This window comes from Rhinolophus sinicus, chromosome X (genome assembly GCF_036562045.2).
Source record: "Rhinolophus sinicus isolate RSC01 chromosome X, ASM3656204v1, whole genome shotgun sequence".
In the NCBI taxonomy this organism is placed as follows: Eukaryota; Metazoa; Chordata; class Mammalia; order Chiroptera; family Rhinolophidae; genus Rhinolophus; species Rhinolophus sinicus.
The window spans coordinates 46,415,226-46,487,314 of record NC_133768.1 but is presented as its reverse complement, the minus strand read 5'-3'; the positions used below and the strand labels follow the sequence as shown (position 1 = coordinate 46,487,314).

The following is a 72,089-nucleotide window of genomic DNA, read 5'->3' as shown; positions in this document are numbered from 1 at the left end:
AATAAATAAGCAAAACAGTAGCCAACTCATAGATAAAAAGAACAAACTGATGGTTACTAGATAGAAGGGATTTGGTGGGCTGGGTGAGGAAGGTCAAAGGATTAAGAAGTACAAATTTGTAGTTACAAAATACTAACAGAGATGTAAATTACAGTATAGGGAATATAGTCAATAATATTATAAAAACTATGTACAATGTCAGATGGGTACTGGACTTATCAGGAGGATCACTTCATAAATTACATAAATGTCTAGCCATTGCACTGTACACCTGAAACTAATATAAAATAATATCAAATGCCAACTAAAATTTAATAAAAATAGTCACAGGAATATATACTACAGCATAGGTAATATACTCAATAATATTGTAATAACTATGTACAGTGTCAGATGGCTAATAGACTTATTGTGGTTACTACATTGTGAGGTATATAAATGTCTAATCACTAGGCTGTTTTGTACACTTGAAACTAATAGAAAATAAATAAAATGTAATGAAAGAGAGACTACAGAGGTGTTAAAAGTAAATATGTGTAAAAATATTTATAAGTATTGTCTGGAGAAAGATTTTTCTCGAAATATGACTTAAAAGCTACAAACTATAATGGAAAAAAATTGACAGGTTTAACTGTATAAATATTATAAAACTTTTAAATATTAAATAGTAATGATAATAAAACAGAATAAATAAGGTTAAAATAAAAATACATGTAGAACACTGGGAATAATTTTAATGTACATGACAAAATGAATATATTTAGTATCAAAATTGCTTTTGTCCATAAATGAAAAAATTGATGAATACCTCTGTATCACTTAGCATACACTAATTTTTTTTCTTTTTTCTTTTTAAATTTTATTTTATTAAATTTATTGGGGTGACGCGAAATAAGTCAGACAAAAAAAGCAGAGAACCATGTGATTTCACTGATATGTGGTATATAAACCAAAAACACTAAATTATGCTAGGATAAACGTAACCTCAAGGGGGCCGGCCCAGTGGCTCAGGTGGTTAGAGCTCCGTGCTCCTAACGCTGAAGGCGTCCAGTTCAATTCCCACATGGGCCAGAAGGCTCTCAACCACAAGGTTGCAGGTTCGATTCCTCAAGTCCCACGAGGGATGGTGGGCTGCAACCGCTGCAACTAAGATTGAACACGGCACCTTGAACTGAGCTGCCACTGAGCTCCCAGATGGCTCAGTCAGATGGAGCACGTCCTCTCAACCACAAGGTTGCCAGTTCAACTCCTGCAAGGGATGGTGGGCTGTGCCCCCTGCAACTAACACCGGCAACTGGACCTGGAGCTGAGCTGCGCCTTCCACAACTAATCTTGAAAGGAAAACAACTTGACTTGGAAAAAGTCCTGGAAATACACACTGTTCCCCAATAAAATCTTTATAAAAAATGATTTAAAAAAGTAACCTCAAAATGTCAGTACTTTACAAAAAAATTTTTTTTGCTCAGGCTATATGTCCCAATCAGGTCAGCATTGTCTCTTCTCTCCTCATCTTTTTTCCCAAATCCAGGCTGAAAGATCCTGTCTAAGACGCTGCTGATCTTGTAGCAGAGGGAAGTTGGTAGACTGTACAAGTCTCTTAAACCTTTCTGCCAAGTAGCATATGTCATTTCTACTTGTATTCTATTGTCCAAGGCTAATGCTGAAGCCAAGCTCAATATCTGAGAGACAAAAGTATAAGCCTATTTTGTGGAGGGGCCCCATAGATTAAAACAACAAGTATTTTGATCAATAATATATTCAAACTGTATAGAAAATAGACAAAAAACAGCACTGAAATATTTTTTATATGTCTATTTGCCATTTGTATGTCCTCTTTGGAGAAATGTCTCTTCAAGTCCTCTGCCCATTTTCAATTGGGTTGTTTGTTTTTCTGTTGTTGAGTTGCATGAGTTCCTTGTATATTCTGGATACTAGCCCCTTATCGGAGGGATTGTTTGCAAAAATCTTCTCCCATTCAGTTGGTGGCCTCTTTATTTTGTCAATGGTTTCTTTTGCTGTGCAGAAGCTTTTAAGTTTCATATAGTCCCATTTGTTTATTTTAGCTTTTACTTCCATTGCCTTTGGAGTCAAATTCATAAAATGCTCTTTGAACCCAAGGTCCATAAGTTTAGTACCTATGTTTTCTTCTATGCAGTTGATTGTGTCAGGTCTTATGCTTAAGTCTTTGATCCATTTTGAATTAACTTTGGTACATGGTGACAAATAGCAGTCCAGTTTCATTCTTTTGCTCGTGGCTATCCAATTCTCCCAGCACCATAAGAAAAGATAATATAGGAACATTTGTGACAACATGGATGGATCTTGAGAGTGTAATGCTGAGCAAAATAAGTCAGACAGAAAAAGCAGAGAACCATGTGATTTCACTGATATGTGGTATATAAACCAAAAGCAACAAAAGAACAAGACAAACAAATGAGAAACAGAAACTCATAGACACAGACAATGGTTTGGGGGTTGCCAGGGGGTATGGGGGGGGGGGGGGGGAGGGAGATGAGGGTAAGGGGGATCGAATATATGGTGATGGAAGGAGAACTGACTCTAGGTGATGAACACACAATGGCATTTATAGATGATGTAATACAGACTTGTACACCTGGAATCTATGTAATTTTACTAACAATTGTCACCCCAATAAATTTAATAAAATAAAATTAAAATATATATATATATATATATATATATATATATATATATATATATATATATATTTAAATGCTCAATCTCACTTGTAGTCAGTCAAATGCAAATTAAAACAATCATTATCGGTCAGATTGAAGTTATTTTTTTTTAAATGCTCAATCTCACTTGTAGTCAGTCAAATGCAAATTAAAACAATCATTATTATTGGTCCAGATTGAAGTCACAGGAAAAATTTTTAAAAGACAATTATTGATTTTCTGGCAAATATGGCAAAGTAGGTAACCTCTATGTTTGCATCCTCTCAGGACCACATCAAAATTGTAACAGAACAACCATCATTGAGAATCACCTGAAGTGTAGCTGAACAGAAGTGAGACAACTAAGGACATACAAAAGAAGCCACATTGAGACTAGTAGGAGAGGCAGAGATGCGGAATGGACTGGTTCCACACCTACGTGTGGCAGTTAAAAATAGGGAGGGATATCTTGGCTATGGAGGTGCTCTATGAGGAGTGAGGGATCCCAGCCCCACACCAGACTCCTCAGTGCAGGGTTCAAGTGCCGGAAAGAGAATTCTCCACAACTTCTGGTAGTGAAATCCAGAGGAAATTGTGGCTAAGTGAGATGGAAGGCTGCTGGAGTCCCAGGTGTTCCTCTTAAAGTGCATGTAGATGGACTTACTTGCTGACAGACTCACTCACTATGAGCTCCAGTGTTGGGGCAACGGCTTTAAAGGTGCCTGGAACATTTGAGTAGGAATTGAATTCTCTGTCTTCAGTTCAAGGGATGGAGGGGCTGTCCTCCCCCAACAACAGCATGCAGACACAGGAAGCCAGCATATCTGAGCACCCATCAACCTGGCGAACACCATGCACCCTGCCTTGGTGATTCCCTGAGACCCTGACCCACCCAACTTGCTGACCCACCCAAGTCACTTCCAGGGGCTTTTCCATACAAATGATCTGTCCTGGCTCATGCTGCACAATTTCTTAAAATGTCTCAAAGTTTCATAAAACCCAAACAAGGAATATCTGGCCTTGGAGTACCCCATAGCACTTGTGAGTAGCCCCAAACACAGAATTGGCAGGAGCTGTCCTTGGTTTGAGGCTTGGTCTCTCCCAGGCACCTCCAAGCCCAGCATGGGTAGTAGCCATCTGGAGATTGCTTTGTGGCTCAAGTCAGGTGGCTCCAGGCAGGGCACAAGCAGCAACTGAACATTGCCTGTGGTGGGTCCCGCCTAAGAGGTCCTGGGGCCAGCACACCTGGTGGCCAGATTTCTACTGAGGCAAAGCTCCACTCAGATACTCAGAAGATGACACACCCAAAGGGAAGACTCAGCAGGCACCCGCACCCTGCTAAAATGAATCCTGTTTCATAGGGTCAGCACCAGCAAAATAGCTCCTCCACTGTAGTCATGGTCAGTCCTCAAAATCAATGAACCTGAATATCAATACCTCCTATTGATGTGCAGAAAGCAACCAAGGCTTAACTACAACAGGAAGGCACACACAACCCACACAAGGGATATAACTGGAGCACCTGGCTCAGGTGACCAGAGAGACTGCACTACTGGACGCCACAGGACACGTACTACATAAGGCCATTCTAATAAGACTGGGAAACATAGCAGCTCTAACTAAAATATAGAAAAAAGGACAGGGAGACAGCCAAAATTGGGAGGTAAAGAAACATCCCTAATAAAAGAACAGAACAAAACACCAGTAAAAGAACTAAAGAAAATGGAGACAAACAAACTGCCAGACACAGTGTTCCAAACACTATTTATAAGGATGTTCAATGATCTCAGGGAAAACTTCAACATAATCATGGAGATAGAAAACATAAAAAGAACCAATCAGAAATAAAGAATATAATAACTGAAGTGAAGAATACATTAGAGGGAATCAACAGTAGATTTGATGTAACAGATAAAGACGGCTAAATAAGTGATTTAGAAGATATGGTATCAGAAAACACCTAATCAGAACAGCACAAAGAAAAAAATAATCCAAAAAATGAGGACAGTTTAAAGGGTTTCTGGGACACTGTAAAGTGTACTAACATTCACATCATAGGGTTACCAGAAGGAGAAGAGAGAGAGCAAGGAATTGAAAACGTATGTGAAGAAATAATGACAGAAAAATTCCCTAACGAAGCAAAGGAAGTAGATATACAAGCCCAGTAGTCACAGAGAGTACAACACAAGATGAACCCAAGGAGGCACAGAATAAGACACACCATATTAAAATGCCAAAAGTTAAAAACAAAGAGAACTTTAAAAGAAACAAGAGAAAATCTGTTAGTTCCCTACAAGGGAGCTCCCATAAGACTTTCAGCTGATTTTTCAGCAGGAACTTTGCAGGACAGAAGGGACTGGCACGAAATATTCAAAAGTGATGAAAAGGAAGGAACTACAACCAAGATTACTCTACCCAGCAAAGCTATCATTTAAAATTGAAGGCCAGATGAAGAATTTCCCAGACAAGAAAAAGCTAAAGGAGACGTCATCAAAATGGCATCATGAGGTGAGCCTCTGTAATTGCCCCTGGAATTTACAACTAATTGAACAGCTATAAATCCACAAAGGACTCCCTGCACAGCAGACAGGCAAGATGAAGAGGCCCACTACTGAATTCACCTAAAGATGGGCGAATCACGTGAGCGGGGAAGAAGGAAGGGAGAAGTGTGGAGATGGAGACTCACTGGCAAAGGACACAGACCTAAATCAGTGCTCCAAGCTCGCTGCATTCTGGAGCTACTGAGCTGTGGAAGAGGGAAGAACTCGGACTGCTAGGGCTCTGTTTATGGCCCACAGGACTGAAGGGACACCATATATAATATGGTTGAACTCAACGCTCACGGCAGAGACCTTGGAGAAAAGACTGAGGGAAAAGAGGTGAAAACAGTGATTTCAGCCCTCACTACGTCAGAGAATGGAGCCATAGGCACTGAAACTAGCCAATCCCTCCTTACCCTCCCAAACCTCGCCCCACCCCCACCTGCCTGGTGCTAGAAGACGAACAGTAGCAGTGTCAGATCAAAACAACAGAACGTTTGTTGTTCTGAGAACTGTGGACGGCAGACAGATTTGCAGCCCAACTAGTTCCGGCAAAAGGGAGGGATCTGTGGAAGCAGGACCAGTTGTGCTGGTGGTTGCCAGCATTGCTCTGGGCCATCTCTCACAACTCACCACAACCCTGGCCCCACCTATCTGGGCGGATCCCTGCAGGAGTAAACTGAACTGCTGAAACATACGGGCTCTGAATATGGTGCAAGAAGAGCTTTGGAACTTTAAAAGCTCTCCGTATACTCAGACGGACACTGCACCCTGTAACCCAGGTGAACTATTAACACAGGAGAAGCCCGTCTTCCAGGGAATCCCCCCATTGTGTGAGAAGCTGGAATAGTGAAGAGAAAACATAGCACTACTGTGTGAGAAATAAAAAAAGGCTGCAGTCCAGCAAAAGAAACCATCGACAAAATAAAGAGGCCACCAACTGAATGGGAGAAGATTTTTGCAAATAGTGCCTCCAATAAGGGGCTAATATCCAGAATATACAAGGAACACATGCAACTCAACAACAAAAAAACAAACAACCCAATTGAAAAATAGGCAGAGGACTTGAAGAGACATTTCTCCAAAGAGGACATACAAACTGCAAATAGATATATGAAAAAATGCTCCACATCACTAATCATCAGAGAAATGCAAATCAAAACCACAATGAGATATCACCTCACTCCAGTCAGAATGGCTATCATCAATAAGACAAATAGTAACAAGTGTTGGAGAGGCTGTGGAGAAAAAGGAACCCTCATACACTGTTGGTGAGAATGCAGACTGGTGCAGCCATTATGGAAGGCAGTGTGGAGGTTCCTCAAAAAATTACGAATAGAATTGCCATATGACCCAGCAATCCCTCTCCTGGGTATCCACCCAAAAAATCTGAAAACATTTATACATAAAGACACATGTGCTCCAATGTTCATTGCAGCTTTGTTTACGGTGGCCAAGACATGGAAACAACCAAAATGTCCTTCGATGGATGAATGGATAAAGAAGTTGTGGTATATATACACAATGGAATACTATTCGGCGGTAAGAAAAGATGATATAGGAACATTTGTGACAACATGGATGGATCTTAAGAGAGTAATGCTGAGCGAAACAAGTCAGACAGAAAAAGCAGAGAACCATGTGATTTCACTGATATGTGGTATATAAACCAAAAACAACAAAAGAACAAGACAAACAAATGAGAAACAGAAACTCATAGACACAGATAATAGTTTAGTGGTTGCCAGAGGGTAAGGGGGGTTGGGGGTAGGGGGTTGGGGGTGGGAGATGAGGGTAAGGGAGATCGAATATATGGTGATGGAAGGAGAACTGACTCTGGGTGATGAACACACAATGGGATTTATAGATGATGTAATACAGAATTGTACACCTGAAATCTATGTAATTTTACTAACAATTGTCACCCCAATAAATTTAATAAAATAAAATTTAAAAAAATTTTTAAAAAAAAAGAAAAGAAAAGATGATATAGGAACATTTGTGACAACATGGATGGATCTTAATAATATAATGCTAAGCGAAATAATTGTGACAGAAAAAGCAGAGAACCATATGATTTCACTTATATGTTGTATATAAACCAAAAACAACAAAAGAACAAGACAAACAAATAAGAAGCAAAAACTCATAGACACAGACAATAGTTTAGTGGTTACCAGAGGGTAAGGGGGGTGGGGGTGGGAGATGAGTATAAAGGGGAACAAATATATGGTGATGGAAGGAGTACTTAATCTGGGTGGTGAACACACAATGGGAGTTATAGATGATGCAATACAGAATTGTACACCTGAAATCTATGTAATTTTACTAACAATTGTCACCCCAATAAATTAAAAAAAAAAAGACGTAGAGTGTCTGAATGAATAAGAAAATAAGACCCTTACATATGCATATGCTGCCTACAAGAGACTCACTTCAGATCAAATGATATAAACAGACTGAAAGTAAAGTGATGTAAGAAGATATTTCTTGAAAAGGAAAACAAACAAAAAAGGCTGTGGTAACAATACTTATAGCAGACACAACAGACTTTAAAATAGAGGCTACAACAAGAGACAAAGAAGGACTCCATAAACTCACTTCTGGGTATTTATCCAAAGAAACCCAAAACACTACTTTAAGTGGACATGTGCATCCATATATTCATTGCAGTATTATTCACAATATCCAAGATATGGAAGCAACCTGGATGTCTATCGATGGATAAATGGATTAAGAAGAGGTGTTACATGTATATGATGGAATGTTGCTCAGCCATAGTAAAAGAAACCTTTCCATCTGCAACAACATGGATGAACCTAGATGGTATTGTGTTGAGTGGAGTAAGTCAGACAGAGAAAGACAAATACAATTTGATATCATTTATATGTGGAACCTAAGAACCAAATAAATGAACAAACAGAAAAGAAACAAACTCAGATACATAAAACATTGTGTTGGTTGCCAGATGGGAAGGGGGTTGGGAGACTAAGTTAAAAGGGGGAAGGGATTAAGAAGTACAAATTATTATTTACAAAATAGTCATGGGGATGTAAAATATAGCATAATGGATATAGTCAAGAATATTGTAATAACTACATATTGTGTCAGATGGGTATTAGATATATCTTGGTGACCACTTCGTGAGTTATATAAATGTCCAATCAGTATGTTGTACAAGTGAGACTAATAATACAATATTGTATGTCAACTGTAACTGAAAATTAAAAAAATATTTAAAAAGATAATTATCTATTATGGGGGAAAATGGAAGGACATGAGTATTTTTATACACTGATTTTAATAATGTAAATTAGTTAAGCATCTGGGGGAATTATTTCGTAGTATCAGTCAAAATTTGGATGGTTGCCAGATGAGAGGGAGGTGGGAGGATTGGTGAAAAAGAGGAAGGGATTAAGAGTTACAAATTGGAGCTTTTGGAGACTCCTACATGTGATTTAGAGACTCAGGGTTTGGGGGGAAAATCATGACATCTGTGGAGAATTACCCTCCTTTTGATCAACAAATTTTGGGTTGCTACTGGTCCTTAGTAGAGACTGAACACTCAACCATGAGCCAAAAATTTGCCACATGACATAAGCTGCCTATCATGAACTGGGTATTGTGTGACTCAAGCCATCAAGACATAAAGTTGTCTGTGTACAACAATACTCCATTATTAAGTGGAAATGGTATATATCAGATGAAGCGTAAGCAGGTTTTTAAGGAACAAGTAAATTGCATGAAGAAGTGGACCAAATTCCCATAACTCCTATTTCTGCTACTTTACCTTCACTCTCAATCTGCACTCGTTATCTCATGGAGACTTCCCTATCACTAGTTGACCGAAGAAGCAAAAATTCTGCCCTACTTTACATATTATGCATTCATGTAACAAAAGTGGACAGCTTGTAGCACTGTTTGCCTATTTTGGGACAGCCCTAAAGGACAGCAATGAAAGGAAATCATTTTAATGCACAGAACTTTGAGCAGTGCTCCTGTTTCTTCACTTTACCTAGAAGGAGGGATAGCCAGAGGTCAAAGTCTATAGCAATTTGTTAGCTGTGATGACTGGTGTGACTGAATAATCCAGAACTTGGAAAGGACACAATTGGAAAATCAGAGATGAGGAGGTCTGGGAAAGAGATATGTGGACAGAAAACTCCAAGTCAGCACATAATGTGAAGATATTAGTGTACTATGTGAATGCTCACCAAAGGGTGTGTTTAGCAGAGGAGGATTTCACTACTCAGGTGGATACGATTACTTATCTTATGTTTCTCAATGGACTCATGAACAAAGTGACCATGATATCTGGTATGGAGGTTATCGATGGATTTTACAATGTATCAACATTGTTAGGCTGAACTGTATTTCCCAGAATTCCATGTGTTATATGTTTACAGTAAGGGTGGGCCACAAGGAGATTCTCCCAATATTTTGGAAGGTGGAAGAGAGGGAGAAATCACGTTGTCACATAAACACATTATTACTTATCTGCTGACTCAACTCATGATGAAGCAACAGTGGAGCCAACTATGTATGTATAGCTCCAGGACAAAGGGCCCTGGCTTTGGCAGGATACTACCACCACCAAATTCAGAGGCACTGAGAATGAACATGGGCTTCAGTGCATCCTGTTGGCATCCAGCCTGTGCTCATGGAATTCCAGCTTTCTCATTATCTTTCCTTCCTGCCTGTTCTGTGAGCTTCAATCACTCGCATCATGTGCAGAGAGAGCATTACAGGGACTGTTAGCCCCCATAATTGTGTAAGCCAAATCCCTATAATAAAATCTATCCATCTATCTATATTTTAATATATCTATTGGTCATCTATATTTTCTACTAGCTCTATTTATGACATTGAACCCAGACTGACATAGCAGCTGTTTGGAGGCCAGATCCTTTCCTCTGTGCAGCATCCTTCTTGATTTGTTCTGGGCCTGCCTGTACCTCTTATCCCCAGTGACCTCATCCAGTGGGTGTATTTTTTATAATCTTTTAATTGTCTGTGTTTTATGATGTTTTGGCATATTGGGGTCTTGCTGGCCAGGGGGAGACAGCCTTGCACAGGGCAAGCTAATTCCTCTAGATAGCATAGGACTCCCTTGTGAGAATGCCATTCATATGCACACCAACCGGTCCAGAGCCCATACCAGTCAACTACTTCCTTTATGGAGCTCTCACAGGTTGAGCTACTGTCTCTCTGCCATAATATGACCTCAAGAACAGATATCAAGCAACTAGGGGAAAACCCTACAAACAGGAGCATGCTGACGTTATTTAAACTAGACAATCCTAATCTGTTTAGCCTGTTCTGCTTTGCCTTTCCTACAGAAATATCAATAAAGACTTGCACCCATGTATTCCCCTCACACTTTCTACCTTCTGACCAACCCTGGTGCATCCCCATGTGGCCCTGTGTGACATGACATGCCCCCTCCTTTTGGAAACTATAAGTAATAAACTCTTCTATTAAAAGCAGGTGTCTCCATGTCTGTCAACTTACCATACCTGAGTAAAACAAAGCCTGGATGCTTTTTAAAACAGTAGAACAAAATTATGGACAAAATTGAAGGTAATCCACCCAGACAAGAGATCTTTCTGACACTCAAAGTGATGCTGTCTACTAAGCATACATTATTCACCAACTTTCCAGTCACATGTGAAGATAGTGGTATACTTGGTAATTTCTCTAACCAACTCATGACAGGTGACCCTCCACCAGAAATGTCAATGTTTGGGGGAAAGTTTGACTTTATCATAAATTATTAGAACTACATTTTTGACACCAAACTTTCATTTGTATGAAAATTCTCAATGACTGCAATTAAGTTGTAAAAACCATATGGAAAACATTGCCTTCAGACAAGTACAGCCTTTACATATTGCAGTCTCCATGGTGACTGTGGCAGAACTTTCATCCAATTGTGGTGTTGATGATGTCATACATGATAAAATAATGAATACTTGGAAGAGCTGTTCCTGTGCATTCAGTATCTATTCAACAGTGTGTAGGAAAGATGTTTTTTAAGAAACTATGCTTATTTCCTTTCCTCCCACCATTGGAAGTTAAAACCAAATTTTATAATTCAGAGATGAATGACTTATTTCTTGAAGTCCAGATTGAGAATATTTCATCTTCAATTGTTTTTATACAAAAGGTGTCCTTAGAGCTATCTGAAATGTACACTGGGGAAGAATTAAGTACTGTCAATCAGGCTGGAGAAGATGAGTGTACCTTTGGAACAAGAACATTTTTGCAGTCAATGGAAGGACGCCAATATTTATACCACTTTCAGATCAAGCAGGAATTTTCAGAAAAATATGGTGTCATTAGGGGACTAACAAAAATGGGAAAATTGGGTATAATGTGGAAAAGAAATCTAGGTGAAATGGCGATGCTCCAGACAATCCAACTTGAAAGAGAAGCTCCAGGTTTTGGCAACATGAGGCTGTCCTTGGAGACAATCCCAGATACTGTAATTCTAGAAGAGCCTTTTATTATTACCTGTAAGATAACAAACTACAGTGACAGAAAAATGAAATTGGTTCTGAAGATGTATGATACAGATTCTATTCATTGGTGTGGAAATTCAGGAAGGTATCTTGGTAAGTTGGCTTCAACTTCATCACTCTGCATTACCATGACACTACTGTCCTTAAAAATGGGCCTTCAAAGTGTCTCTGGCATACGGATAATGGACCAATTATTAAAGAAAACCTATGTCTGTGATGATGTTGCAAAAGTCTATGTAATATGTTCCACTGTTAAAATGAAAAGCTGAAGAAAACGTCCAGTGTTGTGCTTTTCAGGGAGCTTCACAGAAAAGCTTTGCATAATTTTGTTAGCAAAAAAATGATCAACCATTAGCAAATATGGAGGCAGATTATTTTCATTTACTTCCTTTGAGACTGAATGCCTTTGAGAATTAAACACCTGTTGATTTCAAACACAACAATCTGTTGATTTTCATCTTATATGAAGTACTTTCTAATTCTATTTTCTACGATTCGATTTGTGATTTCATTAAGGTTATTAAGGTGGCCATTGGACGTTTTTTTTTATTAGAATGAGGTCACCATTTAAAAACTATTTATACCTGCTTTCCAAAGATCCTTAATAGCATTTGGCACTTCCTGTTTCAGTAACGCTGGTCCTGAGAGAACATAAAATCTTAGAGGAATGTTGATAATTTAATTAAATTAATTATTATTGTTTATATAGTAAGATTTCAACTTACCCAGTTTTACTTTTTTCCTGTCTCCTTTTCAGTCAGTGCAAAACTATCAATGACAGTGCTTAATATAATTCAGTATGGTTCTCATTATTTAAACTTCTTGACATTTGCTATCTGGAAAAGTTAATTTTTTTTCTAATAGTATTCCAAATTATTGGGTTTGTAGCCTTGCATTTATACAACACACTAAACTGGCTCTTTTTCATTTATCTTGTTAGTTCTATGAACTGTAGAGTTGGTTTATTTTCATCAGTTGTTATTCCTGCAGGGACCCTGCGAATAGAACTTGGATTACTCAGGTGGTTCTTAACAATTTGCATAGTACCTTACTTCCCTTTTATTCCAAGCCATGAATCATCCTTCTTTTTATATAGGAGATATGGCAATTAAGTTCGAGAACTTGCCACCGTGCACTTACATTGGCAGCACTATGCAAACAGCTTTGTATGGTTTCATAATCTTGGTATATCAGTGTCTCACAGCTGTGTTCATGTCCATGTGTGGCAGTGTCTTGCTGAATGTCCTTCATTATTATTGTTGTGTGTTTTTGTGTGCCATCGAAAGAATGTCTGAACTTGAATGAGAGCAATGAAGAAACATTAAATTTCTTGTTAAATTTGGCAAGAGTGAAAGTGAAATCAGGGCCATGTTAGTCCAAGTTTATGGGGATAATGCCAGGAAGAAAACAGCAGTGTACAAATGGGTTAAACTTTTTTCTGATAGGAGAGAATGTGTCACTGATGAAGAGAGGGCAGGGCAGCCAGTAACAAGCAGAACTGATGAAAACATTGCAAAAATTCATTGAATTGTGCATCAAAATAATTGGCTGACTGTAAGAAACATAGACGACCAAGTAAACATCAATGGAGAAAGAGGAAAATCTTAACTGAAAATCTTGGCATGAGAAAGGTGTGTGCAGAAATGGTCTCAAAGGAGCTCACTGATGAACAAAAGCAAAGGAGACTCTAAGTATGCCAAGACCTTTTGGGGAGGTAAGACGATGTTTTGGGCCATGTTATCACTGGTGATGAAACATGGGTGCACCAATACAACCTTGAAATTAAGTGTCAAAGTGCAGAATGAAAGCCAACCAATTCTCCACTACCAAAAATATTCTGTCAATCCAAATCAAGAGTCAAAACGATTTTACTAAACTTTTTGATATCAAAGGGATTATTCAATATGAATTTGTACCAACTGGACAAACAATTAACCAAGTTTACTATTTGGAAGTGCTGAAAAGGCTGCATGAAAAAGATAGAAAACTTGAATTTTTCACCAACAATTCATGGCTCTTGCATCATGACAATGTACCAGCTCACACGGTATTGTCTGTGAGGGAGTTTTTAGCCAGTAAATAAATAACCATTGGAACACCCTCCCTACTCACCTAATCTGGCCCCCAATGACTTCTTTCTTTACCCAAAGATAAAGGAAATACTGAAAGGAATATATGTTGATTACATTAAGGACATTAAAGGTAATACAACGACAGCTCTGATGGCCATTACAAAAAAAGAGTTCCAAAATTGCTTTGACAGGTTGACTAGGTGCTGGCATCGGTGCATAGCTTCCCAAGGGGAGTACTTTGAAGATGACCATAGTGATATGCAGGAATGAGGTATGTAACACATTTTCTAGGATGGATTTGTGAACTTAATTGCCCGACCTTGTATAAAGATACTTCTCTCTTACAATAAGAAAAGTATCACCCCAATAAATTTAATAAAAAAAAGAAAAGAAAAAAAAAAGGAAAGAAAAGTATCTATTTGAACAGCATTTTGTTCTTTAGTTGAAGTAACTTCTTTTTTGACATTAATCTGTAATGGCTTACAGTTGTCAATGACATTATGGCATGTTGGGCATCTTTTCTTTCATACAACAATCTACACAGTTTTATATAAAGGTCTGTTTTTATCTGAAGTTTGGCAGCTCCTTTTTGATAAGACCACATATAATTTTTTCGCCTCTTGTAGGGTTCTTATTTTTCTAGATATTTGCAGTTTTCTTTTTTTTATTAAATTTATTGGGGTGACAAATGTTAGTAAAATTACATAGATTTCAGGTGTACAATTTTGTATTACATCATCTATAAACCCCATTGTGTGTTCACCACCCAGAGTCAGTACTCCTTCCATCACCATATATTTGATCCCTCTTACCCGCATCTCCCAACCCCCACCCCACTTACCTTCTGGTAACCACTAAGCTATTGTCTGTGTCTCTGAGCTTTTGTTTCTCATTTGTTTGTCTTGTTCTTCTGTTGATTTTGGTTTACATACCACATATCAGTGAAATCATATGGCTCTCTGCTTTTTCTGTCTGACTAATATCGCTTAGAATTATACTCTCAAGATCCATCCATGTTGTCACAAATGTTCGTACATCATCTTTTCTTTTTTTTTTTATTATTTTATTAAATTTATTGGGGTGACAATTGTTAGTAAAATTACATAGATTTCAGGTGTACAATTCTGTATTACATCATCTATATATCCCATTGTGTGTTCATCACCCAGAGTCAGTTCTCCTTCCATCACCATATATTCGATCCCCCTTACCCTCATCTCCCACCCCCCCACCCCCCGCCCCCGTTACCCTCTGGCAATCATCTTTTCTTACAGCCGAATAGTATTCCATTGTGTATATATACCACAAATTATTTATCCATTCATCGATCAAAGGATATTTTGGTTGTTTCCATGCCTTGGCCACCGTAAATAAAGCTGCAATGAACATTGGAGCACACGTGTCTTTATCTATAAATGTTTTCAGATTTTTTGGGTAGACACCCAGGACAGGGATTGCTGGGTCATATGGTAATTCTGTTTATAATTTTTTGAGGAACCTCCACTCTGCCTTCCATAATGGCTGGACCAGTCTGCATTCCCACCAACAGTGTATGAGGGTTCCTTTTTCTCCACAGTCTCTCCAACACTTGTTACTATTTGTCTTGTTGATGATAGCCATTCTGACTGGGGTGAGGTGATATCTCATTATGGTTTTTATTTGCATTTCTCTGATGATTAGTGATGACAAGCATTTTTTCATATGACTATTTGCCATTTATATGTCCTCTTTGGAGAAATGTGTCTCCAGGTCCTTTACCCATTTTTCAACTGGGTTGTTTGTTTTTTTGTTGTGAGTTGCATAAGTTCCTTGTATATTTAGGATATTAGCCCCTTATCGGAGGCATGTGTTGCAAAAAATTCTTCATTCAGTTGGTTTTTTCTTTTTTTTTTTGATGGTTTTTTTTTTTGTGCCAAAGCTTTTAAGTTTCATATAGTCCCATTCATTTATTTTAGCTTTTACTTCCATTACCTTTGGAGGTAAACTCATAAAATGCTCTTTGAACCCAGAGTCCATAAGTATAGTACCTATGTTTTCTTCTTTGCCATTTATTGTGTCAGGTCTTATGCTTAAGTCTTTGATCAATTTTGAATTACCTTTGGTACGTGGTCACAGATAGCAGTCCAGTTCCATTGTTTTGCTGCTTGCTATCCAATTCTCCCAGCATTTTTTTGAAGAGAGGCTCTTTTTTCTCCATTGTTTTTTTTTTTTTTTTTAAAAAAAATTATCATATTTATGTGGTTTTATTTCTGGGTTCTCAATTCTATTCCATTGGTCTATGTGTCTGTTTTTCTGCCAATACCATGCTGTTTTGATTATTGTAGCCCTGTAGTACAAGCTACAGTCAGGGAGTGTGATACCTCCATTATTGTTCTTTTTTCTTAAGATTGCTTTGGTGATTCGGGGTCTTTTGTGGTTCCAAACAAATCTGATGATTTTTTCTTCTATTTCTCTAAGAAATGTCATTGAGATTTTGATGGAGATTGCATTAAATCTGTATATTGCTTTGGGTAATATGGCCATTTTAACTATGTTCATTCTTCCAATCCATAAGCACGGAATGTCTTTTCATTGCTTTGTGTCTTCTTCAATTTCTTTTAAAAATGTCATAGTTTTCAGCACATTGGTTTTTCACATCCTTGGTTAAGTTTATTCCTAGGTATTTTATTCCTTTTGCTGCAATTGCAAAAGGAATAGTTTTTTGTATTTCTATTGTTGAGGTTTCATTGTTAGTATATAGGAATGCAATGGACTTTTGTATGTTGATTTTGTAGCCAGCAACTTTACTGTATTTGTTGATTGTTTCTAATAGCTTTTTGGTGGAGTCTTTAGGATTTTCTATACATAGCGTCATGTCATCTGCAAAGAGTGACAATTTAACTTCTTCATTCCCAATTTCAATGCTTTTTTTGCTTTCTCTTGCCTAATTGCTCTGGCAAGGACATCCAACACTATGTTGAAAAGCAGAGGTGAGAGGAGAGAGCCCTGTCGTGTTCCTGAATGTAGAGCAAAGGGCTTCAGTTTTTCACCATTAATTAGGAGACGAGCTGAGGGTTTGTCATATATGTCCTTTATTATGTTAAGGTATTTTCCTTCTATACCTATTTTATTAAGTGTTTCAATGATAAATGGATGTTGTATCTTGTCAAATGCTTTTTCTGCATCAATGGATATAATCATATGACTTTTGTCCTTTATTTAGTTTATGTGATGTATCACATTGATGGATTTGCGTATGTTGAACCATCCTTGTACCCTGGGGATGAACCCCACTTGGTCGTGATGAATAATCCTTTTTTTTTTTTTTTTTTTTAAATTAAATTTATTGGGGTGACAATGTTTAGTCAAATTACATAGATTTCAGGTGTACAATTCTGTATTACATCATCTATAAATCCCATTGTATGTTCATCACCCAGAGTCAGTTCTTCCATCACCATATATTCGATCCCCCTTACCCTCACCTCCCCCCACCCCCTTACCCTCTGGCAACCACTAAACTATTGTCTGTGTCTATGAGTTTCTGTTTCTCATTTGTTTGTCTTGTTCTTTTGTTGTTTTTGGTTTATATACCACATATCAGTGAAATCACATGGTTCTCTGCTTTTCTGTCTGACTTGTTTCGCTCAGCATTACTCTCTCAAGATCCATCCATGTTGTCACAAATGTTCCTATATCATCTTTTCTCACTGCGAATAGTATTCCATTGTGTATATATACCACAACTTCTTTATCCATTCATCTATCGAAGGACATTTTGGTTGTTTCCATGTCTTGGCCACGTAAACAAAGCTGCAATGAACATTGGAGCACACGTGTCTTTATCTCTAAATGTTTTCAGATTTTTGGGTAGATACCCAGGAGAGGGATTGCTGGGTCATATGGCAATTCTATTCGTAATTCTTTGAGGAACCTCCACACTGCCTTCCATAACGGCTGCACCAGTCTGCATTCCCACCAACAGTGTATGAGGGTTCCTTTTCTCCAACCTCTCCAACATTTGTTACTATTTGTCTTGTTGATGATAGCCATTCTGACTGGGGTGAGGTGATATCTCATTGTGGTTTTGATTTGCATTTCTCTGATGATTAGTGATGTTGAGCATTTTTCATATGTCTATTTGCCATTTGTATGTCCTCTTTGGAGAAATGTCTCTTCAAGTCCTCTGCCCATTTTCAATTGGGTTGTTTGTTTTTTGTTGTTGAGTTGCATGAGTTCCTTGTATATTCTGGATACTAGCCCCTTATCGGAGGCACTGTTTGCAAAAATCTTCTCCCATTCAGTTGGTGGCCTCTTTATTTTGTCAATGGTTTCTTTTGCTGTGCAGAAGCTTTTAAGTTTCATATAGTCCCATTCGTTTATTTTAGCTTTTACTTCCATTGCCTTTGGAGTCAAGTTCATAAAATGCTCTTTGAACCCAAGGTCCATAAGTTTAGTACCTATGTTTTCTTCTATGCAGTTTATTGTGTCAGGTCTTATGCTTAAGTCTTTGATCCATTTTGAATTAACTTTGGTACATGGTGACAAATAGCAGTCCAGTTTCATTCTTTTGCACGTGGCTATCCAATTCTCCCAGCACCATTTATTGAAGAGGCTGTCTTTGCTCCATTGTATGTTTTAGCTTCTTTGTCAAAAATTATCTGTCCATATTTATGTGGTTTTATTTCTGGGTTCTCAATTCTATTCCATTGGTCTATGTGTCTGTTTTTCTGCCAATACCATGCTGTTTTGATTATAGTGGCCTTGTAGTACAAGCCAAAGTCATGAAGTGTGATACCTCCATTATAGTTCTTTTTTCTTAAATTGCTTTGGCTATTCGGGGTCTTTTGTGGTTCCAAACAAATCTGATGATTTTTGTTCTATTTCTTTAAAATATGCCATTGGGATTTTGATGGGGATTGCATTGAATCTGTATATTGCTTTGGGTAATATGGCCATTTTAACTATGTTGATTCTTCCAATCCATGAGCACGGAATGTCTTTCCATTTCTTTGTGTCTTCTTCAATTTCTTTCAAAAATGTCTTATAGTTTTCAGCATATAGGTCTTTCACATCCTTGGTTAAGTTTATTCCTAGGTATTTTATTCTTTTTGCTGCAATTGCAAAAGGAATTGTTTTTTATTTCTTTTCTGAGATTTCATTGTTAGTATATAGGAAGGCAATGGACTTTTGTGCGTTGATTTTGTAGCCGGCAACTTTACTGTATTAGTTGATTGTTTCTAATAGCTTTTTGGTGGAGTCTTTAGGGTTTTCTATATATAGCATCATGTCATCTGCAAAGAGTGATAATTTAACTTCTTCATTCAAATTTGGATGCCTTTTATTTCTTTCTCTTGCCTGATTGCTCTGGCAAGGACTTTAACACTATGTTGAAAAGCAGAGGTGATAGGGGACATCCCTGTCGTGTTCCTGAACGTAGAGCAAAGGGCTTCAGTTTTCTCCATTAATTATGAGATTAGCAGAGGGCTTGTCATATATGGCCTTTATTATGTTAAGGTATTTTCCTTCTATACCCATTTTATTAAGTGTTTTAATCATAAATGGATGTTGTATCTTGTCAAATGCTTTTCTGCATCAATTGATATAATCATATGATTTTTGTCCTTTATTTTGTTTATGTGATGTATCACATTGATGGATTTGGATGTTGAACCATCCTTGTGCCCGAGGATGAACCCCACTTGGTCGTGATGAATAATCTTTTTAATGCATTGTTGTATTCGATTTGCTAGAATTTTATTTAGGATTTTTGCATCGGTATTCATTAGAGATATTGGTCTGTAGTTTTCTTTTTTGTGCTGTCCTTACCAGGTTTTGGTATCAGGGTAATGTTGGCCTCATAAAATGAGTTAGGGAGTACTGTCTCTTCTTCAATTTTTGGAAGAGTTTGTGCAGAATTGGTATTAGATCCTCTTTGAAGGTTTGGTAGAATTCACTAGTGAAGCCATCTGGTCCCGGACTTTTGCTTTTGGGAAGGTTTTGGATGACTGATTCAATTTAGTTACTGGTGATCGGTCTGTTTAGATTTTCCAGTTCTTCATGGTTCAGCCTTGGAAGGCTATATGTTTCTAAGAACTTGTCCATTTCTTCTAGGTTGTTGAATTTGGTGGCATATAGTCCTTCATAGTATTCTTGGATGATCCTTTGTATTTCTGTGGTGTCCGTGATAACTTCCCTTTTTCGTTTCTGATTTTGTTAATCAGTGTCTTCTCTCTTTTATCTTAGTAAGTCTAGCCAAGGGTTTGTCAATTTTGTTAATCTTTTCAAAGAACCAGCTCTTTGTCACATTAATTTTTTTATTGTCTTTTTGTTCTCTATTTCATTTAGTTCTGCTCTAATTTTTATTATTTCCTTTCTTCTGCTGACCTTGGGTTTTACTTGTTCTTCTTTTTCTAGTTCTTTAAGGTGTAACATGAGGTTATTTATTTGGGAGTTTTCTTGTTTCTTGAGATAGGCCTGTAATGAGATAAATTTCCCTCTTAAAACTGCTTTCGCTGCATCCCAAAAATTTTGGTAGGATGTATTTTCATTGTCATTTGTTTCTATGTATCTTTTGATCTCTCCTCTAATTTCTTCTTTGACCCAGTCCTTCTTTAAAAGTATGTTATTTAATCTCCATGTATTTGTGGATTTTGCCGCTTTCTTTTTACAGTTGATATCCAATTTCAAAGCCTTGTGATCAGAGAATATGCATGGTATGATTTCAATCTTCTTAAATTTGTTGAGACTGATTTTATGTCCCAATATATGGTCTATCCTTGAGAATGTTCCATGTACACTAGAAAAGAATGTATAGTCTGATGTTTTAGGACGAAGTGCTCTATAAATGTCAATTATGTCCATTTCATCTAATGTGTCATTTAGGGCTACTATTTCGTTATTTATTTTCTGTTTGGATGATCTATCCATAGCTGTCAATGATGTATTTAAGTCCCCTAGTATAATTGTGTTTTGGTCAATTTCTCCCTTTAGTTCTGTTAGTAGTTGCTTGGTGTATTTCGGTGCTCCCTGATTGGGGGCATAAATATTGATGACTGTTATGTCTTCTTGTTGTACAGTCCCTTCACCATTATGAAATGTCCATCTTTGTCTCTTGTTATCTTTTTCACCTTGAAGTCTGTTTCATCTGATATCATTATGGCTACACCTGATTTTCTCTGGGTACCATTTGCTTGGAGTGTCAATTTCCACCCTTTCACTTTGAGTCTATGCTTGTCCTTGTAGCTGAGATGTGTCTCTTGGAGACAGCACATGGTTGGGTTTAGTTTTTTGATCCAATCTGCTACTCTGTGCCTTTTTATTGGTGAGTTCAGTCCATTTATATTTAGGGTGATTATTGATATGTGAGGATTTCCTGTCATTCTATCTTTAGTTTTCTGGTAAGGCTGTGACTCCATTTTTTTTTTCCCCTCTTTGTTGTTGTCTATTATTTTTGTGTGGTGGTATTCTATGATGTTTACCTCTGTTTCTTCTTTTATTTCAGTATATATTTCAATTCTGGATTTTTTTGAGTGGTTACCCTTAAGTTTATGTAAAAGAAAGTTTGATATTTAGAGTATTCCATTTTCTTCAGCACGCTTACTTTCTCCATTCCCATATTCCGGTTCAGGCCTTTACTCTCCCCCTTTTTGAGTTTTGGTTGCCACAAATTGTCCCTGTTGATGGTGGTCGAATAGCCTCCTTTAGTATTTCTTGTAGTGCAGGTCGTGTATTAGAAAATTCCCTCAGCTTCTGTATGTCTGGAAAGGTCTTTATTCCTCCTTCATATCTAAAGGATATCTTTGCTGGATATATTATTCTTGGCTCATGATTTCTCTCTTTCAATAGTTTGAATATTTGGTTCCACTACCTCCTGGCTTGTAGAGTTTCTGCTGAAAAATCTGATGATAATCTAAGGGGCTTTCCTTTGTAGGTTACCGTCTTCTTTTCCCTGGCTGCCTTGAGGATTCTTTCTTTGTCGTTGATTTTAGACAGCTTCAATACAATGTGCCTTGGAGAAGGCCTGTTGGGATTGAGGTAACTAGGTGTTCTATTTGCTTCTTGGATTCGAGGGTCCAGTTCTGTCCACAAATTTGGGAAGTTCTCATCGACAATTTGTTTGAATATATTCTCTGTTCCCTTCTCTCTTTCTTCTCCTTCTGGTATGCCCATTATTCTTATATTGCTCTTTCTGATGGAGTCAGAAAGTTCTTGTAGAGTTCTTTCATTTCTTTTAAGTCTCAAGTCTCTTTCTTCTTCTCTCTGTGTCATTTCCAGGTTTCTATCTTCGATGTCACTGATTCTTTCCTCCATCTGGTCAACTCTACTACCTAAGCTGGTTATTTCATTCTTAATTTCTTCTATTGAGTTCTTAATCTCCAGAAATTCTATTTGGTTCTTTTTTAAGATTTCAATCTCTTTTGTAAAATGCTCATGCTGTTCTTTGATTGAGTTTCTGAGTTCCTTTAACTGCCTATCTGTGTTTTGTTGTATCTCGTTGAGTTTTTTCAGAACTGCAATCTTGAATTCTCTGTCATTTAAGTCGCATGTTTCTGTATCTTTAAGTGCCTTCTCTGGAGATTTTTCACTTTCTTTCTGAGCTATCTTGTTGCCTTGGTTATTCATGGCGATTACTGGTTTACTATTTCTCTTCCTAGACATCTACAGGAGTGACTTCTGCAACAGGTTGATAGAAAGCGGTCTTTCTTTTGTTTGCCAGTACTTGTTGGTAGAATGTTTTATTATTTCTCCAACTGCAACTTATTTTCCTTCTCCCACACAGTAGTGCTATGTTTTCTCTGCACTATTCCAACTTCTCACACAATGGGGGGATTCCCTGGGAGACGGGCTTCTCCTCTGTTAATAGTTCGTCTAGGTCACAGGGCGCAGTGTCCCGGTGGGTATGCGGAGAGCTTTTGATGTTCCAAAGCTCTTCCAGCTGCTGATTCAGAGCCCGTATATTTCAGCAGTTCTGTTTACTCCTGCAGGGATCCGCCCAGATAGGTGGGGTCAGGGGCGGGGTGAGTTGTGAGAGGTGGCCCAGAGCAATGGCGGCGACCACCACCACAGCCGGTCCTGCTTCCACAGCTCTCTCCCCTTTGCTGGAACTAGTTGGGTTTTGAAATTGTGTTTGCAGTCCACAGTTCTCAAAACAGCAAATTTTCTGTTGTTTTGATCTGACACTGCTACTGTTTCGCTTTTAGCACCGGGCAGGTGGGGGCGGGGCGAGCTCTGGGAGGGGAGGGAGGGGGTGGCTAGTCTCAGTGCCTAAGGCTCCATTCTCTGCTCGGCAGTGCGGGCTTAAACCACCGTTTTCAGCCTTTTTCCCTCAGTTTTTTCTCCGAGGTCTCTGCCGTGAGCGTTGGGTTCAGCCGTGTTATATGCTGTCCCCTCAGCCCTGTGGAGCCCTGGCGGAGCCCTAGCAGTCCGATCTCCCGCAGCTGCGGTTGTTCTGGGAAGCAGCGAGCTCGCCGCACTGAGCTAGGTCTGCGTCCTCCGCCCGCGCGGTTCCGTCTCCGCGCGCTTCTCCCTTTCCTCCTCCCTCCACTCGCGCGCGGATCTCCCACCTGTAGGTGATTTCAGTCGGTAGTGGGCCTCTTCGTGTTGCCTGTGTGCTGTGCAGGGAGTCCTTTGTGGAGTTTTTGTTGTTCGATTCGTTGTAAATTCCAGGGGAGCTTTACAGAGGCTCACCTCACGCCGCCATTTTTCCAGAAGTGAATAATCTTTTTAATGCATTGTTGTATTCGATTTGCTAGAATTTTGCTTAGGATTTTTGCATCTGTATAGATCAGAGATAATGGTCTGTAGTTTTCTGTTTTTGTGGTGTCCTTACCAGGTTTTGGTATCAGGTAATGTTGGCCTCATAAAATGAGTTAGGGAGTACTGTCTCTTCTTCAATTTTTTGGAGGACTGGTATTAGATCTTCTTTGAATTTTTGGTAGAATTCACTAGTGAAGCCATCTGGTCCTGGACTTTTGCTTTTGGGAAGGCTTTGGATGACTGATTCAATTTTGTTACTGGTTATCGGTCTGTTTAGATTTTCCAGTTCTTCATGGTTCAGACTTGGAAGACTATATGTTTCTAAGAACTTGTCCATTTCTTCTAGGTTATTGAATTTGGTGACATATAGTCCTTCATAGTATTCTTGGATGATCCTTTGTATTTTTGTATTGTCAGTGATAACTTCCCCTTTTTCATTTCTGATTTTGTTAATTAGTGTCTTGTCTCTTTTTCTCTTAGAGAGTCTAGCCAAGCGTTTATCAATTTTGTTAATCTTTTCAAAGAACCAGCTCTTTGTCACATTAATTTTTTCTATTGTCATTTTGTTCTCTATTTCATTTAGTTCTGCTCTAATTGTCTTTTCTTCTGCTGACCTTGGGTTTCATTTGTTCTTCTTTTTCTTGTTCTTTAAGGTGTAACGTCAGGTTATTTATTTGGGATTTTGCTTTTTTTTTGAGGTAGGCCTGTAATGATATAAATATCCCGCTTAAAACTGCTTTCGCTGCATACCAAAAGTTTTGGTAGGACGTATTTTCATTGTCATTTGTTTCTATGTATCTTTTGATCTCTCTTCTAATTTCTTCTTTGACCCAGTAGTTCTTTAAAGTATGTTGTTTAATCTCCATGTGTTTGTGTTTTTTCCTGCTTTCTTTTTGCAGTTGACATCCAATTTTAAAGCCTTGTGATCAGAGAATATGCTTGCTTTGATTTCAGTCTTCTTAAATTTGCTGAGGCTTATTTTCTGTCCCAATATATGGTCTATCCTTGAGAATGTTCCATGTACACTAGAAAAGTATGTATATTCTGATGTTTTAGGATGAAGTGCTCTATGTATGTCAATTATGTCCATTTCTTCTAATGTGTCATTTAGGGCTGCTATTTCGTTATTTATTTTCTGTTTGGATGATCTATCCATAGCTGTCAATGACGTATTTAAGTCCCCTTGTATAATTGTGTTTTGGTCAATTTCTCCCTTTAGTTCTGTTAGTAGTTGCTTGGTATATTTCGGTGCTCCCTGATTGGGGGCATAAATATTGATGACTGCTATTTCTTCTCATTGTGTAGTCCCCTTTACCATTGTGAAATGTCCATCTTTGTCTCTTGTTGCCTTTTTCACCCTGAAGTCTGTTTCATCTGATATCAGTATGGATACACCTGATTTCTCAGGATACTATTTGCTTGGAGTGTCAATTTCCACCCTTTCACTTTGAGTCTATGCTTGTCCTTGTAACTGAGATGTGTCTCTTGGAGACAGCATATGGTTCATTTAGTTTTTTTGATCCAATCTGCTACTCTGTGCCTTTTTATTGGTGAGTTCAGTCCATTTACATTTAGGGTGATTATTGATATGTGAGGATTTCCTGTCATTCTATCTTTAGTTTTCTGGTAAGTCTGTGTCTCCATTGTTTCTTTGCCTTTTTGTTGTTGTCTATCATTTCTGTTTGGTGGTATTCTATGATGTTTCCCACGGTTTCTTCTTTTATTACAGTATATATTTCAGTTCTGGATTATTTTTTGAGTGGTTATCCTTAAGTTTTTGTAAAAGAAAGTTCGATATTTAGAGTATTCCATTTTCTTCAACACGCTTACTTTCTCCATTCCCGTATTCCGGTTCAGGCCTTTACTCTCCCCCTTTACATGTTTTGGTTGCCACAAGTTGCCCCTGTTGATGGTGGTCGAATAGCCTCCTTTAGTATTTCTTGTAGTGCAGATCGTGTATTGGAAATTTCCTTCAGCTTCTGTATGTCTGGAAAGGTCTTTATTCCTCCTTCATATATAAAGGTTATCTTTGCTGGATATATTATTCTTGGCTCATAATTTCTCTCTTTCAATAGTTTGAATATTTAGTTCCACTCCCTCCTGTTTTGTAGAGATTCTGCTGAAAAATCTGATGATAATCTAATGGGCTTTTCTTTGTAAGTTGCCGTCTTCTTTTCCCTGGCTGCCTTGAGGATTCTTTCTTTGTCGTTGATTTTCGACAGCTTTAATACAATGTGCCTTGGAGAAGGCCTGTTGGGATTGAGGTAATTAGGTGCTCTATTTGCTTCTTGGATTCGAGTATCCAGTCCTGTCCACAAGTTTGTGAAGTTCTCATCGACAATTTGTTTGAGTATATTCTCTGTTCCCTTCTCTCTTTCTTCTCCTTCTGGCATGCCAATTATTCTTATATTGCTCTTTCTGATGGAGTCAGAAAGTTCTTGTAGAGTTCTTTCATTTCTTTTAAGTTTCAAGTCTGTTTCTTCTTCCATCCGTGTCATTTCCAGGTTTCTATCTTCGAAGTCACTGATTCTTTCCTCTGTCTGGTCAACTCTACTACCTAAGCTCGCTGTTTCGTTCTTAATTTCTTCTATTGAATTCTTAATCTCCAGAAATTCTATTTCGTTCATTTTTTAAATTTCGGTCTGTTTCGTTAAATACTCATGTTGTTGTTCTTTGATTGTGTTTCTGAGTTCATTAAACTGTCTTTCTGTGTTTTCTTGCATCTCCTTGAGTTTTTTAAGAACCACAATCTTGAATTCTCTGTCGTTTGAGTCACAGATTTCCATATCTTTAAGTTCCTTTTCCTGAGACTTTTCACTTTCTTTCTGAGCTGTCTTGTTGTGCTGGTTATTCATGGCGATTACTGATTTATTATTTCTCTTCCTAGACATCTACAGGAGTGGCTTCTGCAACAGGTTGATAAGAAGAAGTCTTTCTTTTGTTTTCTAGTATTTGTGGGTAGAATGTTTTATTTGCTGTCCGACTGCAGCCTTTTTTTGTCTCTCACACGGTAGTGTTACGTTTTCTCCACACTATTCCAGCTTCTCACACAATGGGCAGATTCCCTGGGTGATGGGCTTCTCCTCTTTTAATCGTTTGCCTGGGTTACAGGGTGCAGTGTCCGTGTGGGTATGCGGAGAGATTTGAAGTTCCAAAGCTCTTCCTACACCAGATTCAGAGCCCGTATGTTTCAGCAGTTCTGTTTACTCCTGCAGGGATCCGCCCAGATAAGTGGGGCCTGGGGTGGGGTGAGTAGTGAGAGGTGGCCCAGAGCAATGACGGCGACCACCACCACAGCCTGTCCTGTTTCCACAGCTCCCTCCCCTTTGCCAGAACTAGTTGGGCTGCGAATCTTTTTCTGCGGTACACAGTTCTCAGAACAGCAAATAGTCTGTTATTTTGATCTGACACGGCTACTGTTCCACTTCTAGCACCGGGCACATGGTGGCTGTGCATGCTCTGGGAATGTAAGGAGGGGGCGGCTAGTCTCAGTGCCTAAGGCTTCCATTCTGTGCTCGGCAGTGAGGGCTTAAAACACCATTTTCAGCCTTCTTCCTCAGTCTTGTGTCCGAGGTCTCTGCCATGAGCGTTCAGTTTAGCCGTGTTATATGCTGTCCCCTCAGCCCTCTGGGTCATAAACTGAGCCCTAGCAGTCCGAGTTCTCCCCTCTCCCACAGGTGCGGTAGTTCCGGGATGCAGTTGACTCGAAGCACTGAGGTAGGTCTGCGTCCTGTGCCTGCGCGTCTCCATCTCCACACTTCTCCTTTCACTCCTCCCCCGCTTGCATGATTCGCCCACCTTTATGTGAATTCAGTAGTGGGCCTCTTCGTCTTGACTGTCTGATGTGCAGGGACTCCTTTGTGGAGTTATAGTTGTTTGATTGGTTGTAAATTCCAGGGGAGATTTACAGAGGCTCAACTCACGCAGTTATTTTGATGACATCCCCCATGAGTATTTTCTAACTACCAATTTGTACGTCTTAATCCCTTCACCTTTTTCACCCAGCCCACCAAAACCCCTCCCATTGGGCAACCATTAATTTGTTTTCTGTGTCTATGACTCTGTTTTGTCTATTTATTTTGCTCTTTAGATTCCACATATAAGTGACATCATATAATGTTTGTCTTTTTCTTTCTCACGTATTTCACTTAGCATAATTCTCTCTAGATCCACCCATGTTGTCACAAATGGTAAGATTTCATTATTTTATGACCAAGTAATATTCCATTTATATATGTACCAATTCTTATTTATCCAACCATTTATAAATGGACACTTAGTTTGCTTCCATATTTTGTCTATTGTATTGCTGCTATGAACATGAAGAAGTACATATCTTTTCAAATTAGTATTTTGTGTTTCTTCAGATAAATACCCAGAAGTGAAATTGCTGGGACATAAGGCAGTTCTATTTTTAATTTTTTGAGGAATATCTATAGTGTTTTCCATAATGGCTGTACCACTTTGCAATCCTACCAACAGTGCACAATGGTTTCCTTTTCTCTGCATCCTTGCCAACACTTGCTGTTGTTGATTTATTGATGAGAGCCATTCTGACAAAGGTAATGTGATATCTTATAGTAGTTTTAATTTGCATTTCTCTGATAATTTGTGATACTGAACATCTTTTCATAAGTCAATTGTCCATATGCATGTCCTCTTTGGAGAAATGCCCATTCAGGTCCTTTGCCCATTTTTTAATTGGCTTGTTTGTTTTTTTGGTGTTCAGTGGTATGTTGTTTTTTTTTAACAAATTTTGGATATTAACCCCTTATCAGATGTATAATTGGTGAATATTTTCTCCCATTCTGTAGGCTGTCTTTTTGTTTTCTTGATGGTTTCCATAGCTGTGTAAAAACATTTTAGTGTGATGTGCTCTCATTTGTTTATTTTTAAATTTATTTCCCATGCTCAAGGAGATATATCAGAGAAAATGTCACGAAGTACAATATCAGATAATTTACTGCCTATGTTTAACTCTAGAAATTTGATGGTTTCATGTTGTACATTTAAGTCTTTAATCCATTTAGAGTTTATTCTTCTATATGGTGCAAGAAGGTGGTTCAGGATCATTTTTTTCATGTTATCTGTCCAGTTTTCCCAACACCATTTCTTGAATAGGCTGTATTTACCCACTGTATGTTTTGCCTTATTTGTCATAGATTAAATGACCATATAGGCATGGATTTATTTCTGGGTTCTTTATTCTGTTCCATTGATCTATGTGGCTGTTTTAATGCCAGTACCATGCTGTTTTGGTTACATTAGCCTTGTGGTATAGTTTGATATCAGGCAGTGTGATACATCCAAGTTTGTTCGTCTTTCTCAACATTGCTGTGGCTACTTGGAGTCTTTTGTTGTTCCATATCAGTTTTAAAATTATTTGTTCTAGTTCTGTGAAAAATATGATTGGTATTTCTTAAAGAATTTTATTAATATGTAGCTAACATACAATATTATATTAGTTTTGGGTGCACACCATAATTATTCAACATTTATATACCTAAAGAAATGGTCACCATTATAAGTCCAGCAACCATCTGATATCTTACCATGCTCTCACAATTTTATTGACTATATTATTCATAGTGTACATTAAATCCCGATGGCATATATGTTTTAACATATCATTTTTAATTTAAAAAATCTTTGAGATAATATTTAGAAATGAGGTATTTAAGATTTAAAAAAAAACAAAAAACCCACACTGGATGAAGTCATAGAAATGGCAGTGTGAGGTGAGCCTCTTGAAATCTCCCCTGTAATTTACAACTAATGAACAGCTATAATTCCACAAAGGATTCCCTGAGCAGCAGACAGGCAAAACTAAGAGATGTGCAACCAATGTCATCTAAAGTTGTGCAAATTGGGAAAGTGGGGGAGGAGGGAAAGGGGTAGTGTGGAGATCTGGGCTGCGCCAGCTGCAGGATGCAGACCAAAGCTCTGAGCTCCCTGCATGCCGGAGCTACAGCAGTTGCGGGAAAGGGAAGAATTAGAACTGCTAGCACTCTCCGTAAGACCCACAGTCCTGCCTGATGGATCAGCATATAACACGGCTGAACCCAAAGCTCACAGCAGAGACCTCAGAGCAAAGACTGAGGGAAGAAGGGTGAAAACGGTGGTTTAAGCCCTCACTGCCAAGCCGAGGATGGAAGACATAGGCATGGAGCCTAGTTGACCCCTTCCTTCGCTCCCAGAGCTCACCCCATCCCACCAGGACAGTGCTAGAAGTAGCAGGTTCAGATTAAAAGAATAGAGTATTTGCAGTTCTGGGATAAGTGGCCCACAGTCATGGAATCGCGATCCAAGTAGTTGCAGTGAAGGGAAAGGAGCTTTGTGTTGAGGATTGGCTGTGCTGGTGGACACAGTCATTGCTCAGAGCTACCTAACACAATGCACCCTGCCTCTGTTGCCACATATCTGGGCGGATCCTTGTAGGGGTAAACAGAGACGCTAAAACACACAGGCCCTGAAACTGGTGCAGGAAGAGCTTTGGAATTTCAGAAACTCTCCAATTCCCCACATGGAGGTAGTGCCCTGAGACCCAGGCAACCTGCTCACAAAGGAGAAACCCACCTTTTTTGGCTTTGTGCTTTCCCTTTTCTGTGATTTGTGTTTCATTTGTTCTTTTTCTCTAGTTGTTTAAGATGTAATGTTACATTTTGTACTTGGGATTTTTTTTGTTGTTGTTTCTTGAGATAGACCTGTAATAATAGGAATTTCCCTCTTATTACTGCTTTCACTGCATCTCAATAATTTTTTAATTAAAGTTTATTGGAGTGACAATTGTTAGCATCTCAATCATCTGAGTATGAGGTATTTTCATTCTCATTTGTTTCTATGTATCTTTTTTTTTAATTTTATTAAATTTATTGGGGTGACAATTGTTAGTAAAATTACATAGATTTCAGGTGTACAATTCTGTATTACATCATCTATAAATCCCATTGTGTGTTCATCACCCAGAGTCAGTTCTTCCATCACCATATATTCGATCCCCCTTACCCTCATCTCCCACCCCCCACCCTCCACCCCCCTTACCCTCTGGCAACCACTAAACTATTGTCTGTGTCTATGAGTTTCTGTTTCTCATTTGTTTGTCTTGTTCTTTTGTTGTTTTTGGTTTATATACCACATATCAGTGAAATCACATGGTTCTCTGCTTTTTCTGTCTGACTTGTTTCGCTCAGCATTACTCTCTCAAGATCCATCCATGTTGTCACAAATGTTCCTATATCATCTTTTCTTACTGCCGAATAGTATTCCATTGTGTATATATACCACAACTTCTTTATCCATTCATCTATCGAAGGACATTTTGGTTGTTTCCATGTCTTGGCCACCGTAAACAAAGCTGCAATGAACATTGGAGCACACATGTCTTTATCTCTAAATGTTTTCAGATTTTTTGGGTAGATACCCAGGAGAGGGATTGCTGGGTCATATGTATCTTTTGAGCTCTCCTTTTATTCCTTCTGTGACCCTGTCATTTTTTAATATCATGTTGTTTAATTTCCACATATTTGTGTTTTTCCTGCTTTCTTTTCACCGTTGATATCCAATTTCAAAGCCTTGTTATCAGAGAGTATACTTGGTATGGTTTCAATCTTCTTAAATTTGCTGAGGCTAGTTTTATGTCCCAACATATGGTCTATCCTAGAGAACATTCCATGTACACTAGAAAAGAATGTATACTCTGATGTTCTAGGATGCGGTGCTCTACAAATATCAATTATGTTAATTTCTGTTTATTGTTATTTGTTCTGTTTATTATGTTAAATTATGTTACTGCTTTCCCTCCCACTCTCCGGCTGCCTTGAGAAATCTTTGGCATTAATTTTTGACAGCTTTAGTAAAATGTAATCAGAGAAGGCTTGTTGTGATTGAGGTAATTAGTTGTTTTATTTGCTTCTTGGATTCAAGGATCCGGTTCTCTCCACAAGTTTGGGAAGTTCTCATCAACAATTTGTTTGAATATACTCTCTGTTCCCTTCTTCCTTTCTTCTCCTTCTGGTATGCCCATTATTCTTATATTGCTCTTTCTGATGGAGTCACAAAGTTCTTGTAGATTTCTTTCATTTCTTTTAACTCACAAGTCTCTCTTCTTCCATTTGTGTCATTTCCAGGTTTCTATCTTTGAGGTCACTGATTCTTTCCTCCAGCTGGTCAGCTCTATTACTGAAGCTGGGTATTTCATTCTTCGTTTCTTTTATTGAGTTCTTAATTTCCTGAAATTCTATTTGGTTCTTTTTAAAAATTTCAATTTCTTTGGTAAAATATTCATTTTGTTCTTTGATTGTGTTTCTGAGTTCATTAAACTGTCTGTCTGTGTTTTCTTGCATCTCTTTGAGTTTTTTCAAAATTGCAATCTTGAGTTCTCTCTCATTTAAGTCTCATATATCCATGTCTTTAAATTCATTTTCTCGAGATTGTTTATTTTCTTCTAATCTGCCTTGTTGCCCTGGTTATTCATGGCAATTAGTGAGTTATTATTTCACTGCCTGGGCATTTACAAGAGTAGATTTGGCACCAGGTTGATATGAAGAGGTGTTTCTTTTGCTTTCCAGTAGGGGTCACTGGAACATGTTATTTTTTTCTTACAGCTGAAGCATTGTGTTTTCCCTTGGGGTCTTCTGGCTTCTTACCGGATGGGAGGTTTCCTGTGAGGTGGGTTTCTCCTGTGTGATCAGGTCACCTGGGTCTCAGGGCACTGCTCCTGGAAAAGGATGTGGTAGGTGATGGGGTTCTCTCCCGCTGAAATCCCAATGTTGCCCCTGCAGCTTGATGCAGAACTTTTCTGTCTCATAAGCCCTGGTTGCCCCTGGGCAACAGGTGGGGGTAAGGTGGGCTGGGAGAAGTCCTGGTGTATCTGTGGCTTCAAGTAATGGTGACTTCCAGCCCACAGCTTTTTCACTCCTACAGCTCCTTCCCTGTCAACAGAATTAGCAGCACTGTGCATCTGCCATTGTGGCAGTGTCTGTCCAGTTTTTAGGGCTGTAGATATTCTGCTCTTTAATCCAACACTGCTGTAGTTTCTTCTGTAGCCCATTTCTAACACTGGGAGGGTGGATAGAGGCAGCCAGGCTTCACATCTTTGTTTTATGCCTGGCAGAAGAGGCATCACCCTTCTGTATTCAGTCTTTGCCCTGAGGTCTCTGCCCCAATCACTGGGTTCAGCCTTATTATATGCTGATCTCTCAGGTAGCATTCTGTGGGCCACAGAAAGTGCACCTGCAGCCTGAATCCTTCCATCTTCTGAGACCGTAGTGGGCTCCTGGCTGCATATTGAGGACCGCGTCTCTGCACTTCCCCCTTCCCTCCTAACGTGCTTTCCTGATTCAACCACCTTCAGATGTTTCAATGTATAAATCTGTCACACATGCTTGTGGGTGCATACATTTTCCTTTGATTAATATAGCTGTTCAATTTGAAGTAACTTCCAGGGGAAATTTCGAGGAACAATCCTCAGGCTGCCATGTTTCTGACATCCTGTAATGAACATTTTTTTGTCATCTTATCTTTTGATTGGAGCATTTATGCCATTTACATTTAAAGTAATTGTTGATAGATATGTAGTTACTGTGTCATTTTATTATTCATATCTTTTTATTTGTTCTTCTCCTCTTAAAGAAATTTCTTTAACATTCTTTGTAATACTGGTTTGGTGGTGATGAACTTCTTTAGCTTTTTATTGTCTGGGAACCTCTTTATGTATCCTTTGATACAAAATGACAGCTTTGCTCAGAAGAGAAATTTTAGTTGTAGGTCGTTGCTTTTTATCACTTTGAATATTTCCTTCCAATCCCTTCTGTTCTGCAAAGTATTTTTGTTTTTTGTTGGTTGGTTTGTTTGTTTTCGTGTGTGTGTGTGACCTTGCTAGGTACCTTGGGATACAACTTTTCATTCACCATTTAGGTTATTTGCTTAGCTTAAATTCTTTTAGATAATTGACATAAATTCTTTTTTTGGAGATTTGATTTTACATGAATATTTTTTAAAATTAAATTTACTGGGGGTACATTGGTTAGTAAAATTATATAGGTTGCAGTTGTACAATTCTATAATACATCATCTATATATCACATTGTCTCCTCACCAACAAGAGTCAGTTCTTCTTCCATCACCATATATGTGACACCCTAAAACGTTCTTCTACCATTCCCGTGCCCACCTTACCCTCTGGTAACCAATAAACTGTTTTCTGTTTTCTGTGTCTATGGGTTTTGTTTATTTGTTTATTTGTCTTCTTCCTTTTTTGCTTTCAGTTTTATATCCCACATATGAGTGAAGTCATATGGTTCTTGGCTTTTTCTGTCTTACTTATTTTGTTTAGTATAATAATCTCAAGGTTAATCCATGTTATCACAAATGGCAGTATTTCATAATTTCTTATGGCAGAATAGTATTCCATTGTGTATATATACCAAATCTTTATTTAATTAAATTTTATTGGGGTGACAATTGTTAGTAAAGTTACATAAGTTTCAGGTATACATTTCTGCAATGCATCGTCTGTATATCACACTGTGTTCACCAACCAGAGTCAGTTCTCCTTCCATCACCATATATTTGATCCCTTTTATACTCAACTTCCACCGCCCTACCCCCTTCTCTCTGGTAACCACTACACTATTGTCTGTGTTTATGAGATTTGTTTCTTCATTTATATTGTTTCTTCATTGTTTATAGTTTTATACACCACATATCAGTGAAATCATATGGTTCTCGAATTATCTGCTCACTTCATTCACTTAGCATTATAATCTCGAGATCCATCCATGTTTCCGCAAATGGTACTGTTTGTTCCTTTCTCATGGCAGAATAGTATTCCATTGTGAATATATACCATATCTTTTTTAGCCAATCTTCTACTGAAGGACACTTTGGTTGTTTCCATGTGTTGGCCACTGTAAATAAAGCTGCAATGAAAATCGGAGGACATATATCTTTACAGATAAATGTTTTCAGATTTTCTGGGTAGATACCCAAGAGAGAAATTGCTGGGTCATATGGAAATTCTATTCTTAATTTTTTGAGGAAACTTCACTCTGTACACGTGGAACTCGTGATTCCATTCCAGGGTTTGAAGCCCATTTCTGTACAGTTTCTTCATCATCACTACCACACAAATCAGCAAAAGTAGCTTCTAAATTTTTCTAATTGGTGAATTCGAGTATTAATACAATCTACCAAATCTTCCTCTGTTCAGGTTGGTATCAGGCTTTTCAAATTGGTATAGCTCTTGTAAGATTTTGTACTCCTCCCGTGTGAACGTTTCTTCGAAGGGATTCTTGGCTGAAAAAATCTAGGTCAATATCTAACACAAGTGCACCCCGTTTCTTCAAAGTTCCTAGAATTTCTCCAGTAATGATTGCAGCTTGCGGGTCCTGTCTTTCAGGAGAACGTGAACACGAAGGTCCGAGGCAAGTCTGGCCCCCTCTCTGTGTCACCATGTCCTTTTCCGGTCCTCCTGAATAAGAGTCAAAGTTAGCAGAGGCAATATTTTCTGCATATTTCAGTGCTAGCTTTGGTTTCTTAGCAGAAGATATTGCAGCATTGTCTTCTTGACTGTTACAGAGTTTATATGGCTTTACATAATTACATCCAATTGTAAAGGTTTTTGGTTCCCTAGCTGGTCTTCAGTTACATAAAAAGCATCACTTAGGAAGTAATGTTATGTACTTGTAACCCTGATGGTTGTGGGAGAAATAAATATCTTTGCCTACTAAAAAGTGATGTTTGCCTTCTCTAATTTGCTCAGACCATGTGAGATTAAGCCATATTATATGAGAAAAATGGCCAGCATAAACTGCAGGAATAATCCAATTCTCAATACTTAATTCTCCAAAAAGAGTTTCCTTATCAAACACAATGTCAGCTAGCATATTCACAGGAATAAGGAGGTCTGGATGTGAATCAAAATGCACAAAACTTATATTACTGGCAGGACGAAGCTTTGAGTCCATGGTTTGGTATATAAAAGGCAGAATCTCCTGATGATCCTCCACCATCCACACTGGGAGCTCTGGGTAGTTCTGGAGATGAGCACACTGTCCCACTCTCGTCACTCTAGTTTTCCCGTCCAGCTGTGTCCCTGGGGTAAGGACCCGGGAACGCTGGAGAGGAGGCCCTGCCATCCTCCTTGGGTCTTTATATATAATTTTTATGTTTCAGTTACAGGTAACATCCAATATATTTCTTCAGCTATACAACATAGTGATTATACATTTATATAACTTAAGAAGTGATCCACAATATTATTTTATATTAATTTCAGGTGTACAGCATAGTTGTTAGACACTTATATAATTTAAGAAGTGATCCCCCTGACTAGTCTAGACCCACCTGGCACTATATATAGTTATTAACACATTAGTAACTATATTACCTATACTTTACATCCCCATGACTTTTGTAATTACCAATTTGTGCTTGTTAATTGCTTCCCCTTTTTCACACATCCCTCAGTCCCCTTCCCATCTGGCAACCATCGAAATGTTCTCTGTATCTACAAGTTTGTTTCTGTTTTATTTATTCATTAATCTTGTTCTTTAGATTCCACATATGAGGTCTGACAATTAAACTCATGAACTCATCCTAGAAAAAGTGCTACATGCCTCACTGCTGAATATCACTATGGTCACCTTTGAAGTACTCCCCTTGGGAAGCTATGCACTGATGCCAGTGCCTAGTCCACTCTTCAAAGCAATTTTGGAACTCTTTTCCTGGAATAGCCATCAGAGCTGTCTTCATATTACCCTTGATATCCTAAATGTCATCAAAATGTCATCCTTTCAATATTTCCTTTATCTTCAGTTAAAGAAAGAAGTCATTGGGGGCCAGATCAGGTGAATAGGGAGGGTCTTATACAGTTAGTTGTTTACTGGCTAAAAACTCCCTCACAGACAGTGCCCTGTGAGTTGGTGCATTGTCATGATGCAAGAGACATGAATTGTTGGCAAAAAGTTCACGTCATTTAACTTTTCCATGCAGCGTTTTCAGTACTTGCAAACAGTAAACTTGGTTAACTGTTTGTCCAGTTGGTATAAATTCATAATGAATAATCCTGATGTCAAAAAATGTTAGCAACATTGTTGCAACAAGTTCGCGAACTGAATTCACATATCTTGTATAAGTGAATTAATATACCATTTGTCTTTCTCTGTCTGACTTACTCCATTAAACATAATACCTTCTAGGTCCATCCATATTGTTGCAGATGGAAAGATTTTATTCTATTTTATGACTCAGTAATATTCCATTGTATGTGTGTACCACCTATTCTTTATTCATTCATCCATTGAAAAACACCCAGCTTGGCTCCATATCTTGGCTATTGTAAATAATGCTGCAATGAACATATGGATGAACATGTCCTTTTGAAGTAGTGTTTTGGGTTTCTTTGGGAAAATAACCAGAAGTGGGATTACTGGATCCTTCTTTGTCTCTTGTTATAATATTTGTCTTAAAGTCTATGTTGCATAGTAGAAGTATTGCAATCCCAGCTTTTTAAATCCATATCTATTTTCATTAAATATCTTCTCCATCCATTTACTTTAAGTTTGTGTATGTATTTCAATCTGAAGTGTTTATTGTAGGTAGTATATGTGAGGGTCTTGTTTTCCTATCCATTCACCCACCCTATGTCCTTTGATTGGAGTATTAAATTCATTTACATTGAAATAATTGTTCATAGATATGTAGTTATTGCCATTTTATTTTTCATATTTTTTATCTCTTTTTTTTTCCTTTCTTAAATAAGTTCTTTTAGTATTTCTTGTAATGCTGGTTTCTTGGTAATGAACTCCTTTAACTTTTTCTTGTCTGGGAAACTCTTTATCTGTCCTTTGTTTCCAAATGATAGATCTGCTGGGTAGAGTAATCTTGGTTGTAGGTCCTTGCTTTTCATCACTTTGAATATTTTGTGCCAATCCCTTCCGGCCTGCAAAGTTTCTGTTGAGGAATCAGCTGATAGTTTTATGGGTGTTCCCCTGTAGTAACTAACTATTCTTGTTGCTTTTAGAATTATCTCTTTGTCTTTAACCTTTAGCATTTTACTTATGGTGTGTCTTGGTGTTGGCCTCTTTGGGCTCATCTTGTTTGGGACTTTCTGCATTTCCTTGGCTTGTTTGTCTATTTTGTTCAAGATTACTTTCTGTAATTATTTCTTCAAATAGATTGTCAATTCTTTGCTCTCTCTCTTCCTTCTCCTCTGGTACCCCTCTAATGCAAACATTGGGACTCTTATTGTCTCACAGGCCCCTTGAACTATCTTCAGTTTTTTGGTTTCCCTCTTTTTTTGTTGTTGTTTTGTTTTGTTTTGTTTTGCTCTTCTGAATAGCTGGGTTTTTTTTTCATTTTTCCAACTTGCTGATTCAAAACTGCTTTATCTAATCTACTGTTGTTTCCCTCTAATGTATTCTTTATCTCAGTTATTGTATTTTTAATACCTGATTGGTTGTTGTTTATGTTTTCTTTCTCCATTTTTATGTTCCCTATCTCTTTGTGGATGTTCTTTCTGAGATCATTGAGCATCCTTATAATTAGTGCTTTGAACTCTGTATCTGGCAGATTACTTGTCTCCATTTTGTTTAATTCTTTTTTCTGTATCCTTGTTCTTCAAAAAGACATGTGCATCCATATGTTCATTGCAGCACTATTTATAATAGCCAAGATATGGAGGTAGGCTAGGTGTCCATCAATGGATGAATGGATAAAGAAGCAGTGGGACATTTATACAGTGGAATGTTACTTGGCTATAAAATAGAATGAAATTTTGCCATCTGCAAGGACATGGATGGACCTAGAAGGGATTGTGCTGAATGGAGTAAATCAGACAGAGAAAGACAAATGGCATATACGAATTCACTTATATGTGGAATCTAAAGAAAAAAAAATGAATAAAGAGAACAGAAGCAATGTAGGTACCTCCTTAAGTCAAGCTACTTACGAAAATAAAAAGAGTCAAGTGTTGGGAGAGGCTGAGCATTTTAAGTTCTCACTTTTCACTTAAAATACAGATTCCCAGTTCAGTCTTAATCTATTAAGATGCACATATTCCGGCTTCTCATCCAGATGGTGGAGTAGGTAAACACTCTGTTCACCTCCTTCCAGAACACATTAAATTTAAAACTAAACTACAGAAACGCCATCAGTGAGAACTCCCTGAAGCACAGCTGAACAGAAGTCCTATAACTAAGTATATACATAAGTACTGCTAAAGTGAATCCTGTTTCTAAACATCAGCCCCTGCACAATAGCTTCTCCACTGTAGTCACAGCCAGTCTTCAAAATCAGCCTGAGGGTCAGTCCCTCTCATTCATGAGCAAAGAACAATCAAGGCCCAACTACAACAGGAGGGCACACACAACTCACACAAGGGACACACCCAGAGCACCTGGCTCAAGTGACAAGGGAGACTGCATCACTGGGCCCCACAGAACACCTACTACATAAGTCCACTCTACTAAGACTGGGAGGCATAGCAGCTATACGTAACACTCAGAAACAAACACAGGGATGCACCAAAATGAGGAGACAAAGGAACATATCCCTAATGAAAGAACAGGACATATATCATTTGTGGAGGTTGTTGGGTGGTGCTCTGGTGTGGTCTGAAGCTGGATACTGGCAGTATTGTTTCTGGGGTCTTTTTTTTGGGGGGGAGCTCTGGTGCAGGCCAACATCAGCCGCTGCCTGTGCCCTGCCCGGAGCCACTTGTTATAAGCTAAAAAGTGATCTGCAGAGGCTGCCACTTGTGCTGCACTTAGATGGGCTTAATAAAGGATATGGGACATGCCAGGTCCAGATGCTGCTTGTTTGGGTTTCGTGAACCTTGGAGAGATTTTAGAATGTCCACAGCATCAGCCAATACAGGCCATTTGAATGAAAAACCCACTACATCTTCAGTGGCCCCTCAAGTTGGGTGGGACAGGGTCTCAGGGAATCACCAGGGTGGGGCAAACACTGTTAGGCAGGTTGACTGTGACTCAGATATGCTGCCCGCCTGTGTCTGAACTTTGGGTTGGAGGGTGGGCTCAACAGAGGAACATTTACTTCTGCCAGCAATTATGTCTGGAATAAAGCTGATCTTCCAACCACTGCCCCAAAGCCAGACTATTCACTTCCTCCCTGTATTTCACTGGTGCCTTTCAAGCCGCTGCCCTAGCACTGGAGCTCAGAATGAATGAGACCTTCAGCGAGTAAGTTCTTGCATGGGATCTCTAAGAGGAACACCTGGAATTTCAGCAACACTTCATCTCACTTAGTGACATTCTCTGCTGGTTTTCACAGCCAGAAGTTATGGGGACTTCTCTCCCTAGCCCTGGAACCCTGAACTGGGGAGCCTCGTGTGAGACTGTGACCCCTTGATCTCAGGGTGGACCTCAGCATCTAAGATATCCTTCCTGATTTTTAATTGCTACATGTGGGTGTGGGACCAGCCAGATTCACATCTTTGCTCCTCCTTCCAGTCTTGATATGCCTTCTTCTATATATCCTTAGTTATAGGACTTCTGTTCAGCTATACTTCAGGGAGTTCTCAAGGATGGTTTCTCTGTAGTTTAGGTGTAAATTTGATGTGGTCTGGGAGGAGGTGAGCAGCATTTATCTACTCTGCCATCTTGACCAGAAGCTGGAACATGTGCATTTTAATAGATCAAGATTAAATTAAGGGCAGCTGGATGGCTCAGTTAGTTAGAGTACAACCACAACCTCTGAGCAACAGGGTTACTCATTTGATTCCCACATGTGCCATTGAGCTGTGCCCTCCACAACTAGATTGAAGACAACAACTTGTGCTGACCTGCCACTGAGCTCCCAGTGGGTGGCTGGATGGCTCAGTTGCTTCGAATGTGTGATCTTAACAACAAGGTTGCTAGTATGACTCCTGCATGGGATGGTATGCTGCACGCCCTGCAACTAAGACTAAACATGGCACCTTCAGCTGAGCTGCCTCTGAGCTGCCAAGGGGTGGCCAGGTCGCTCAGTTGGTTAAAGTGTGTGCTCTTAATAAGGTTGCCAGTTTGACTCCCACGTTGGACGGTGGGCTGTGCCCCCCATAACTAGATTGAAAACAGTAACTGGACTTGGAGCTGAGCTGCGCCCTCCACAACTAAGATTGAAGGACAACAACTTGACTTGGAGCTGATGGGTCCTGGGAAAAACACACTGTTCCCCAATAAAGTCCTGGAAATACAAACTGTTAAGAAATTTTTTTTTAAAAAAGACTAAATTATGAATCTGCATTGTACTGGAAAAGCAATAACTTAAAACCCTCAGCCCCTTCTAACACCTGACTCTTGTTTATTTTCTTGAGTAGACTGACTTAAGGAGGTAAATATATGCACAGTGATCAGTCAGCCTACCTCTGGCAACAAATGGGATCTGAGTAGAGAAGTTACAGAGAGAGGGTGCCCAACCATTCAAACTGCATCAAGAGGTCCTTACAGCCTTCTCCAAACATAATATAGTCAGTCTTTATTTGGAATGGTGTTTAACAGGTTTTCAAGATTGTTGTGGTAGCTACGTACAAAGGACAAGATGTAGGCAATGTGCTGTGCTTAATATAGCTTTATTAGATGGGGAAAGGCTGGGAATCATTGCTTCTCCACTGAGAAAGAGAGAGATAAATAGAGTGTTTCTCCAATATTCTGGTCCCTGATATTGCATTCAGAATCCAGAGACATCAAGAGATTATAAGCTCCTAAAAAAAGAAAGAAATACAAGGTGTGATCAAATAATATGGTGAATGTTTAAATTTAAAAAACGTAATACAGGGGCCGGCCCGGTGGCTCAGGCGGTTAGAGCTCCATGCTCCTAACTCCGAAGCCCGCCGGTTCGATTCCCACATGGGCCAGTGGGCTCTCAATCACAAGGTTGCCGGTTTAACTCCTCAAGTTCTGCAAGGGATGGTGGGCTCCGCCCCCTGCAACTAAGGTTGAACATGGCACCTTGAGCTGAGCTGCCTCCCGGATGGCTCATTTGATTGGAGCACAGGCTCTCAACCACAAGGTTGCCAGTTCAATTCCTCGACTCCCGCAAGGGATGGTGGGCAGCGCCCCCTGCAACTAAAATTGAACAGGGCAGCTTGAGCTGAGCTGCCGCTGAGCTCCCAGATGGCTCAGTTGGTTGGAGCGTGTCCTCTCAACCACAAGGTTGCTGGTTCGACTCCCGCAAGGGATGGTGGGCTGTGCCCCCTGCAACTAGCAATGGCAACTGGACCTGGAGCTGAGCTGTGCCCTCCACAACTAAGACTGAAAGAACAACAACTTGAAGCTGAACAACACCCTCCACAACTGACATTGAAAGGACTACAAATTGACTTGGAAAAAAGGCCTGGAAGTACACACTGCTCCCCAATAAAGTCCTGTTGCCTTTCCCCAATAAAATCTTAAAACAAACAAACAAACAAAAAACAAAACAAAACAAAACAAAAACTATATAAAAATGTATTACAGTAACATATACATTGTCATTAATCCCCCTCAAAATACTCTCCCTCAGTTCAAAAACACTTATCCCATCATTCTTTTTTTTTTTTAGAAGAATTATCTTTTTTTTTTTTAAGATTATATGGGGAAAGGGAACAGGACTTTATTGGGGAACAGTGTGTATTTCCAGGCCTTTTTTTTTTTAATTGCTGAACAGTAGTGTGTTTTTACCAGGACTCAGCTCCATCCAAGTCAAGTTGTCCTTTCAATCTTTGTTGTAGAGAGTGCAGCTCAGCTCCAGGGCCAGTCGTTGTTGTTAGTGGTAGGGGGTGTAGCCCACCATCCTTTGCGGGAGTCAAACCAGAAACCTTGTGGCTGAGAGCCCGCGCTCCTACCAACTGAGCCATCTGGCCCCCTGGGAACTGAGTGGCAGCTCATTGACTTAATTCTAGTTGTGGAGGGAGAAGCACGCTGGCCCATGTGGGAATCAAACTGACAGCCCCATTGCCCAGAGCTCATGCTCTAACCCACCTTTCTGCCCCTATCCCATCATTTTTGCCACTTTCTGAAGCAGTTCTGAAAGTCCTCTTTCACAAGTGTCTTCAGTTGTGCTGTCGTGGCTACCCCGATGTCTTAAATCATTTTGACTTTGGGGAAGAGCCAGAAGTTGCACAGTGCCAGGTCCTGTGAATAAGGTGGATAAGGACACACTGTAATGTTTTTATCTGACTCACATAAATATGGACAATAATTTTTGACAAAGAAGCCATAAACATACAATGGAGAAAAGAAAGCTTCTTCAATAAATGGTGCTGGCAGAATTGGAAAGCCATGTGCAAAAGAATGAAACTGGACTGCTATCTGTCACCATGTATCAAAATTATTCAAAATGGATCAAAGACTTAACATAAGACCTGAAACAATAAACTGCATAGAAGAAAACATAGGTACTAAACTGATGGACCTTGGGTTCAAAGAGGATTTTCTGAATTTTACTTCAAAGGCAAGGGAAGTAAAAGCTAAAATAAATGAAAGGGATTATATCAAACTAAAAAGCTTCTGCACAGCAAAACAAACCATCAACAAAACAAAGAGGCAACCAACTGACTGGGAGAAGATTCTTGCAAACAACACCTCTGATAAGTTGCTACTATCCAAAATATATAAGGAACACTTACAACTCAAGAACGACAAAAAACAAAAACAGAAACAAAATCCAATTAAAAAATGGGCAGAGGACTTGAAGAGATATTTCTCCAAAGAGGACATAGAAATGGCAAACAGACATATGAAAAAATGTTCAACATCACTATATCATCAGAGAAATGCAAATACAAACCACAATGAGATATCACCTCACCCCAGTTAGAATGGCTATCATCAACAAGACAAATAGTAACAAGTGTTGGAGAGGCTGTGGAGAAAAAGGAACCCTCATACACTGTTGGTGATAATGCAAATTGGCACAGCAGTTATCTAACGCAGTGTGGAGGTTCCTCAAAAAATTAAAAATAGAATTACTATATGACCCAGCAAGCCCTCTCCTATGTATCTACCCAAAAAAATATGAAAACATTTATCCATAAAGATCTATGTGCCCCAATGTTCATTGCAGCTTTACTTACCATGGCCAAGACATGGAAGCAACCCAAGTATCCCTCAGTAGATGAATGGATAAAGAAGTTGTGGTGTATATACACAATGGAATATTATTTTGCCATAAGAAAAGATAAAATAGTACCATTTGTGACAACATGCATGGATCTTGAGATTACAATGCTAAGCGAAATAACTCAGAAAGAAAGGGTGTAGAACCATATGATTTCACTGATATGTGGTATTGTGAAGCTGAAGACAACAAAAAAAGAAGACATACCAGTGAAGAAACAAAGACTCATAGACACAGATGATAGTTTGGTGGTTGCCGGAGGGTAATGGGGGGACAAGGGTTCTAGAAGAGGGTAAACAGGGTCAAATATATGGTGATGGAAGGAGAACTGACTCTGGGTGGTGAGCACGTAGTGTGAAGTATACGTGATGTATTGTGGAATTGTACACCTGAAATCTATATAATTTTACTAAAAATTGTTACCCCAATAAATTTTAATTTGAAAAAAAGAAAGTCAGAAGCTCATCAAAATGGCAGAATGAGGTGAGCCTCTGTAAAGCTACCCTGGAATTTATAACTAATCAAACAACAATAACTCCACAAAGGACTCCCTGCACAGCAGACAGGCAAGATGAAGAGGCCCACTACTGAAATCACCAAACGGTGGGTGAATCACGCCAGCTGGGGAGGAGGGAAGGGAGAAGTGCAGAGACGGAGCCGTGCGGGTGCAGGACGCAGACTTAGCTCAGTGCTCCGAGCTCGCTGCTTCCCGGAACTACCGCGCCTACGGGAGAGGGAAGAACTTGGACTGGTAGGGCTCCACTTATGGCCCACAGGGCTGAGGGGGCAGCAAGTAACACGGCTGAAGGCAACGCTCATGGCAGAGACCTCAGAAAAAAAACTGAGGGAAGAAGGCTGAAAATGGAGGTTTAAGCCCTCACTGCCGAGCAGAGAACGGAAGCCTTAGGCACTGAGACTATCCACCCACTCCCTACCCTCCCAGAGCTTGCCCTGCGCCCACCTGCCTGGTGCTAGAAGCGGAAAAGTAGCAGTGTCAGATCAAAAGAACAGAATATTTGCTGTTCTGAGAACTGTGGACTGCAGACACAGATTCACAGCCCAACTAGTACTGGCAAAGGGGAGGGAGCTGTGGAAGCAGGACCGGCTGTGGTGGTGGTCACGACCATTGCCCTGGGCCACCTCTCATAACTCACCCCACCCTTGGCCCGCCCTATCTAGGCAGATACCTGCAGGAGAAAAAAGAACTGCTGAAACATACGGGCTCTGAATCTGGTGCAGGAAGAGCATTGAAATTTCAAAAGCTCTCCACATACCCACAGGGACACTGCGCCTTGTGACCCAAGCGAACTGTTAACAGAGAAGAAGCCCATCTCCCAGGGAATCCCCCCATTGTGTGAGAAGCTGGAATAGTGCAGAGAAAACATAGCACTATGGTTTGAGAGAGAGAAAAAAAGGCTGCAGTCGGAGACAAAACAAAACATTCTACCGACAAGTACTGGAAAACCAAAGAAAGACCTCTTCCTATCAACCTGTTGTAGAAACCACTCCTGTAGATGTCTAGTAAGAGAAACAATAAATCAGTAATTGTCATGAATAACCAAGGCAAAAAGACAGCTCAGAAAGAAAGTGAAAAGTCTCCAGAAAAGGAACTTAAAGATATGGAAATATGTGACTCTAATTAACAAAATCAGAAATGAAAAAGGGGAAGTTATCACGGACACCACAGAAATACAAAGGATCATCCAAGAGTACTATGAAGGACTATATGCTACCAAATCCAATAACCTAGAAAAAATGGACAAGATCTTAGAAACATACAGCCTTTCAAGGCTGAACCATGAAGAAGTGGAAAATCTAAACAAATCGATCACCAGTAACGAAATTGAATCAGTCATCCAAAACGTTACCAGAAGCAAAAGTCCGGGACCAGATGGCTTCACTAGTGAATTCTATCAATCCTTCAAAGAGCATCTAATACCAATCCTGCTCAAACTCTTCTAAAAAATTGAAGAAGAGACAGTACTCCCTAACTCATTTTATGAGGCCAACATTACCCTGATACCAAAACCTGGTAAGGACAACACAAAAAAAAATTAAACTACAAACCAATATCTCTGATGAATACAGATGCAAATATCCTAAGCAAAATTCTAGCACATGGAATACAGCAATGCATTAGAAAGATTATTCATCATGACCAAGTGGGGTTTATCCCTGAGGCACAAGGATGGTTCAACATCCGCAAATCCATAAATGTAATACATCACATAAACGAAATAAAGGACAAAAATCATATAATTATATCAATTGATGCAGAAATAGCATTTGACAAAATACAACATCCACTTATTATTAAAACACTTAATAAAATAGGTATAGAAGGAAAATACCTTAACATAATAAAGGCCATATACGACAAGCTCTCAGCCAATCTCATAATTAATGTTGAAAAACTGAAGCCCTTTGCTCTACGTTCAGGAACACGACAGGGCTGTCCCCTATCACCTCTGCTTTTCAACATAGTATTGGAAGTCCTCACAGAGCCATGAGGCAAGAGGAAGAAATAAAAGGCATCCAAATTGGGAATGAAGAAGTTAAATCATCACTCTTTGCAGATGACATAATGTTATATATTGAAAAACCTAAAGACTCCACCAAAAAGCTATTAGAAACAATCAACGCATACAGTAAAGTTGCTGGCTACAAAATCAACATTCAAAAGTCCATTGCATTCCTATATACTAACAATGAAATCTCAGAAAAAGAAATACAAAAAACAATTCCTTTTGCAATTGCAGCAAAAATAATAAATATCTAGGAATACACTTAACCAAGGATGTGAAGGACCTATATGCTGAAAACTGTAAGACACTTTTGAAAGAAATTGAAGAAGACACAAACAAAAGGAAAGACATTCTGTGCTCCTGGATAGGAAGAATCAACATAGTTTAAATGGCCATATTACCCAAAGCAATATACAGATTTAATGCAATCCCCATGAATATCCCAATGACATTTTTTAAAGGAATAGAACAAAATTCATCAGATTTGTTTGGAACCACAAAAGACCCTGAATTTCCCAAGCAATCTTAAGAAAAAAGAACAATACTGGAGGTATCACACCCCCTGACTTTAGCTTGTACTACAGGGCTACAATAATCAAAACAGCATGGTATTGGCAGAAAAACAGACACATAGACCAATGGTACAGAATTGAGAACCCAGAAATAAAACCACATAAATGTGGACAGTCAATTTTTGACAAAGAATCAAAAAACATACAATGGAAGAAATACAACCTCTTCAATAAATGGTGCTGAGAGAATTGGGTAGCCACATGCAAAAGAATGAAACTGGACTGCTATCTGTCACCATGTACCAAAATTAATTCAAAATGGATCAAAGACTTAAGCATAATACCTGACACAATAAACTGCATAGAAGAAAACATAGGTACTAAACTTATGGACCTTGGGTTCAAAGAGCATTTTATGAATTTGCCTCCAAAGGCAAGGGAAGTAAAAGCTAAAATAAATGAATGGGACTATATGAAACTTAAAAGCTTCGGCACAGCAAAAGAAACCATCGACCAAGTAAAGAGGCAACCAAGTGAATGGGAGAAAATTTTTGCAACAGTCCTTCTGATAAGGGGCTAATATCCGAAATATACAATGAACTCATGAAACTCAACAGCAAAAAAACAAACAACCCAATTGAAAAATAGGCAGAATACCTGAAGAGACATTTCTCTAAAGACGACATACAAATGACAAATAGACATATGAAAAAATGCTCAACATCACTAATCATCAGAGAAATGCAATAAAAACCACAATGAGATATCACCTCACTCCAGTCAGAATGGCTATCATCAATAAGACAAATAGTAACAAGTGTTGGAGAGGCTGTGGAGAATAAGGAAACCTCATACACTCTTGGTGGGAATGCAGACTGGTGCAGTCCTTATGGAAGTCAGTGTGGAGGTTCCTCAGAAACTTACGAATAGAATTACCATATGACCCCGCAATCCCTCTCCTGGGTATCTACCCCAAAATTTTGAAAACATTTATACATAAAGACACGTCTTCTCCAATGTTCACTGCAGCTTTGTTTACAGTGGCCAAGACATGGAAACAACCAAAATGTCCTTCGATAGATGAATGGATAAAGAAGTTGTGGTATATATACACAATGGAATACTATTCGGCAGTAAGAAAAGATGATATAGGAACATTTGTGACAACATGGATGGATCTTGAGAGTATAATGCTAAGCGAAATAAGTCAGACAGAATAAGCAGAGAACCATATGATTTCACTGATATATTTTATATAAACCAAAAACAAGAAATGAACAAGACGAACAAATGAGAAACAAAAACTCATAGACACAGACAATAGTTTACTGGTTACCAGAGTGTAATGGGGGTGAGGGGTGGGAGGTGAGTGTAAGGGGGATCAAATATATGGTGATGGATGGAGAACTGACTCTGGGTGGTGAACACACAATGGGATTTGTAGATGATGTAATACAGAATTGTACACCTGAAAACTATGTAATTTTACTAACAATTTTCACCCCAATAAATTAAAAATAAAAGTAAATGAAAAATCCTGTATTTATACAAAAGACAAAGAGAAAGAATTAAAGTGTACCACTACAAAAGCCAAAAAGAAAAACAGCAAGAGAGGAAGAAAGAAAGGAACATCATACAGTCAGAAACAACAAGCAAAATTGCAATATCAAGTACATGCCTATCAGTAATTACCATAAAGGCATATTGATTAAATTCTCCAATCAAAAGAAATAGTGTGGAGGAATTGATACAAAAAATTTTCAACAAAATGCTCTATACAGAAGATTTATTTTGGCTTTCCGGACAAAAATAGTCAAAATGAAGGGATAGAAAAAGATAGTCCATGCAAATGTTAACCAAAGGAGAGAAGGAGTGACTCTATTTATATCAGATAAAATAGACTTTCAGTCAGAATCAGTCACAAAAGACAAAAAAGTTCACTATCACTATACTGATAAAGTCAATTTTTCAATATGACACAATACTGTAACCTGAAGGACTTTACACTAAGTTAATTAGCCAAACAGAGAAAGACAAATGCTATAATTGGTACTCCTAGAACCAGAAAGCAGAGAAACAGTTACCAGGCACTTGGAGTCGGGTGGAGAAAATATAGACAGAGTTTGGTGAATGGTACAAAATTTCAGTTGTATGATGACTAAAGTTTTAGGGATATATTGCACAGCAATAGTAACCAGAGTTAGTAACAATGTATTGTATCCTTATAATTTGCTGAGACTAAACTTTAAGTGTTCTCATCATACTGAACAAAGGTAATCATGTGAGGTGATAGATGTGTTAATTAGCTTGACTGTGGTAATCACTTCTATATATATATATATATATATATATATATATATATATATATATATATATAAAATCATCACACTGTACAACTTAAATACATACAATTTTTATTTGTTCATTATACCCCAATGAACTGGTGGGGAAAAAATTCCCAACAATGAAAGCCAAAGCAAGATGACTTCACTGGTGAATTCTACCAAACATTTAAAGAAAAACTAATACCTATTCTTCTTAACCTCTTCCAAAAATAGAGATTAGGAACCACTTCAAATCTCATTTTTGAGGTCAACATTATTATGATACCAAAGAAGACACTACAAGAAAAGAATACTACAGGCCACTTTCCCTGATGAACATAGATGCAAAACTCTTCAATAAAATACAAGCAAATAAAATTCAACAGCAGATTAAAAACATCATATAGCATGACTAAGTGAGAATTATCCCCGGAATGCAAGGTTGGTTAATCTTGTGTAAATCAATTAATGTGATACAAGACATTAACAGAATTAAGGACAAAATGACATGATTACATCAAGAGACACAGAAAAAGCACTTGTTAAAATTCAACACCCTGTTATGATAAAAACTCTTGACAAACTATACAAAGATTGTACCTCAAACATAAAAAAGCCATACATGACAAGCCCACAGGCAGCATTCTACACAATGGTAAAAAAAGGAAAGGAAAGAAAGAAAGCTTTTCCTTTAAGATCAGGAAGAAGACAATGATGCCCAATCCCACCACTTCTTTTTAGCATAGTACTGGAAAGTCCTAGTGAGAGCATTTAGGCAAGAAAACAGAAAGGAAAGGCACTCAAGTCAGAAAGACAGAAGTAAAATTATCTGTTTGCAGATGATATATTATATATAGAAAACTCTAAAATATCCAAAAACTCTTAAAACTAATTAATAAAATCAGTAAAGTAGCAGGATACAAAATCAGCATACAAAAATCACTTGGTTTCTATAGAATAACAAGGATTTATACGAAAATTAAATAAAGAAAACAACCCTATTTCTAATAGCAACATCAAGAATAAAATATTTAAGAATAAATGTCACAAAGTTAGTGAAAGATATACACTGAAAAAGTGTTGATAAAAGAAATTAAATAAGACACAAATATTTGGAAATATATACCATGTTCATGGATTGGAATACTTAATATTGTTAAACAATCCTAACATTCATATGGAATCACAAAATACCCCAAAATAGCCAATGTAATATCAAGAAAGGATATCATACTTGGTGTCATCACACTTCCTGATTTCAAAATGTGTTAAAAAGTAAAAGTTAATTAAAACAAGGTACTGGCACAAAATATGACCTGTAGACCAATGGAACGTAATAGAAATCTCAGAAATGAACCACACATTTATATTCAATTGATTTTTGACAAGGATGCCAATAATGCACAATGAGGAAAGGATAATCTCTCCAACAAATGGTGTTGGGAAAAATGGATATCCACATTCAAAAGAATGAAATTATATCCTTACCATACACCATACCCAAAAATCTATTCAAAATACGTTGAAGATTTAAACATAAAACCTGAAACTATAAATCTCCTGGAAGAAAACTTAGGGGAAAATCTCCCTCTCATTCATGCAGGCAATGATTTTTTAAAATATAATACCAAAAGCACAACAAAAAGAGTAAAAGTAGACAAGGGAGACTATGTCAAACTGCAACACTTATTGTGGCACAGGAAACAATCAACAGAATGAACAGGCAACCTATGGAATGGGAGAAAATGTTTGCAAACCAGTTATCCAAAAAGGGGATTAATACCCAAAATATATCAGGATCTCCTCAATAGCAAAAAAATAAACCAATTAAAAATGGGCAAAGAACCTGAATAGACTTTCTCCAAAGAAGACATACAATTGGACAACAGGTATATGAAAAGGTACAAGGCTTCACTAATCCTCAGGGAAATGCAAATCAAAACCATAATGAGATATCACCTAACATCTCTTAAGATGGTTGTTACAAAAAGTGATAACAAGGTTTGGCAAGATTGTGCCATAATTCAAACCTTTATACACTATTGATTGGAATGTGAAATGGTACAGCTGCTACCAGAAATGTTATGCAGGTTTCTCAAAAAATTAAACATAGAACTGCCATATGATCCTGCAGTCCCACTTCTGAGTATATATCCAAAAGAGCTGAAATAAGGATATCAAAGAAATATCTGCAGCCCCATGTTAACTGTAGCATTATTCACAATACCCAAGATATGGAAACAACCTAAATGTTTGAAAATGGATAAATACATAAAGAAAATTTGGTATATACATAGAATGGTATATTATTCAGCCCTAAAAATATATAGAAATCCTGTCATATGTGACAATATGAATGTACCTGAAGGACATTGTACTGAGTGAAATAAGCCAATCACAGAAGGATAAATACTGCATAATTCCACTTATATGAGGTACCTAAAAGTCAAACTCATAGAAACAGAGAAAAGAATAGTGGTTACCCATGGATGGAGGGAGAGGGAAATGGTGAATTGGTTTTCAACAGGTATAAACTTACAGTTATACAAGATTAATAATTTCTGGTAGTGACATCAGCATCGTGGCAGTGCGAGAAGATTTCCAGGTCTCTCCCCTTGAAGGTACAAGTTGGACAGCTATAATTCAACAAAGGATTCCCTGCTCAACACACAAATACATCCAAAAGATCTGTGCATTGAGATATCTGAAGCTTGGCATATCCAAGCAAGTAGGGGAAACAGGCTGGGGGAACAATAAAGAAAGGATCCACAGAAAGAGTCTGGTACTGGCTATGACCCCAGCTTATGTTACAGCAATGAAGGGTTGGGGTGCAACACCCACTGGGCAAACCAGAGGGTCAGAGGCAACAATTTTGCCTGAGTTGCCAGTACACATTGAGGCAGAGCCCAGGGTCAGAGGCAGAGAAGCAGCGGAAAGGGTGGCAGCAGTCGATGAGAGGCCATTTCCAGACAGACAAAGCTGCAGAAGTGGGAATCCAAACCACCTTGCCCTCCTGTGGCCCACCTGGAATTATAACCCTCATTCAGCATATCTTGAGGGGTCAGAAGCATCTTTTCAGCCTAAGTGAACTGTACTTATTGTAGTTGAACCCACTAGATATAACAGCTGCAGACATGCAGACCTGCTACTTACCAAACACCCCCTCCAACACCCACTGTTGTACATCCTGCTAGAGACAAACCAGAATGGCAGGGCTGGTGGCTCTGGTTGCATGAAAGCAGTGCAGGCAACACACAGGCCAGAAGCCCCACAGACTGCCACATCCCACCACAGGGGTAGTGCCCTGAGACCAAGGGGTCCGGGTCATAAAGTGGATACCCATCTCGTTGGGAAATATGGGACAATTTCCATGGCTGGGCAACACAGTCCCACACAGATCTCAGAAGTCCCAGTAGTGCAGGTAAGAGAGAACAAAAACTTGTGCTATCACACCACCTACTGGGAAACAAAAGAAAGATCTTTACTCATCAATATGCTAAACAGTTAAAAGAGAAAGTACTTAAAAAAAAAAAAAAAAAGATTTCATTCCCTCAAATGCCCAGACAGAGAAATGATTAATTCATCAGATACCATTCATAACCAAGGTAACAAGGTAGTTCACAAAGAATGAAAAATTTCCAGAAAACAAACTTAATGAAAGACTATGATTTAAATGACAAAGAATTCAAGATTGCTGTTCTGAAAAAAATTCAACAAGATACTAGAAAACTCAGAAAGGCAGTTCACTGAGCTCAGGAATAAAATCAGTGAACAAAAGGAATACTTTACCAAAAAGATTGAAACTATAAAAAGAACCAAACAGACATTCTGGAGTTGAAGAACTAAATCAATGAGATAAAGAATGAACTAGTGAGCTTAGAAAATAAAGCAGACCAGATGGAAAAAACAATTAATGATATCAAAGATAGAAATGTAGAAATTACTCAGATGGAAGACAAGAGAGATTTGAGAGTTAAAAAAAATTAAAGAACCCTATGAGAACTATCTGACTCCATCAGAAAGAGCAATACAAGAATAATGGGTATACCAGAAGAAGAGAAGGAAAAGAGAACTGAGAGTCTATTTATACAAATAATTGATGAGAACTTCCCAAATGTATGGAAAAAGCTGTAAACTCAAATCCAAGAAGCTAACAGAGCACCTAATTATCTCAATGCAAAACAACCATCACTAAGGCATTAAAGCTGTCAAGAGTTAATGACAAAGAATTCTCAAGAAAGCCAGGGGAAAAAATATGGTAACCTATAAAAGAAACCTCACTAGATTATCATTATCAGAATGTTCAGCAGAAGCCACACAAGCTAGGAGAGAATGGAATTAAATATTCAAAATATTGAAAGAGAGAAATCACCAGCCAAGTATAATATATCCAACGTTACTCTTTAGATATGATGGAGAAATAAAGGCTTTTCCAGATAAAGAGAAGCTTAGGGAATTTACCACCACAAGACATGTATTACAAGAAATGATTAAAGGAGCTCTTCTGCCTGAAACAAAAAGGCAAAAAATAAAAAAATAAAAAAACTGTAAGATGACAGACAGACAGAGGCAGGAAATTGCAACTCTTGTTCAGAATAGGGTATTAAACACTTAAATATAACATAAAGGTGAAGGGGGTAAAAAGAAGACAGTAGCTACTGCAATTTGGAAATGAACACAGCATAATATGGGATAATTTATGACAATAAAACCATAAAAGGGGAGAGGGAAAAGGACTGCATTTGCACAGGTGAAAGGAGATAAGATTCAATCAAGAGTAAAAGGACTATTGTACAAAACTTTTTGCATAAACATAATTGTAACCTCAAAACAAAAATAGCAAAATAGAGGAAAATGAAAAAAAAATCATAGAATACCACTAAACTAAAATAACACACAGAAACACATGGGAAAAGAAAGAATGGAGACACACAGCAACCAGAAAACAAAACATGAAATAACTTTAAGATGTCCTTATATATGGAAATCACCCAAAATATAAATGGACTGAATTCACCAATTAAAAGGCACAGAGAAGTGTGACAAACAAAACAAAGAAAAACAACTCCAAGACTTAATTCTATGTTGCCTTCAGGAGATCCATCTCAGCTTCAAAGACAAACATAGACACAAAGTGTAGAGGTGGAAAATGATAATCCAAAAAAATGGCATCCAGAGAAAAGGAGGTGTACTCATACTTATGTATATCAGAAAATAATAGATTTCAAGATAAAAAAGGTAACAAGACACAAAGATGGATGTTATATAATTATAAAGGGGACACTACATGTAGAAAACATAAATAACACTTATCAATATAAATGCATCCAATATGAGAACACCAAAATATGTAAAGCAACTACCAATGGACCTAAAGTGAGAAATTGACAAAAACTCAATTACAGTAGGGGACCAAGATACCCAATTGACAGCAAGAGAAAAATCATCCAAATAGAAAATCAATTAAAAAAATATCACCTTTAAATGACACGCCAGACCAAATGTACATAATTGATATTGACAATGTTTTTTTATCCAAGAACACCAGAGTATACAGTCTTCTCTAGTGCACATAAAACGTTCTGAAGGATAGACCTCATGTTGGGGCATAAAACTAATCTCAAGAAATTTAAGAAGACTGAAATCATACCGTGCATATTCTCTAACCACAACAGTTTGAAACTGGAAATCAACTGCAAAAGAAAAGAAAAAGATGGAAAAGTCATAATTATGTGAACATTAAACAATATGTGACTGATCAACTACTGGGCCAAAGAAGAAATCAAAAGATACATAGAGACAAATGAGAATGACAATATGGCATATCAAAAGTTTTGGGATGCAGCAAAAGCAGTACTAAGGGAAGTAAGGCATTACAGGCCTACCTCAAGAAACATCTGAAATAAACAATCTAATGTTTCACTTTAAGGAACTAGAAAAACAAGAACAAATAAAGCACAAAATCAGCAGAAGGAAGGAAATAATAAAAATTAGAGCAAAATCAAAGGCAATAGAGAACAGTGGGGCAGGGAAGATTCAAAATGGTGGAGTAGATAAACACTGTGCTTGTCTTCTCCAATGACCACATTAAAATTACAACAAAATTATACAACAATCAACATAGAGAACTATCTGAAGTCTAGCTGAATAGAAGTTTTATAACTAAAGCTATAAAGAAGGTGCAACAAGACTGGTAGGAGGGGCAGAGATGCAGAATGGGCTGGCTTCACACCTCCATGTGGCAGTTGAAAATTGGGAGGGATATCTCAACCTTGGAAGTCATATCCCCTGAAAATCTAGGGACCTCAGCCCCATACTGTGAAAAATAGTGGGGATGCCTATTGCCTGGGTGGGACAGAAGTCTGTGGAAAACCCAGATGTCCTTTAAAGTGCCCACACAGACTCACTCGCTCTCAGGCACTGACCCTGGGCTCCAGTGGAGGAAAAGTGAGTTGGGAGGCAACAGAGAAATACAGGGAGAGACTGAGTTCTGTGGACTCAAGGTGAAAACTAGGACAGTCGCCATTTTCCCTGTGTAGAGTCCTTCACCTGTACAGCTGGAAGGTGGTGCCATCTTTCCTGTGTGGAGCCCTCCCCAGACAGCTAAATCTAAATCTGAATTGGTCTGGTAAGCTCCACTCACTGCACCCTAGGTGGGACCCCACCCCACCTAAATCGTACAATACAAGAGGTACTATCTTGGTGAGTTGTCAACCCCACCCACATTGCAGTCTTTCTTAGACAACTCTCGGGAGTCTACGGACCCCAGGTGGGTGGCAGCTAGCCTCAGTGTACACTGAAACTTTTGCTGAATAGCTCCAGGCTCAGCACTGACACCAACCAGAATTTACATTAACCTGGTGAACACAACTCATCCCATCCTGGTAACTCCCTGAGATCCTACACCCCCCCCCCCAACTTACATACTGCATGAGGTTTTATCAGCAGCTGAGTCTTACAGGAGCTGGTAGGTAGCAGCAGGTCTCAGGATGCCCTGGCATTTTTGCAGAGCTACTCCAGCCCTGGTACTGATGGCAACCACCCTTGGTTTGCAGTGTGGCATTTACCATGTGCCTCCAGGTCTAGCACAGGCAGCGACCAATTGCAGATCACTTTGTAGCTACTACCAGGTAGTCCCTGGCAGGTCACAGGCAGTAGCTGACCTGGCCCCGCACCAGAGCCCCTCCCAAGAGGCTCCAGAACCACCATACCTGGTGGTCAGCTTCAGACCACAGCAGAGCACCACCCAATTAGCTCCACAAGTGGCACAACCAAAGGGTGGTCTTAATTGGCACCAGAGTCACCTTGGAAGAATGCTGCACAGCAACCTGTAAGTTATGGACGTGGTCAAACACCACAGACAGTCAATCGAAGGGTCAATTTTACCCACTGATATGGCAGTAGCAATCAAGACTCAACTATAATAGGAGGGCACACACAACCCAGAAAGGGACACTCCTGGAGGACCCTGTGAGGTGATAAGGGAGATTGTGCTACTGGTTCCCACAGGGCACTTACTACATAAGGCCACCTGGCCAAGATTGGGAGACATAGCAGATATACTTAATACATAGAAACAAACACAGAAAGCAAGCCAATATCAGGAAACAAATAAATACATCCCAAATGAAAAAAGCATGAGAAAACTGCAGAAAAATAAATAAATAAAATAAAGGTAAGCAAGCTACCAGATTCAGAGTTTAAAAAGTATTGTTTATAAGGATGCTTAAGGAACTTAATGAGAATTTCAAGACAGAGATAGTAAGCATAAAAGAGGACATAGAAATCATGAAAAAAGAACCACTCACAAATGAAAAACACTGAAGTGAAGAATGCACTAGGAAAAATCAACAGCAGGCTAGATGAAGCAGAGGATCAAATTAGTGATTTAGAAGAAGAGGTAGCAGAAAACAACCAATCAGAACAGCAAAATAAATAAATAAATTTAATTTAATTTAAAAAAATGGAGGCAGTTTAAGAGACCTCTGGGACAACATCAAGCATAATGACATTGGTATCATAGCATTACCAGAAGAAGATAGGAAGCAAGGGGTTGAGAATCTATTTGAAGAAATAATAATTGAAAACTTTCCTAACCTGGTGAAGGAAATAAACAAACATGCCCAGGAAGTGCAGAGAGTCCCAAACAAGATGAACTCAAACAGGCCTACACCAAGACATATTATAATTAAAGTGGCAAAGGTCAAAGACAAAGAGAGAACCTTAAAAGCAGCAATAAAGGGCAAGTAGTTATTAACAAGTGAGCTCCCATAAAATTGTCACTAGATTTCCTAACAAAAATTTTGCAGGCAAGAAAAGATTGGCATGAAGTATTTAAAGTAATTATAAGCAAGGACCTACAACCAAGACTACCACCACCCAGCATGGCTATCATTTAAAATTGAAGGAGAGATAAAGAACTTCCCAGACAAGAAAAAGCTAAAGGAGTTCATTATGACCAAACCAGTATTACAAGAAATGTTAAAAGGATTTCTTTAAAAATAAGAAGAAGGGTGGAAAAACAAAGAACATATAAAGATGAACAGTAAAATGATAATAACTATGTATCTATCAATAATCACTTTAAATGTCAATCACAAGACAGGGTAGCTGAATGGATAAGAAAACAAGACCCATACATATGCTGTCTACAATAGACCCACCTCCAATCGAAAGACACACAGAGACTAAAAGTAAAGGGAGGGAAAAATACATTCCATGTGCATGGAAAAAAAAACACGTGGTAGCAATACTTATATCAGACAAAATAGACCTTAAAACAAAGGCTATCATAAAATACAAATAGGGACATTAAATAATGATGAATTGATCAATCCAACGAAGACATAATCCTTGTCAACATTTATGCATCCAACATGGGAGCACCTAAACATATAAAGCAAATACTGACAAACATAAAAGGAGAAACTGACAGTAATAGTCATAGTAAGGGACTTTAACACCCCATTGACACCAATATAAAGATCTTCCAGGCAGAAAATCAACAAGGAAACAGCTGCTTTAAATGACACACTAGGCCAGATAATTTGATATTTTTTAGAGCATTTCACACCAAAGCAGCAGAACATACATTTTTTTTCAAGTACACATGGAACATTTTCTGAGACAGACCACTTGTTATGCCAGAAAACAAGTCTCAGTAAATTTAAGATTTTAATTACATGAAGCACCTTCTCAGACCACAATGTTATGAAACTAGAAATCAATTACAAGAAAAATACTGCCAAACACACAAACAGGTGGAGAGTAAACACCATGCTACAAATAGTAAGTGGGTCAACAATGACATCAAAGAAGAAATCAAAAGATACCTTGAGACAAATTAAAATGAAAACACAAAAAATATAGGACACAGTGAAAGCAGTCCAAGAAAGGAAATTCATAGCAATATGGGCCTACCTCAAGAAACAAGAACACTATCAAATAAAAAAATCTAACCTTGCACTTAAAGGAAGTAGAGGAAAAACAGGGGAAAAAAACCCCAAGTGAGTACAAGGAAGGTAAGAGGAGAGTAGAAATAAACAAAATAGAGTCTAAATAAAACAATATAAAATATTAATAAAACCTAGATCTGGTTCTTTGAAAAGATTAAAAACATTGATAAACCTTTAACCAGACTCATCAAGAAAAAAAGACAGAGGAACCAAACAAATAAAATCAGAACTGAAAGCAAAGAAGTAGCAACAGACACCATAGAAATATAAAGGATTATGAGAAAATATTACAAACAATACACCAACAAATTCGACAACCTAGAAGAAACTGATAAATTCCTTCAAACACAGAATCTCCCAAGACTGAACCAAGAAGAAACAGAAAATCTTAACCAACCAGATACTGCCAATGAAATTGAATCAGTAATCATAAAACTCCCAACGAACATAAGTCCTGGATATCATGTCTTCCCTGGTGAATTTCACCAAACATTAAATCTTACAAGCCAAAAGCAATTAAAGCTCAACTTTAACAGGACAATATACACAACACAAGGGTTGCCTTTGGAGCTCATGCACAGAAGAATAGGAAAGTGGTGCCAGTCAAATATAAAGGACACATACTACATAAAATAACCCAGCAAAAACGAAGAACCCTAGGGGATCTACCTAATACACTGAAGCAAACACAGACTCAGCCAGAATGGGGACACAAAGAAATAAGTCCCAAATAAAAGAACAGAAGAAACCTCCAGAATTGGAACCAAATGAAATAGAGGTAACCAACCTATCAGAAACAGAGTTCAGAACACTGATGATAAGAATGTTTAAGGAGCTTAGTGATGACATAAAAAAGGATAGAGAAACCATAATGAACAACCAGTTAGAACTAAAGAATACAATAACTCAAATAAACAATGCACTTGAAGGAATTACCAACAGGTTAGATGTCGCAGGGATCGAATCAGCGACTTAGAAGACATAGTAGCAGAGATCACCCAAGTGGAACAATGAAAAGAAAAAGAATAAAAAGCAATGAAAATGGTTTAAGAAACCTTTGGGATAACATCAAGTGCAACAACATGCGCATCATAGGAATACCAGAAGGTGAAGAGAGGGAGCAAGGGATCGAGAACGTATTTGAATTAATAATGCTGGAAAACTTCCCTAACCTGGTGAAGGAAATGGACATACAAGCCGAGGAAGTGAAGAGAGTTCCAATCAGGATAAACCCAAATAGGTTCACACCAAGACACATTATAGTTAAAATGGCAAATATTAAAGACAAAGAGAGAATCCTAAAAGCAGCAAGAGAAAGACAGAGGTTACATACAAGGGAACTCCTATAAGACTATCAAACGACTTTTCTACAGAAACATTGCAGGTCAGGAGTGAGTGGCAGGAGATACTCAAAGTGATGGAAAACAAAGACCTACAACCTAGATTGCTTTATCCAGCAAGGCTATCATTTAAAATTGAAGGAGAGATAAAGAGCTTCCCAGAAAAGAATAAGCTAAAGGAATTTATTACCACCAAGCCAGCATTGCAGGAAATATTAAAAGGACTTCTGTAAACAGAAGAAAGATGAAAACAATCTAACTACAAATTTTAAAAAATGGCAATAACTATGTACCTATCAATAATCACTTTAAATGTAAATGGATTAAATGCTCCAATCAAAAGACATAGGGTGGCTGAGTGGATAAGAAAGCAAGACCCTTGTATATGCTGTATACAAGAGACTCACCTCAGATCAAAAGACACACAGGCTGAAAGTGAAGGGTTGGAGTAAGATATTTCATGCAAATGGAAATGAGAAAAAAGCTGGAGTTGCAATACTTATATATGACAAAATAGACTTTAAAATGAGGAATATATTAAAAGATAAAGATGGGTACTACATAATAATAAAGGGACCAATCCGATAAGAGGACATAACCCTAGTAAACATCTATGTACCCAACATAGGAACACCTAAATATATAAAACCGATATTTACTGACACAAAGACAGAGATTAACAGTAACACTATTATAGTAGGGGACTTCAACACATCTCTGACAACAAGGAACAGGTCTTCCAGACAGAGAAGCAATATGGAAACAAAGGCCTTAAATGACACATTGGACCACTTGGATTTAATCGATATTTTCAGAGCATTTTATGCGAAAGCTGCAGAATACACGTTCTTCTCAAGTGCACATGCAACATTTTCCAAAATAGACCACATGTTAGGCCACAAAACAAGTCTTGATAAATTTAAGAAAATTGAAATCATACCAACGGTCTTTTCTGATCTAAGTGCTATGAAACTAGAAATGAACTACAGCAAAAAAAACTGGAAGACACACCTATTCATGGAAGCTGAATAACATGTTACTAAATAATGAATGGGTCAACCATGAGATCAAGGAAGAAATCAAAAGATAGCGCGAGACAAATGAAAATGAAAACACGACGACCCAAAATCTATGGGATGCAGTGACAGCAGTCCTAAGAGGGAAATTCATAGCATTGGAGGCCTACCTAAAAAACAAGAAAAATCACTAATCAACAGTTTACCATCACACTTAAGGGATCTGGAAAAAGAACAGCAAAATAAGCCCAAAGGAAGTACAAGGAAGGAGATAATAAAGATTAGAGTGAAAATAAATGAAATAGAAACCAGAAAAACAATACAAAAGATCAGTGAAACCAAGAGCTGGTTTTTTGAGAAGATAAACAAAATTGACAAACCTTTAGCCAGACTCATCAAAAAAAAAAAAAAAAAAAAAAAAAAAAAGAGAGAGAGGACTCAAATTAATAAAATCAGAGATGAAAGAGGAGAAGTGACAACAGACACCACAGAAATACAAAAAATTTTAAGAAATTACCATGAGCAACTATACGCTAACAAATGTGACAATCTGGAAGAAACGGACTATTTTCTAAAAGCACACAACCTTCCAAGGCTAACTCAAGAAGAAACAGAAAACCTGAATAGACTGATTACCACCAGGAAATTGAATCAGTAATCAACAATCTCCCAACAAACAAAAGCCCTGGACCAGATGGCTTTACAGGTGAATTTTACAAAACATTCAAAAAGAATTATCACCTATTCTCCTCAAGCTCTTCCAAAAATCCAGAAGGAGGAAGGCTCCCAAACACTTTTATGAGGCCACTATCACCCTGATCCCAAAATCAGACAAAGACACTACAAAAAAAGAAAACTACAGGCCGATATCTCTAATGAACATAGATGCAAAAATCCTCAACAAAATATTAGAGAACAGAATTCAGCAATACATTAAAAAGATCATACACCATGATCAAGTGGGATTCATTCCTGGTATGCAAGGGTGGTTCAACATCTGCAAATCAATTAATGTGATACACCACATTAACAAAATGAAAAATAAAAATCATATGATCATATCAATAGATGCAGAAAAAGCATTTGACAAAATCCAGCAGCCATTTATGATAAAAACCCTTAAGAAAGTGGGAATAGAGGGATCATATCTCAATATAATAAAGGCCATATATGATAAACCCACAGCTGACATCATACTCACTGGGGAAAAGCTAAAACCATTCCCCTTAAGATCAGGAACAAGGCAAGGTTTCTCACTTTCTCCACTTCAATTCAACATAGTACTGGAAGTTCTAGCCACCCGAATCAGACAATAAAAAGAAAAGAAATAAAAGGCATCCAAATTGGTAAGGAGGAAGTAAAATTGTCATTATATGCAGATGACATGATACAATATATAGAGAACCCCAAAGACTCCACCAAGAAACTATTAGAGCTGATAAATGAATTTAGTAAAGTAGCAGGATACAAAATTAATATTCAGAAATCAGTTGCATTTGTATATACCAATAATAAAACATCAGAAGGAGAAATTAAGAAAACAATCCCATTTACAATTGCTTCAAAGACTATAAAATACCTGGGAATAAATTTAACCAAAGAAGTAAAAGATCTGTACTCAGAAAATTATAAGACACTGAAGAAAGACATTAAAGAAGATACAAATAGATGGAAACACATACCATATAAATGGATAGGAAGAATTAATATAGTTAAAATGTCCATACTGCCTAAGGCAATATACAGATTCAACGCAATTCCTATCAAACTACCAAGGACGTTTTTCACAGAAATAAAACACATAATCCTAAAATTCATATGGAAACATTGAAGACCCAGGATAGCCTCGGCAATCTTGAGAAATAAGAACAAAGTGGGAGGTATAACGATACCTGACATCAAATTATACTACAAGGCTACAGTAATCAAAACAGTATGGTACTGGCATAAAAACAGACACATAGATCAATGGAACAGAATAGAGAGCCCAGAAATAAATCCATGCCTATATGGTCATTTAATCTATGACAATGGAAGTAAGAATTTACGGTGGGGTAAAGACAGTCTATTCAATAAATGGTGCTGGGAAACCTGGACAGACACATGCAAAAAAATGAAGCTGGACCACCTCCTTACACCATATACAAAATAAATTCAAAATGGCTTAAAGACTTAAATGTAAGATCTGAAACCATAAAATTCCTAGAAGAAAATATAGGAAGAAACTTTACAGACATTACCCAGAGTAAGATTTTTACTGATATATCCCCTCAGGCAAGGGAAGTAAGAGAAAAAATAAACATGTGGGATTACATCAAACTAAAAAGTTTTTTCACAGTAAAGGAAATCATCAATAAAACAAAAAGGGATCCTACTGAATGGGAAAAGATATTTGCCAATGATATATCCGATAAGGGGTTAATATCCAAAATTTATAAAAATCTCACTCAACTCAACTCCAAAAAAACAAACAACCCAATTAAAAAATGGGCAGAAGACATGAAGAGACATTTTTCTAAAAAGGACATACAGATGGCAAACAGACCTATGAAAAAATGCTCAACCTCACTAACCATCAGAGAAATGCAAATAAAAACCACAATGAGATACCACCTCACCCCAGTCAAAATGGCTGTCATCAATAAATCAATAAATAACAAGTGCTGGTGTGGATGTGGAGAAAAGGAAACCCTTATGCACTGTTGGTGGGATTGCAGATTGGTGCAGCCACTGTGAAAAACAGTATGGAGGTATCTCAAAATCTGAAAAGGTAAGGTAGTTCCACACCTTATGATCCAGCAATTCCACTCCTAGGTATATATCCTGAGAAATCCAAAACTCCAATTCGGAAAAATTTATGCACCCCTATGTTTACTGCAGCACTATACACTATAACCAAGACATGGAAACAACCGAAATGCCCATCGGTAGACGACTGGATTAAGAAACTGTGGTACAGTTATACAATGGAGTAGTATGCAGCCATAAAGAAGAATGAAATCTTACCATGCGACAATATGGATGGACCCAGAGAACATTATGTTAAGTGAAATAAGTCAGACAGAGAAAGACAAATACCATATGATCTCACTTATATGTGGAATCTAAAGAAAAGAATAAATGAATGAACTAATCAGAAACAGTCTCAAACACATAGAGGAAAAACTGAGGGTTGCTAGATGGGGGGTGGGGATAAGGGGAAGGTGAGGGGATTAGAAAGCACAGTCAGTAACCACAAGATTGCTACGGGTTTAGGAAAGTTAATTTGGGGAATGTAATCAACAATGTTGTAAAGATTTTGTAGGGTATCCGATGGACACTTGTCTCATTAGGGAGACCACCTCAGGGAAGATGTAGATGCCTGATCACTGCACTGTACACCTGAAGCTGAAGCTGAACAATAATGAATGTCAACTACAAGTTTATATATATATATATATATATATATATATATATATATATATATATATATATATATATATATATATATATATTTACAAGAAGTGGAGTACAGCATTAGGAATAGAGACAGTGGAAATGTAATGGCTGTGTGTGATGTCAGAGGGATAGTGGATGGGGGAGGGGGTTGACACAGTGTGAGGGATATAAATGATAAATGTGTAACTATTACATTGTTTTGTGCACCTGAAACTAATTTAAGAAATCCAATTAAAAAATGGGCAAATGATCTGAGTAAAAATTTTTCCAAAGAGGACATATACATGATGAATAGATATATGAAAAGATGTTCAACATCACTAGTCATCAGAGAAATCCAAATTAAAACCACAATGAGATATCACCTCACCTCTGTCAGGATGGCTATCATCAATAAATCATGAAACAAGTGTTGGCAAAGGTGTGGAAAGAAGGGAACCTCTATGTACTGTTGGTGGGATTGCAAATTGATGCAGCCACTATAAAAATGGTTTGGAGTTCCCTCAAAAAATTAAAAATGGAACTGCCTCATGGCCCAGCAATTCCACTTCTGGGTATTTATGCAAAGAAATTCAAAGCATTAATTCAAAAACATATATGCACCTCTATGTCTATTTTATCACTCTTTTCAATAGCAAAGATATGGAAGCAACCAAAGTGCCCATCAATAGATGATTGGATAAAGATGTGGTGCATATATGCGATGGAATATTACTCGGCCATGAAAAAGCATGACATCTTACTATTTGTGACATCATGGATGGACCTAGAGGGTATTATGCTAAGTGAAATAAGTCAGATATAGAAGCACAAATACTATATGATCTCATATATGGAACGTAAATTACAGAATGAATAAACAAAATAGAAACAGGCTCATAGATACAGAGAGAAAACTGATGATTGCCAGGAGGTAGAGGGTTTGGAGGGTAGGTGAAAAAGGTCAAGGGATTAAGAAATACAAATTTATAGTTACAAAATAGTCATGGGGATGTAAAGCACAGCCTAGAGAATGTAGTCAATAATCTTGCGACAGCTATGTGTACTGTCAGGTGGATGCTAGATTAATAAAGGAGATCACTGCAAAAATTACACAAAAGTCTAACCACTATGCTGTACACCTGAAATTAATACAAAATAATACTGAATTTCAACTGTAAGTGAGAAAAATAATTACAAAAATATACACTTCCAGGAAAAATAGGTAAAGTAAACATGGTACTATGTTAATGACTGTTTGGAGACATCTATGCAACAGTTCATTATATTATGTTATTGCCTATATTTTTCTGTATTTTGTAATTTTTATAATAAAAAGGATTTTAAGAAATAAGAAACAAAAAAATTTACTTATCCTTCCCAAACTATTCCAAAAAATTCAAGAGGAAGGAACACCTCCAAACAAAGGCAGCATTATTCTGATGCCACAACACGAAGACACTACAATAAAATAAAATTACAAACCAATACCTGTGATGAACATAGATGCTAAAATTCTCAACAAAATATTACCAAAGCAATTTCGACACTGTATTAAAAAGATCATACACCATAATAAAGCAAGGGTTACTTTCTGATTCAATATTCATAAATATGTACAGAAAAATCATTTGACTAACTTCAACATCCATTCCTGATGAAAATTCTTTAAAAATGGGTATAGAGGCAACATGCCACTATTGTAATTAATAAACATATTCAGTAAAGTTGTAGGATACCAATTTAGCATTCAGAATTTTGTTGTGTTTCTATACACTAACAATGAAGTATAAGAAAGAGAAATTGGGAAAACAATCCCATTTACAATTGCCTGGAAAAAAAAACACACCTAGAAATAAGTTTAATAAAGGAGATAAAGGACAATTTATTCTGAAAAGTATAAGGCACTGGTGAAGAAAATGAAGATAACAGAAATAAATGAAAGATTGTACTAAGATTGGGCCCTAACACTGAAACCAGATAATGTTGCTGTTGTTGTTTTTTAACTTTTCATTGTCTTTCAGGAAAAAACAACGGCCTCCTCAGATTGCTCCAAAAACCTCCAGACCAAGGTGGATCAGAATGCTCCCCAGGATTGAGAAGACACAATTAGCAACTAAATAAACTTAAAGTGACTTTAGAGGTGTCATGCAGTGTGTCAGGCAGGGTCTCAGCTACCACTCCCCACATAACAACGCAGGACATGGTAAGGCCAAAAAGGAACACCCACGTAGCCATAGATAGGGGAGTCATACTACTATATTCTCACTGGCGACTGGGCCGGAGACAGGAACCAGGATCCACACAATTGGCAACCCGCCAACCTAACAGCAATCCGCACTTGCCAGGCACCATAATCTTGCTAGCCCCCATTTTCTGCTAGCATAGCCATGGCAGTTATATTAGTGGTCAATGGCTTACTGGTTACAGCTGACAGACACTAGCCACAGCTGATGGCCATCCAATCACAGTTGATGTCCATTTACTACCCGAGTGAGCACCTTTCCACGTGAGGCTGAGAGCCTGGAAACTGCATTCCTGGCTCTGTCCCCACAGAAGGCATAACAGCACTAAAATTCACGAAACTGAAGTAGAAGAGATGCTACTTTTAGCACCTGAAGCCCATAAAGATGGGAGGAGTTCATCAATAAAGAAGATGTGCTGCAGGGAAAAAGTTTGTGCAAATATATGACTGATAAAACAAACTTTGCCAGATTAAAAATTCTTTCTTGTTTGTTGTCCTTTCTACACCCGTAACCTTAGGTGGCTTGGTTCCAAGACTACTCAATCACACCTCCTGAATGAAAATTAATAAATACGGATCACATGTGCTGAGTAAGTAATCTCTACTGTATCTACTCAAACAATTGAGGCAATGTAGCCATACTGAATTATGGAATTCTCACTCTTCAGAAATCTCTCTTGCTAGTCCATAACGTGGTGTAAAATGCCTCAACATTAAAACAAGAAAAGTACTTTGATTTTGCTATAGAGAATCCAATTTCCTTAATTTTCAAACTGGGGTTTTAAAGATCCCTGATGGCTTCAGATAGATAATCGCCCAGTCCCCCCCACCCCTGCCAGAAACCTAACTCCTACCTCCCACCCACCAAACCCAATGTATATTCAAATGAAAATCAGAAAAGGGAAGCCAAAGCCTCTCTGTTTCACAAAAAAGTGCCAGAGGTGGGCTGAATCTCACCTGTTCAGCCTTCCAGGAATCCTCAACAGGCCCCCTGGATGGACTCAACCAGGAAGCACAGATGGACACTATGAACCAAGTGTTTATTCAGCTCCAGGTTCACACAACAATAATTATACCTGCTTCCATGCCCATTTTCCCTTTTCTCCCTTTTCCCTGTTCCCCCACCCAGCTTTATTGAGATATAATTGGCATATAAGTTTGCATAAATTTAAGTTGCATGATGTGGTGATTGGACACGTGTGTTTATTGTGAAATGCCTACCAAGATAAGGATAATTAACTCATTCTACACCTCACATAATTACCATTTTGTTGTTGTTGTCATGCTGAGAACGTTAAAGCTATACTCTCAGAGCAACTCTCAAGCACACAAAACAGTACTGTTAACTCCAGTCACCCTGCTGTACATTAGGTCCCCGGAGCTTATTCATCTTGTAACTGAAAGTTTGTATCTTTTGACCAACATCTCCCCATTTCCCCCACCCTCAAGCCTTTCATGTCCATGTTCTTTCAAACACTTGATGGTATTAGATGCAATCCACTGAAAGAAAACAAACAAACAAACAAAATACAGAGGAGGCAAACTCTGTTTCACGAGAGCTACATTTCCTTGTTTGTCATGGGGTTTTGTTCAGTTTTTTTTTGTGATTTGCCTCAAAGAATACCGAAGCAGTAAGTGTGGGTGGATGGGCCCACCCTCTAGACTTATTGGTCAAATGGCAGGGCAGGGGAAGAGGATGAGAAAGAAAATAATGGGGACGCTTCTTCCTCTCCATGTCTTCTAGTCCTTTAGAATGTCCTGAGTTCAATCCATAAGCTCAGAATCAGTCTGAAGTCTGTGACTTGTAAAAAAAAAAAAAAAAAAAAAAAACAACAGGTATGATGTTGGCTGAAGCGGTTAGGGGAAAAAAAAAAACAACGGACTGAAAGGACTGTCTCCATACAGTTATGGGCTGTCGGGCTTTAAAAAAATCAGTCAACGGTGATAACAGATAAAATCGTCATAAAGTGACTTATTGAGAAAATGACCACACAGGTGAATAAGATCATAAGATCACACAACAGTGTCAGATAATCTTCAACATCAGATAATCTTCCTTTGTGCATTAAAGATTAAAAAAAAAAATGTATTTTTTACAGTACTTAAACTAATTCACCTGGGGATACAAAATACCTTTGGTCTGGTTCAGATATTTAAAATAGATTCATAGGAGCTTCTGGCTCTCGCTCTTGCTCTCGCTCTGTGTAGGTGTGTGTGTGCGCGTGGAAAGTGCCAAAGCAGATGGTAATAGGGAGTTGAGAAACATATAGATCTTGTAGTTTATCCTCACACCTTGTGTAAGGGGTATGTATATTTCTCAGGGCACAAATCTCACAGTCACTATGGATGTTTGGACTGTGTAGCAGCCCAGGACAGCATCTGCTTAAGGGGACAAAACCTGCAGCCCAGGGCAAGCAGTCCCTGGGGACAGAGTCGGGCTGTTACTTGGCCTGAGCAGCAGAGGGGGCATGCGCGACTGCAGAGCTCCTCTTCTTGGTGACACAAGCGGGTGTTTCTGCAGGCCTCTTCCCGATCTCGCCCGCTCCTCCTTCGGGGTTCTGGCCCTGGGCGTCAGGCAGCAGCAGCGGGCGGAGGCGCAGGTCGTTGGGGCGCCAGAATCCATAGCGTGGCGGGGGATTCTGCTGCAGGACTGCCGCATCGCGCCCGTTCTCCTTGCCCAGTGCTTTCAGCTCCTCGGAGATGCCGAGTGAGGGTCTAGGACCAGGAGCAGGGCCTGGGCCTCTAGGGCGACTCAGCCGGTAGCTCGCGCAGGGCCCTCGCCGCAGCGGTGCGCACGCGGGGCCTGCGGTAGGGGCGGACCCGGGCCGGAGGGAGGCCTGCAGGCCGCTGGCTGGAGCTGGGAGCGCGGGCAGTCGCTCGGTCACGGCCTGGGGTCTGCGGGAGGGCGGGAAACACTGCAGCCCTTGGTCTGGGGGATGGCTCGGTAGGTGGCCACTCTGGCCCTGGGCCGCGGTGAGGCCATCGCGGCTGCCCTCGCCCTCGCCGACCTGGTCCTCAGTGATCCTGGGGCGGCAAACTCCACCCTCTTGCCGTCGCCCACGCTGCGTTGGTACTTGTGAGGGCTGTTGAGCGTGATGGAGGTCTGGTGATTGAACACATCCTCCGGGGTATGATTCCTGTGATGAAACCGTATCCTTTCTTCACATTAAACCACTGGACGTAGCTAAGCACACTCTTGGCGATGACCTTTCCCTGGACGCTTGCTGCCGCGGTGGCCTCCGGGATCGCGACCCCGCTGTGGTTGCTGGTGCCAAGAGCCCCGGGAGAATCTCTGCCTCTCAAGGACAACAGATCTTTCTGCGGCTTGGGGGGAGACTGAGGCTGCCGCCTCCGTGAGGTGGCCTCTCCTGCCTCACTCATGGGGCCTTCCTTTCTCTTCTTTCCCAGGGAATCTGAGGGACCTCCGCCTCCTCGGGGAATGGGAGGTGGTGGGGGCTCGGTCTGGAGGCAGGAGCCTTGCCTGGGAGGGTGCAGGTCAGGGCCAAGGACTCCCTGGCTTTGCTCTGAGACTCTTGGGAGAGGTCTGTGGCGTCTCCTGGGGAACAGGACGTGGATGAAACTGGCTACTGTGGTGACGTCTCAATGGGAGTCCTAGACCTCGCTCTAGCTGCGGGGAGGGGCAGGTGGGCTCTGCCACGTGCTCCTGGCACCACGTCATGGCACCTGTTGGTCCCTCCTGGAGAAGGGGCCCACGTGAAGCTTTAGTGGGTGGTCTCCTCGAAGTCCTCTTGCTTGAGTGGATGTGAAGAGAAGACCCTCCTTCCATCCCTCTCCCTTGTTTGGGGAGATTCACAATCTTCTGAGGGCACTCTCTAAATACTCTCTCACCAAACCCTACTCCTCTTCCAACTCCTTGTGTGATCTCTATGGGAGTGAGGCATTTCGTGTGACTTGAGACAAAATGACAACCCCATGAAGTTAAGACCCAATCAAAGAAGCCCACAGGGTTTTGTTTTGTTTTGTTTTGTTCTGTTCTGTTTTGTTTTGTTTTGTTTTCCTGCAGAGGGACAGAGGAAGCCTGCCAAGGCTGCAATGCTAGTGCTGAGAGGACATTAAACTAGCACAGGTTCATCTAGACTAGCGTTAGGTTTGTGAAGTAGTGAAGCTGAGGGGAACACTTTGTAGCTAGACTGTTCTGAAAATCCTGTTGAACTCTCTCTTCTTATCTACTTATAGCAAATCACTCGGCAGGGTAAAATAGAGCTCAGGCCATTGGCCCGCGTGTTTAACTGTAGATCCAAAGTTTTATTTATTTACTTTTCAAATAGCTTATGAGTCTGTGATCTTCATCCTAAAATGGGGTTCTGATTCGATTGTATAGAAACCCTAAGAATTCAGCCTAACTTCAGTGCTGAGACTGTGCTGAGGAACAGCTAGTTCTCTGAAATATATAACCTTTCTGAAGCGATGACAGAGCATGCCAAAATAGTTGATTGTAACCGGTCAGAATACTCGGTTTTCATTTGTTAATAAGAAAACTAAGCCAAGGTGGCCTACCATTTTAGAGTTTACAGAAATCTTTCACATGTTGTGCATTTGATCCTTGCAACAGCCCACTCTATAAGGAAGTGGGACAGGTGCTGGTTTTACTCCAGTTTGACAGATGAGGGAACCCGGGCCCAGAGATAGGAAGTTGCTTGCTTACGTTCACATATTTAGGATGGGGGTGAACCCTTAAATGTTACCTCAGATAAATTTCACTCCAGGTCTGGGTCTCTTTCCACCACACCCCACTGGCCTCCACGTACATACAGTTCTGTCACCTGTTTCATCTGATATCAGAGACCAGCGACCTCTTTCAGAGGGGTCATGGTCTCATACAACCCAGCAGAGAACCCAAGAAACACCTCTCCGTGCTTGAACTGTCTGCACCGTGTCCCAACTCCAGGGCCTCCCAGCTCCAGGGACTCAGCGGGGCAAACCTGGCCTTCCTATCAATTAATCAGCCCCTCCTGTACCCCACACATAAGAACCTTCTGCCTGTAGCCGACTAGAGAAAGCGAACCCTAATTTCTGTAGACTCGGGAGCCATTTCTTCACCGTGCTGGTGCAATACCAAACGGGAGAAGGGGTCCTGAGTTTTCATTTTACTCTTTAAGAAAACACTTCTTCAGGCACTGTCTCTTACATGTTTTACAACAGGCATGATAGAGCAGCAGACTACTGTCAGCATCCTCACATGACCGAGAGTAAGTAAGCCAGGGCCGCAGGGCAGGAAGCAGCTAACTGACCTAACCAAGTCCTCCCACGTAGTAGGTGCAGAGCCAGGATAATACCTCTGGGCCTTTGGGCCCGCTGGTTCCTAGTCTAGTGTGCCCTCCATGGCCACGTGAGGCTACTTCTATGATGCCGTCAACAGTTCTTTCTTTCCTGTGCCGATAACTCTCCTTGCTGCCGCCCACATTTGCCATGCCCATTCCCATGTCTGTGCCTGTGTTAACGTCTTCCTCATTCTCCTCTCCTCTCCTCTCCTCTCCTCTCCTCTCCTCTCCTCTCCTCTCCTCTCCTCTCCTCTCCTCTCCTCTCCTCTCCTCTCCTCTCCTCTCCTCTGTCTGTGTAAAACTTACACGCCCTTCTGGCCCCAA

At 38.9% G+C, this 72,089-nt stretch overlaps 1 protein-coding gene and 1 pseudogene across 1 annotated transcript; one reads left to right on the top strand and one right to left on the bottom strand.

The window, feature by feature from the left end:
* Window positions 1-7,188: 7,188 nt before the first annotated feature.
* On the top strand, window positions 7,189-12,008 carry LOC109438940 (trafficking protein particle complex subunit 13). The gene is given in 2 exon segments (XM_019719132.2): window positions 7,189-11,188; window positions 11,190-12,008. Coding segments are annotated over 2 exon segments (939 nt in total). The 5' UTR covers window positions 7,189-11,068.
* A 22,230-nt stretch (window positions 12,009-34,238) lies between these two features.
* LOC109438937 (UPF0489 protein C5orf22) lies at window positions 34,239-35,686 on the bottom strand (annotated as a pseudogene).
* Between the last annotated feature and the right edge of the window lie 36,403 nt (window positions 35,687-72,089).